This window comes from Olea europaea, unplaced genomic scaffold (genome assembly GCF_002742605.1).
Source record: "Olea europaea var. sylvestris unplaced genomic scaffold, O_europaea_v1 scaffold1591, whole genome shotgun sequence".
NCBI lineage: Eukaryota > Viridiplantae > Streptophyta > Magnoliopsida > Lamiales > Oleaceae > Olea > Olea europaea.
The window spans coordinates 50593-122681 of record NW_019233533.1 but is presented as its reverse complement, the minus strand read 5'-3'; the positions used below and the strand labels follow the sequence as shown (position 1 = coordinate 122681).

The 72089-nt window shown below is 32.4% G+C and overlaps 2 protein-coding genes across 3 annotated transcripts; both read left to right on the top strand.

Annotated features, from left to right (window-relative positions):
• The first annotated feature begins 26064 nt into the window (after positions 1 to 26064).
• Positions 26065 to 29453, top strand: LOC111376982 (polygalacturonase At1g48100-like). The gene is made up of 7 exons (XM_022999995.1): positions 26065 to 26307; positions 26547 to 26678; positions 26872 to 27063; positions 27240 to 27287; positions 27501 to 27708; positions 28093 to 28283; positions 28652 to 29453. Exons 1-7 carry the CDS (start codon positions 26083 to 26085, stop codon positions 29042 to 29044), a joined length of 1389 nt encoding a protein of 462 aa, XP_022855763.1. The 5' UTR covers positions 26065 to 26082; the 3' UTR covers positions 29045 to 29453.
• A 20973-nt stretch (positions 29454 to 50426) lies between these two features.
• LOC111376981 lies at positions 50427 to 55394 on the top strand. Of its 2 annotated transcripts, XM_022999993.1 has the most exons (4): positions 50427 to 50719; positions 50806 to 50924; positions 51234 to 51315; positions 54657 to 55394. In XM_022999993.1, exons 1-4 carry the CDS (start codon positions 50708 to 50710, stop codon positions 55251 to 55253), a joined length of 810 nt encoding a protein of 269 aa, XP_022855761.1. In that variant the 5' UTR covers positions 50427 to 50707; the 3' UTR covers positions 55254 to 55394. The 2 variants fall into 2 exon arrangements, with proteins under 2 accessions (XP_022855761.1, XP_022855762.1); XM_022999994.1 differs by lacking the exons at positions 50427 to 50719; positions 50806 to 50924; positions 51234 to 51315 and adding exons at positions 52880 to 53130; positions 53213 to 53574.
• The last annotated feature ends 16695 nt before the right edge of the window (positions 55395 to 72089 follow it).

Below are 72089 nucleotides of genomic sequence, written 5' to 3'. Positions count from 1 at the left end.
TATGATTGTACCCGATGCAGGTATGAAGTACAGTGATGAAAAAGAAATGTTTGATTTTTACAAAAGATATGCATACGACGTAGGCTTTCCGGTTGGGAAAAGAAATTCACAAAAGGATGATGATGGAATTGTAAGAGATGTTATGTTTACATGTAAGGGCAGAGCCAAGAATTTTGTCCAGTACGGGCAAAATTTAGTCAATGTCGGACATTTCGGTTATGGATTTAAAACTATTACAATAATGTTAAAAATGACATAGTGGCAACACTAATAAGATTATCATCTTCTTCCTTATTCTAGGATCTGTAGCAAGTTGTGCACCATCAAAAATCAATTTTATTCGATATCTCCTCATCAACATTTTCTACGAAATATTTTTTTTTAAAGAATCTCTCCATTGACATTTCACACTAAAATAAGCCACAAGTGACAGTTAAATACTAATTGATAAGGAAGTAATTACAATTTTTTACAAATTCGTAGAACACCAGCAAATTATCACTAATTGTTTGGCTAATTGACAAAAATCAAGATTTTAAGAATCCATCACATATATTACCAATATTCAATATTCACATAATCATAATCACTAATATTAAATAGAAAAATCACATGATCAAGAAACTTTTTGCTGCAAATTTGAGGGCCCAAGGAAACGTGGGTTTTAAGAAAGAAATGAACTTTGAAAATATTTCAAAACGATGGTAAATTAAAGGAAATTTTTTAATTTCTTGTTCAGGGGAAAGAGTTAGAAAATGTCACCATGGACTTGGAGTTGGGACAAATTAGTGTATCGATTGGACTATAAATAAAAGTAAAATCCAATACTTTAAAAAAAAAAAAGAAAAAATGATAAAAAAATTGGAGTCCAGTGCGGGCAAGCCCGCACTGGATATTGAGTGGCTCCGCCACTGTTTACATGTATCCCTGAAGGTCGTAGAAGTAGTAACACGAGCAGTTCTATGAAGTCGCAAACTACCATTCAAAGGGTTGTAAAGTTAGGTTGACTGCATCATTAGATGCGTGCGGAGTATGGAGAATTAGTATAGTCAATCTCATTTGCAATCATAAAACCAGACCTTCGAAGTCTAGGTTGTATCGTTGCGACCGAGAATTGAATGCCCATATCAAATGACGGCTTGAAGTGAATAAAACGGCAAGGATTCCTTTGCATAAAAATTACAACTCCGAGGGTTGTAGAAGTAGGGGGTATGAGAATATGACTTGCATAAAAAAGGATTGTTGAAATTATGTTGAACAAATGAGGCGGTTAAGATTTGGAGAAGGAGGTAGCAGTAATATAGTTATGCCTTTCGAACATGCAAGCAAGGTGCTTAGGTTTTTTCTTTAGTATGGATTTAGATAAAGAGTCGCAGTTGAAGAATATTTTCTGGGCAGATAATAGGAGTAAACAAGCATATAATGAGTTTGGTGATGTTGTAACATTTTATACCACACATCTAACTAATAAGTATGACATGCCATTTGCGCCTTTTGTTGGAGTTAATCATCATTGGCAATAACACACCTTTATTGTGGTTTGTTGTCGAACGAAAATACGAAAACATTTGCAAAAGTGGAATCTCTTTTAGATTGTGGCAGTGGATGTAATGCTGTGATTGTATGTGGGTCATAGGAAGAGACTGGGAGTCGTTAACACAAATTATAAACCACTTCTATCAAAACCAAAATTGTTAACATAGCGATTCAAACATCAAAAGGGAATATACTACAATGACTTCTTCAGTTCAACAATGGCACATATTACACATCAGCTGCACATATCATAACACATCAACTACACTAATCACTTATTCAGTTAACCACTAATCATGCTGGCCCCTTCCCTTTCATATCCACTTTCGCACTTTCATTGGCCTTCCTTATTGTCACGTTCAAAGAAATCTTAATGTTTCGATCCTCGAAGACCACGTGACAAAGAGACTGGAACAAAGAGACTGGAACATGCGAGAAAACTTTTGAACTTTTTCGAGTGTTGCATGATAATTCGAGTTAACAGTAACATTACTTGATCCACAGCTTGATTCTCCCTCATTGACCCATGCCCAATATTTACAGTTAGCACTGCAGTAGTTGAACAATTTTCCCCCGTTCTTCTTCTCCCTCTCGATCTCGAAGCACTTCGCAAATCTACTTTTACACAAGAGGCATCGCCTTTTGTTTGGGCAATCAGCAAACAAGTGACCCTTCTCTCTACAGCTATGACAAAGTTTGAAGCTCTTTCCCGGCATACTACACACAAACGACACACAGATTACACTACATTAAACAACTAAACAATATTTTTAACAAGAATCCCTTGCTCAGTGCAATTAGGTTTCTCACAAAAACTGAATTTAAAACCAAACATAAATATCAAGAACCATATCAACAGCAAACAAAAAATTTATAATCTGTTAACTTTAACATAATTTGTGCCTATATATATAATTCAAAACTAGCAATGATAACACAATTTAATTCAAACAACAAACAGAGATATTTCCATTATAAATTCAACGGTGGGTTAACACAATTATAATTCAGAACCTCTATTAATTCAAAATTAAACACAATTTAACAGCAAACTGTCTAATTCAAAACCTTATATCTTCACAGCCTTTAGCAATAACATAAGATTTAGCAATGACAACAAACAATAGCAAATTCAAATCAATAATAACAACAGAGATATTCCCATTACATTAAATCCAAATAGAGTTCAAATGTCCCATTTCCTACCCCTAACCACACATAATATTCCGCAGCCAAAGATGCCTGGATTATCATATGTTCAACACTAGCCGAGATTATCATATATTTGAAACTTGCATATATTCGAAATGGAGTTCGAAACTTTGCAACGCTGTACGTTAGGTTCTTCAAAGCAGTAGGGATGAGTGTGAGATTTTTCCATTTTTTAAAACTGAAATTACTTCCCCACAATAAAAAGCAATGACCAAATATCATACTTACTTAATATTTGCTCAAGATTCCACCTGAGAAGAAGGCCTCAGCGACTGGCGGTTTTGCTACATACGATGGGCTTCAATCTTGCGGCTACAAAAATTGTCCTCACAACCGTGCGATTAACTTCGTGTGGAAAACAAAAACATGGAGATGATTACTAGATTTAGCACCATCTTCTCAATATGTTGGAGTGCAGCCTCAAATCTCCTCGCATCAGTTGATTCGTTAGAGAGGGTTTTCTACATTTGTGGTAACTGAAAGTGAAATAATGCGAGAGTTTCTTCAATTTGGGCCAGTTCAAGACACTTGACCCATTAATTTATTTCTTTGCCACGTCATTGTGTAACCCAACAAGTAAACTGGCGTCTACGTGTAGCGAGATTGAGATAAGATTGCACATTTCTGCTTAGTTGGGGCTTGCTTGGAAGTTTTGACGTACTAGTCACGAGCATTTTTTAAAATACTCATTTGGAGCGTTCATAAGCGAATTGATTTTGTGTGATTTTAGTATCGATTTTTTAAAATTGTTCAATATATGCTTGAATTTTTTGCTTATAAACAATTTTTTTAATTAATATATTTTATATCTACAAGTTAGTTTTGACAAAATTATGTTTGTTAGAAATAATTATTTTATAGATGATAAAGTTAGAAGAGAATATGTGAGACAGTCAAAACCTATCGTTTTGGTAAGTTGAGAGAATCGGCAAAATTACACTACACTGACTTTAGGTAGTTTTTAAGCTATCAAAAATCGTTGTCCAAAAAAAAAAAAAACAAAACAAAAATTAGCAGGCGTCGATTATTTCAATCTTCCATAAACGGTGTCACCCAAAATCAGTGAACATAAAACTCCCAAACAAGCCTTAAGAATTCATTTAGGCCCTGTTTGGCACCCATTTTTATCAAAATGCATTTTTCTCTCTTTTCTTTTCAACCACACATTCTTTATTAAAATAATATTACACGTAAATTAAAAACTTTTTTCTTATTTTTCAACCACACATTTCCCATCAACTTACTATTCAAAAATGCATTTTCACATAAAAATTCCTACCAAACACCCTCTTAATTGCAAATTTCAAGTAAAAAAATAATAATAATAAAAATAAAATTCAAAACTATTATTTTATAAATTGATCATCATAAATTAGGTCATTAAGAAACTCTCTCTCTCTATTCAATTGGAGTTAAATGTTTCATTGACCAATGAACTTTACACCATATCACCGTTTACTCATCGAACTTCATCAGTTGTCCCATTAGCTATTGATATTTACTCTGTTAGTGTCCATCACTCACTCGACTGGATGCCATTTGAATTGATGTTGACAGTGACGATAGAATTATGTCATGTCTTGTTAACTCCTTCCAAGTGATAAATTCTCACCTCAGCTCCTTGTCATTGCCACGTCAGAAATTAGTCTCCCAAACACGGCTTTATGTGTAAATGAAAACACCACTTTGTCCATGAAATCATCAAACCCTAAGCTCCTAAAATCCCATTCTCCCACATCAATTCTCTCAAGCAAAGTCTATATGGTCGTCGAATTCATTCAATTCGTCTCTCATGTAGTATCCCAAATCAAAGTAATATACGCATTTCTATGTCTTAACAGAAAATTTGAGTGATTAAATGTTTTTGATGCATCCATTTATATGGGTTACCTTGATTAGAATGTAATTTAGACCTGTACGTATTTAATCTTGAAAAAAACTCAAAAATTTAGGTCGTGCCATGAATCCCTAACCACGTAAAATTCTCAATGTGTTTTGTACTTGTTAATCATTTCTCAATTTTGAATATATCTTTTCATTTATCAGAAAAAGTTTCTGATTTTGTAATACTGTTTATTTACAAATTGGTATCAGAAAAGGGATAAGATGTCAACAAAGAGAGAAATTTCTATCATGAACAGTTTCAATTTTATGCTTTCTCTAGATGAGGACTATTCAATTATCATCAGGCTCTTGTAGGCGCAGTGTACAAGCAGCTCTTGTTCCCCAACCTGTTGGGGCACATCTCGCGATTTACCTCCCTCACAAAGCTCTAGGGGCGGGACGGTGGGGACCCTCAAGGTTGGGGTTCAACCTTTTAATTATCATCAGGCTCTTGAAGAAATTCTAGGAGGAATCGATTAACTGTCCAGTAGTACGTCAGAGAAAGAAAAATTGTAATAAGTAATGTCCTTTTGGAATAAGCTTCGAAACGTTTGTGTTTGTTTGGTACTCTCTTAATATCAAGAGATGATTAGGACCTTACATCGATTCATTATGCAGTCCTCTTGTTTTTGATAAAGTTACTTCATCTATAGCTCATATTCAAGTGTTTGAAGCAAAATTCAAATAATCATTGGTTAAACACAATTTCTTTAATGTAATCAACTCCTTGATATATAAACTACCACTTCAAGAGTAGTTGGAATAACTTTGATAAGTGTTATGAGAATTCGTGACTACAATGGCATTTGTAGAAAGCCAGGGTACAACCTTTCAAAATGCCCGACGAAGCCCAAGATGCGACGAGGGATTTGTGAAATGGATGGAACCAATGTTACTTACGACGAAGAAAAACATGCGCAATTTGATGGTGAGTCTAGTGGTACGGCAAGATGTATTTGTTCAGATAAAGATTCAATGTTAGATTCGTCACGTATGTTGAAGGATGTTGCTAAAATAACTGAACAACAAAATTTAGAGATCTCCTTGAATATTACTATCTGCAAGGAAAAGGGAGATGTAGAAGAGAACGGAAAACTAAAGGGCAGGGCTCCACAAAATTTTATTGCTTATCTTAGTGCTTAAAACAATGTTATTGTGATCTACATGGTCTACGAATGTTATTGTAATCATGAAATTCATGTATAACTCTATATGTATTTCTTAGGAAGTTTGAACGTTTTGTTATTTAATTATGAGGTTTTTATGTTTTTGTTTAATTATAACTATATTTCCATGCACTATTACTCGTAATGCACTATTACTCGTACTGTCATGAGTTTATAGAGAATGGTAAGGCATTGCCTCTTCAGTCTTTCCCAATTTATAGAACGCGGCAAAGGAATACTGGAATGAGGCAAAGCCTTGACTAAATTTTGGAACTCCTTTATTGATGTTATATATTCTTCAAATATAACTTATACTGTAATGACATTAGTACTACAATTATAATCTTCAAATGACATTACGCTTATCTATTAATCCTGTTTTGATTTGCTGATTGTTTTCATTTCACTATTGTTACATTTGCTGATGACCAGTTAGATATGATTAAATAAAAAACTTAGAATTTTTCAATTGGAACCGCATATCCTGTATGGAGTGGCCTCTTTGGCTGTTCTAACAATGGTGGTTATATCCAGGACAATGTGATCAATAGCATTCATTTCACCGCACCAAACAAGAAAGGTTATGAAACTAAAAACAATACAAGATACCTAGTAGAAGTCAGTTATTATTGTTGCATTTCCATGACTTGAACTTTCATGAATTCTGTGACATCAGTAAACCTAACCAAACTAGCATGACCATTTCTAGCAGTAACGCAAGTGAAATGAATTATGTGAGCTTAACAGGCTATATCACTAAGCAACCAACACACGAGAGGGAAAAAAACACTAATTTCTCAAAAGCATAAATACCCAAATTGATATGAACATAATTTTCAGTGTTACAGATATGAGCAAAATTGAATTAGAAAGATAGTAGTTTCTCAAAAAAATCAGTGCTACAGATATATCTGAAAGTAACCAAAAAATACATAATTTCCAGCATGACGATTTCCAAAAAAATTAAACTACCAAACTGATATGAACACCCTACTCTGGATTGAAGACATCCTGATCACTTTTCGTGAAAGACCCATGGGGTCTAGATGAAACTAGAAGAAATGAAAGATCACATACCCAAATGTTCCTTCTATAGGAGCAATTGAGTGATGAGTCCATTATGATAGGCAACCATTTAGCCAACCCAAAATCAAAGTGCAGATTTGTAATGAGTACATTTGAAGCCTTAAGATCTCTATGGATTATTCTTCTTGGACAACTCTTGTGCAAGTAATTTAGGTCTCTGGCAATTCCAACTGTAGTTTTGTGTTACTTTTTCCAGTATACAAATATTTTTTCATCTGAACAAGACAATAAATATTAAAAATAGTAATCAAAACCTCCAAAAAAAAGTGAGTGTCTTCTAGGCATGCCCTAAAGTTCCAATTTCTGTAAAAAAATTCCTCACAATTGCATGCAAATAGTTACAACAATTCCTCACAATTCAAGATCATCAAATGTTATCACGTACCATTAAAGAAGTTAAATTTACCAAATTCAATCTTACATCTTCTTTGCACTATCGAATTTACCTTCAATATATCCGTCTATGTGCACGCTCAACCATCTTGCCCAAACTTCTCAAATCAAAGGGATGCTTTTTCTAGTTGGGCTCTACTACTGGTTATCGATGGAGAGATGAGGATCGATAGTCAGATGTTCTGGGTTTAGGGATTAGGGTTTTGAATGTTAAATTGATTTTAGGAATTTGGGGAATTTGGGATTGAGCTTAGACTATTCTAAAAATCACGCTAGATAGTTTTAGGTTTTAATTAGGGAAGTTTTCATATAATCAGAGAGGTTAAAGGCGAGATTGGTTGTGACATAGAGCTGATTTGGCTGGAGTTAACTTGCCAACTCATTTTTCGGTTCGCTACATGAACATCTTTTTAAACGCCATCCACCCGGTGAGTGATAGACACTAACGAAGTAAACTTCAATGACTAATGGGACAATCGATGAAGGAGAGAATCGGGTAAAGGATTTGAGAGAATGTGGGGTGGGGTGGGGTGGGGTGGGTGACGATTTGGGTGCTGGACATGGTAGGCTGTCACGTTGTTCATTTTTTAGTCTGTCTTTATGTAGTTGTCGGATGATGGTGGGTGTGGAGTGGATTTTGTGAGGTAGGGTGAGAAAAAAAAATCAGTTATTGGCGCATTTGCATTTGTGGTTTGTCGGTGGTGACGAAGTGCCAAATCCTATTTTGACGAGAGGAGCAATGGCTACTGATGATGGCGGTGCTATCGTGGATAGATTGAGTGAAGAACTAGAGAAAAGAGGGGGGCATGGACTATCAGATGAATATTGTCTATGGCTAGTTAGTTAGATAATGTGTGGCAAATAAATAATTTTGAGACCTATTAAATGTATGATTTTGTGACTAAATACTTGATTGTGACTTATGAATTGTGTCTAATGTGACTCTGACCTTGTATGATCTGTGACTCGTGATCACAAATTGTGTGTTGTTGTGATTGTGACTTGTTTAATTAAATTATAAGTTATTTTTCATTTTATTAGAGATCACAAAATGTGACTACCTAATTTTTGAATTTTTTTCATAAATTTGTTATTTTTGAAATTGTATTTTTAAACATTTATAATTATGATTTTTTTCCATAAAAAAATAATTCAATTGTAGTTGGGGTGTCAAACTATCATACTACATACACTAAACTAACGATTGAAGTTAACCTTGTTTTCTTAGGAATGGCACCGAGAAGAAAGGATGCTCTCAGCACTTCTATGGAAAAGGAGAAGTTACATCATCATCCATCACAGCACAAAGTTGTGTCGACGATCAAGGAATGATGAGATTCTTGACACGAGCATAAGGCCCAATTTGAGAACATGGTTTCTAATTAGAAAATTTGGCTCGAGAGATAAGTGATGTTAAAGTATTTCGAAGTATTTGAACTGAAAATGTTGATACATAGAGCTGGATAGGAATGAGTGATTAATGCGCCACATCCACTCTGTACTACCCAAGAGTTCTACATGAACTTTAACTTGGAAATCGACATATCAAGGATAGAAGACGCGTATCAAACTTGGGTACAAGATAGATATGTCTAGTTTACACCGGAGGTGATTGACCATTACCACGGTATCACATTCCTTCACCTCCTCCTCCATCGTCTTCAGAACCCTTTGGCTCGAGGATTTTCATATCATTTCAACCACCACTTTTAGACTACCCAGATGATTCTCTAGCTCTTCTCTTTGCCCTTATTTTTGTATATATGTTGTTATATTTAATACATTGAGGGCAATGCACATTTGAAGTTTGGGGGTGAGATATTATCATCGAATATGCTTTATTTTTGCTATTTTTGTGTGTTTGTCGTGTATTATTTATAAAAGTTAGTTTCAACTTTCTCACTGCTTTTGATTAATTGTGTGTGTTAGATAGCATTGTCAGTAATGATGTATATATTGGAACCATATGTTAGACTTTAAAATGTGGAAAGGTTGCATGTTGGGTTGATTGATACTTAATGTAAAACTTAATCTTAACTTATGCACGAGACTTACGTTTTGCATCATGATTGATTATTTTTGTTTATACGATGAAATAGATTGAAAATAGTAAAATTTAGTTGCTAAAATCGAAAAACCACTATAGCATACATCCTTAAACTAATTCTAGGATAGTTTGTGGATAATTGAGCAAGAATAGGAATGCATTGAGATAAACAAGAATTTCATGTGTGAAAGCTTGTCTAAGGCTAATAAGATGAAAATTAGGTGAAAATCTTAAATTAAAGGTCGATTTTTAAAAATAAGTGTTTAACAGAGGGCATGAAATTAATTATATATAAAAAGGAGAAAAAGCTACTCCGATTTATGAGCAAACACTACCATATAAAAGATCCCAAAGAGAAAACTTGAAAATTCCAAGAAGAAAATGAAAAAATGGATCGAGCTAGTGCCTGAAACAAATGACACACTACATACTTTGATTAAGCCCAAACACATGTTTGAAAAATCAGACCTTTGATAAGGGAAGATTAGACTAGTTAAGTCTTAGGGGTTGAAGTGGTCAAAATATAGGAGAACTCTTATTTGTTGAAGTGTTAAACATGCAACTAGTAAGATTTATCCAAACTAGAAAGCATGGAGATTAGTATCATCTAAGTTCAACTTAAAATCACACATTGGAAAAATGAGTGGAAAGAATAAGCTTAGGGTATGTATATCACGAGAGAAAAAATGTGAAATTTGATCATTAAGGGTTGGGAATTGAATCAAATATGAATTTGTGGTGCTTTGCATGAATCTTCTCAAGCGCGCGCACACATCAGTTTTGCATTGGATAAGTAGATGTTGATTCTAAATATATGATTTTGAAGCTATTCACAATATTGGCATGGAAATTCCAATAGTGAGACAAACAGTAGGCTATCTAGCGAATCTATGTTGAGTTAAGCTATAGTTTGTTTGATGACAAACAAATTTTCAAGTTTGGGGATGTTTGATAAGTATATTTTGTATACTTATTTATACCGTTAAATTCAATTATTTGTTGGTTATGTTAATGAATTATGAATTAATATTGTACGAATTGTGTTTGTTAGGTAATGCTCGATGAAAATGGAAGAATTGGATGAAATGAACAAAAAAAGATGAAAATAAAAAAGAAAATCTAAAGTTCGGGAACTAAAATGCAAATGTTCAAAAGAGATCTGGAATTCATGTCAAAGATTGGAGAATGATGGGAGTCAATTGGTCAAGAATAGGAGACAACAAGCTGAAAAGAAATGGATGCCGAAAATTCCATTACGGGAAAGTTTAGGGACCAATTTGCCCCAAGTGGAAAGTCATGAGCACGTACAGGCTTGCAGGCTTTGCTTACGTAAGGCCTCCCAAATCATCACCCGAGGCCAAAATGTCTTGGGTGTTCCCAAAAAGTTGACGGGTTGGTTTCATTTTTTAAGTTTAACTCTTCATGGTATAAACTGCTAGCCTCTTTTTAACATGAGGCTGTCAATAACGGAATTTACAATCATATGCAGAGAAGACGTCTACCACGAGTTTACAAGAGAATTAATATAATGTATTGAAAGTTGTGAATGATTGATATAGAATTCATCACTCTTAGTAATTTTGATATTGAAATCCTTGGCCAATGTAAGCTCATAAATCGAAAAATGTTTCGACGATTATTGACCTAAGAGCGAGATGAAAGATATGATCGATTAAATCGAGATTGACACGTCCACATATCTCGTAATCGATCCAGATATATTAACGAAGTGATTATAGTTCCATAACAATCAAACGAATTTCGTTTTATCTTATTACGTGATATTTTTTATTACAAATATTGTTTTGACATATTATAATATGTTAACTGGGGACAATGAATGTGAATTAATTAATCGAGGTGAATTAATTATAAAATTAAAAAGAAGATTTTAATTTATTTTATTTTTATTATATAAAAATAAAACTTCACATCATTTGGCATGGTGATCGGACACCTAATGGCTCATCCACAATACTGGAGAAAATTAAGAATTAATTAATTGACAATTGTGAAACATTTGTAGAATTAATTAATTAGGTTGTTTATTTATGTGACAAGACTAATTAGTTAGATTAATTAACTTAGGACAACTTATAAAAATATCTTGTGAAAAATCATATGAAAGTTTTTTGGAAGTAATAAATATTGTGTAAAATTAAAAAAATGGCACAATGTTACTTTTTTTATTTATAAAAATTGTCACTTTTAAAATTTAGTGTCACTTTTATATTAAAAAATGACATACGATCTCACTTTTACTAAAAAATGATGTTTGTCACTAAAAAAAAAAAAAGGAATATAAGTTTCAAGAAGACGAGTGAAAAAAGTGACACACTAATAAAAAGTGACGAAAATTAAAAAAAAAAAAAAAGAAAAAGAAAAATGGCAATACTTAAAAAAGTGACAGAGTTTCAAAAAGTGACAGAAATTTAAAAAAGTCACGAATTTAAAAAAGAGACACAATATCACCTTTAAAACTTTAGTGTCACATTATATTAAAAAATGACATACAATTTCACTTTTATTAAAAAAATGATGTTTGTCATTAAAAAATGATAGAAATTTCAAAAAAGTGACTATACTAAAAAGAAGAGACAAAAATTCAAAAAAAGTAACAAATATTAAAAAAATGTGACAAAAGTCCAAAAAATGTGACACAAATGTGACGAACAATAAAAAAAAAAAAGTTATACATTTCTCTCCACATCGACCATTTGAAATACCAAGATCCCCAGTTGCTCCTTTGATACATTTTTCTCCACCTCACATTGTATAGCTCTTCCAACAGTAGTTCCATCCTCATTGCCCTAATACCTTGAGACTACCCACAAGTAATACTTGAATTTCTACACACTCTGCTAGCTTTATTGATGGAGAAGGGCTTAAAGCAGGAGCCATGACAACTTGCCATATCCCCTCACCTTCCACTATATATTGCCAAACAACAAAACCAGTAAGCTAACCTTAAATATCAAACTATCCAATTGAAAGAATAAGTTTTCGATCAGGAGCATATAAATCACACATTTAACTATTTGTGCTAAGATTTCTATCTCCAAACTGTCCAATTGAAAGAATAAGTTTTCGATCAAATAATAGCAGGTGATTTTCCGGACCTTAAATACCAAAAGTGCAAGCCTTTAAAAAAGTTCATTCAGCATAACAATAGCATGGCGTTTGGACATATTATGGCAATTAAAGAGATTAGCCAACCAATTAGCTAAGAATAAACAACAAACAAAAGAATTATCGGCCATATGCAAATTACAGAATACAACAATATCCAATTCTTGTTCCAAGTAAACTTGGGGTCAGTTACATGAATTCCTTTCTGCCATCGCCCATTCAATCCAAAACTACCTCTTGAAAAATGTCCAATGAAATCAATCTATCTCTTTTGTGCCAAAAATAGAAATATGGTTCCTTAATGACTGAAAATGGAATATATAGTCAAATTCCTAATAAAGTTTTGAAAAAAAATCTTTTCTTCTTCTTCTTCTTCTTCTTCTTCAAAGATGCTTCTTCATCAACAATTATTTTTATCTTCAACCCACTTTCTCTAGCCATTGTAGAATTCAGAGTCGGAGTAAGTATCTTTTTGTGATTAGCAATTTGAGGCTTTTAGGGCTCGACGTTTAAGAGGTCCTTGGAGAGGAGACGGAGGAGGACGATGGAGCTGCATGGATGGCAGAGATGAGGGTTCTGAAATGAGAGATGTAGAAGAGAGAGATGAGCATCTGTAATGAGCAACGTGGGAAAGGGTTGAGGTTTGGGGATTTTGGTAAGGGCGTAAATAATACGGTTTATACGAAGTTTAATTTTTATTTAGGGCATTAATCTTATCTTTTCAATTTTCAGAGTATCGGGCCTAATACTTATGAGGAAATTAGATGTATTACCTCCTTTTACATTATATTTCATATAATACATTCCATCTTTCTTTATTCCATTACTACTACAATTTTTAAAGTAAAAAAATGAAACCCAAAAAGAAAACCAAACATTAAATGAATTCGGACAGCTCATACTATTCAAACTTACCTTAAGAAACCCCCAAATTATAGAACCCTCCTTCGAGCCAAATCATAGTCTCCAAATCAAATAATACAGAAAATGAAAAATCAAACCACATATCACTCACATTCACCACACATATGCATAACATTGATGGATTTGTGTCGCGTGTTACGAAGACGTTAATGGATTTCATTACTTGCAATCAGACTAAAAAATAGTATGGAACATCTGATAATTATATACATAACATTTAGTGTCTCAATCAGTAATCATTCTTTCACGTAATGAATCAATCTCCAATAAGTTAGTTGGGAGGGTATGGGTATGTTGACAGTGCAGATTCATTTCAGTTTATTATTCGGGACGTGCCTTGAATATGTTGCAAGGCAATGAAATGGATTTGTTATGTTTTTCAAATATGACATGAAAGATCGGGATAAACATAAGTCTAAATAATATAACATGAAATACCATACCAATTGAATATGACAAAAATTTCATCAAAGTTTTGTTTTTTGGCGTGTTTCCAATCAAATTTGACAAAAATTTCGTTAGGGTTTTTGAGTGTTGGCACGTTTCCTGTTCTGATGAAAGGTAAAATATCATGAAGTAATTCGTATGTAATGTCTTCTAATACTATATAGGTGATTGTACAAATAATTCTAGAAATAACTCAACATAGAAATGTAAACATGATGAGTATAAACTACAACATATTCATTTTCAGAATTCAATACAATCAGATTTTTGCATTGGCTGCAGATCTATTTTTTACATGAATTAGCCATGAGTGTGAAATTCCATTAATCAGACTCGAAAATTGTTGACTTAAATTCCAAGAAAGAGCTTGATAAGAAGATCAATGCACTAATATAGGATGAAACACATGTAAAGAATATGTGTTATATTACTTCGAGATGTTAGCCACATTAAAAATCTTATCAGATTGATTGTAAGAAACCTATTTTATCCGAAAAAGATTGTAGGTTGTTATAGCAGATCGCACCCGGTTAATGGTGAAACGATGTTGAAGACGAGTAAACCATCATATATTCAAAATTTGCTGATGTGGAAACCAATATAAATTTGAATCACGTAATGGAAATAGTGCTGTAAATGATTTCCCTATTATCAGCAAATTTATGATTTCAGATACAATTGATTTTATTTGGAAAGTTTATATGACAGTAGAATTGATGGTATTTTAATCAATGTGTAGTATTATTTAAAATTTGAAATATATATGGTATTATATGAAATATTATATATTTTATATGCGAATGCGAATGCGATTTTTTCCCTTAACTTATGGGCCTACTTATGTTTAATGAATGTGTCAAGTCCAACAATTAGGGTTTGAGATTTTTACGACAACAATACAACATTCATTCATAATCATTCTAGCACAAGAAAAGAAAAGAAACAATAATCTCTCATTCTTGTTCTCTCGTGTGGATTACTATTGAAGGCTGGACGATTTGACGGTTGTGATATGAAGAAATAGTAGTTAACCAAGATTCAAAAGAAGAGGAGATATTGTTATTGATCGTGTTAAAGATTCTCAAAGACGTCTGAAGAATTCGTCAAATGTAATGTTCTTATTACGGTTTCTATCTAAACACAAAGATGATCCCTGAAGGAAATCGAAAATAAATTTTAAATTTTGTAGTGTATATAGAAGTAAATTCCCAACAGTTTTCTCTCACTTTCCGCGTTCTCTCAAAACTCCTACTCCTCTTTGAAATTCTTTCTTGGTGATTGAATATTGATTGTTTTCTAATGAGGTCGCACTAATCTTTTGTTGATTAAGATCAGAGTTGAAAAGTTCTGAGTTAGAGTTCTTCATGTTAGTAGTCCTTTGTGATTTGATACTATTTCTGGGAAATCTTGAGATTTGGTATTTGTGAGGAAAATACTCTGTGTAATCATCGTCCTTTTAACTTTTGCTATCTGATTATAGTATTGCAATATTGTTGTTAAATTATATGCATTCTACTATTCAACGAGAAAAAAGGGTTGTGGGGGGGGGGGGGGGGGGGGGGGGGGGGGGGGGGGGGGCATGCTAGGTACACCCTCGGCTGACAGTAATCGTGGGCCCCACCTCGTATTAGAGAGCTGTCAAACTAAATGTACTTAGCGTTTTTCAAAAAAATAAATAAATAAATTGAGCGTAATCAAGTAAAAATAATTCACGACCCTTTTTGCTATTTGAAGTGGAATTCATGTACGAGCGATTTCAACGTCAAATCTTTCTTCTCAATCTGTTGATTTGATAAATAAAGAACAAATTGTCGTTCCATTATACAAATTCGTAGAATCGAAGCATCTAATGACTAGAACGTGCAACAAGATAAGCTAAAATCCAAATTAATCAATTGTTTTCTTTGCGCCTGATATGATCGCAGGTTAAATCAATTAAATAACGAAATATTTAGTAGATTCACGTGTCTATGGAAAGACAAAACTTCAATTCTTCACAGAATTTTTTTATATTATATATATTGACAATAATGGCTTAAGCTCGTGACTAAAAATAAAATAAAAAAAAAAAATATATATATATATATATATATATATAAATAAAATTGAAACAAGACTACTAAAATTTTATTTTGATTATAATTTAATCTAAATAAATTGTGTACAAGGAAGAGCGGGATATTTAGTCGAAAGGATGAACAAAGCCGAGCGCCACAAACCTTGCTCCAAAGTGCCCTCAAGGGCAACTGAGACATTGATTCAAAGATCGATTTGTTAAGTTGTGTAATCTAATTATTGTAGTCCTAATTATTGTCACTTTGTGAAACTGGTCAATTTTGCCCTAATTTGTATTGTTGTAAAATTTTATTAAGGAATTTTAGTTATTGTAAAATTCTATTAAAAAGATAAAGAACGACTAAAGACGATAGGAAGGCGATTTTCTCTCGTAAACCTTTTTTTTTTTTTTATCATAGCGAATCACTGCAAATGCGAGAGATGACATAATTTTAAATCGAGGTAGACCTCTATAAATCTTGTGCATTTCTGCGTGTTTATTTTTTTCTTTGAATTGATTGCTCTCGATAGAATACGATTGGAGTTTATAATTTTCAACACAATTATCATTGCAAAAATAATTCTTCTCCTATTTCTATAAATCATCGAATAAGTTTTAATAATTTTCTTCAAAATAGGCAATTAAATGATTTATTCTTGTGGGGTCAATTTCAAAAGCCAATGCATGATTTATGGATTTTGAGATAACTAATAACCGTTTATTGTAGACAAAGAAAACGACATTCACATGATAAGCCGTTAATTGTGTCAAGAAGAAGGTGCTATTGTAGGATAGGATTAAAATTTCTATGCCCCTAATTATAATCTTAAATAAGTCAATAATATCCCATGTGATTTGGCGCATATAATGGCTTTTCTAAATAAATTATTAGACTAGTTCATAGTCTATGTTGTGATAAAAATTTGTCAACCACCAATTATCTTTAAACTTTTTTGAAAACTGACGTAGTGCACACGAAAAATGATGCAATTGTTATAAAATGAGAGGAAAAGAGAATAGAGAAAACTCAATAAATTTTTTGTGTGTATTATTGAAAATTAAAGCCCTATATTTATAAGTAAGAATCAGGGATAGAATAGTAAAATTTCTAGGGCTACAGGGGTACAAATGTCATTCACCAATAAACTTTAATGGACTTTCCATTTACAACACTCCCCCTTGAATGACATATTATAAAATATCTGCCTCGTTAAAACCTTGTTTGATAAAAATTCAATGAGGAAAAAAATCAAACGAAGGAAAAAGAGTACAATTATTTTGTAGTATTAAAATTAAATGTTGCCTCATTAAAACCTTGCTAGGAAAATCCAATGGGACAAAACCTAAGCGAAGGAAAAAGAGTACAGCTACTTCCCCTTATGTTGATTACTGAAAATCTTTGAGTCGACGCATTCCAATCTCATGATCTAATTTCTTGAATGTAGATGTTGACAACGCTTTTGTGAATAGATCAGCCACATTGTCACTTGAGCGAATTTGTTAAATATCAATGTTACCATTCTTCTGAAGTTCATGTGTATGAAAGAATTTTGGAGAAATATGCTTCATCATGTCGCCTTTGATATAGCCTCCCTTAAGTTGTGCGATACAAGCTGCATTATCTTCAAACAAAATTGTTGGACTATCTTTTGTTGAAGTCAATCCACATGATGATTGGATATGATGGGTCATATTCCTCAACCATACACATTCTCGCCCTGCTTCATGGATTGCAATAATCTCAGAATGATTTGAGGATGTTGCTGTCAAGGATTGCTTCACAGATCTCTATGATATAGTTGTTCCTCCACGTGTAAACACGTATCCTGTTTGTGATTTAGCTTTATGTGGATCGGAGAGATAACCTGCATCTGCATATCCCACTAAAGCAGATCCTGACTTTTGAGAATAAAATAATCTCATATCAATAGTACCTTTTAGGTAACGAAAAATATGTTTAACACCATTCCAATACCTTTGAGTTGGTGTAGAGCTATATCTTGCAAGTAGATTTACAAAAAAAGTTATGTCAGGTCGAGTGCAATTTACAAGATAAGTTCAATTGTACTAAGGTATGGTACTTCATGACCATTAATCTTTTCTCCATTTTCAAGTGGACGAAATGGATCTTTTTTCACATCAAGTGATCGAACGACCATAATTGATGGTGGCAATGGATGTGCATTATCCATATAAAAGCATTTCAAGACTTTTTCTGTATAAATAGATTGATGAACAAATAATCCCTCTGGAAAATGTTCGATTTGTAATCCAAGACAAAATTTAGTTTTTCCCAAATCTTTCATCTCAAATTCATTTCTCAAATAATCTGCAGTTTTGTTGAGCTCTTCAAGAGTTCCAATTAAATTTAAATCATCAACATAAACTGTCACAATTGCAAATCCAATATTTGTTTTCTTTATGAAGATATCGTCATTTTTATAACCCTCTTTCAACAAATATTCGTTAAGGCGATTATACTACATGCGTCCGGATTGTTTCAATCCATATAATGATTTTTGCAATTTAATTGAGAACATAGTTCTTGGACATATATCATTTACTCCTGGCACCTAAATCCTTTAGGGACTTTCATATATATGTCACTGTCAAGTGAACCGGCAGTTACTACATCCATAAGACGCATATCGACCTTTGTGATATGGTCAAACTAATTAAGAACCTAAAAGTGATGGTATCCATTACGGGAGAATATGTTTCCTCATAATCAATTCCCGGTCTTTGGGAGAAACCTTGAGCCACTAGTCGGGCTTTGTATCTTGTAATTTCATTATTCTCATTTCTCTTTCGTACAAAAATCCATTTGTATCCAACAGGGATTACATTTTCAGGTGTTCGAACTACTAGTCCAAATACTTTTCGTTTCTCCAAAGAATTCAATTCTGCCTGTATGACTTCTTTCCATTTTGGCCAATCATTTTTATTTCGACAGTCATTAACAGACTATGGTTCAGAATCCTCATTTTGCATAATATCAAGAGCTATGTTAAAGGCGAAAATATTGTCTATAACAATATTATTCCGTTCCCATAATTTATGAGACATCATATAATTTATTGAGATATCATTATTTTCGGACACCTCTGGTTCTTCAAGAACTGTACATTCAATATTTGATTGATCAAACTTTTCTAATGTGATTTCTTCTGAAATTTTTGGTTGGTTTTTCTCCTGTGCTCTTCTTTTTTGAGGTACAGAGTCTTTTGAACCAACAGGTCGATTACGCTTCTAGCGTATTTGAGATTCATTTGCCACAACAGATTGTCCTGTAGGGACATTAATTTTTGCTGAAATATTTTCTGCTAGAATATATGACTTTGTCACTTTTCTCGTGTCAACAAATAAATCAGGTAGTTGAATTGCAACTCTTTGCAAATGAATAATTTTTTCAACCTCTTGTTCACATTGATTGCTGTCGGGATCAAAGTGAGATAAAGTTATCTCATTCTAAGAAATTCTATCTTGTTTTCAGGGTATAGTTTTTCTCCTCCCAAAGTTGGGAAGTCATTTCATCAAAATGATAATCTGCAAAACGTGCAGTAAATAAGTCACCCGTTAAAAGTTCAAGATATCTAATAATAAATTGTGAATCAAAACCCACATAAATCCCAAGTCTTCGTTGGGGACCCATTTTAGTACTTTGTGAGGGTGAAATAGAACTTGGACAGCACAATCAAAAACCCATAGGTGAGAAATATCAGGTTCATGACCAAATGCAAATTGCAAAGGTGAATATTAATGATAGGCAGTTGGTCTTATTCGAACCAATGATGCAGCATGTAATATGGCATGACCCCAAATAGAAGTTGGGAGTTTTGTTTTCATAAGTAATGGTCTAGCAATAAGTTGTAGACGTTTAATAAACGATTCTGCTAAACCATTTTGTGTATGAACATGTGCAACTAAATGTTCAATTTCAATCCCAATTGACATACAATAATCATCAAATACTTGTGATCTAAATTCACCAGCATTGTCAAGACGAATAGTCTTGATTGAGTAATCGGGGAATTGTGCTCGCAATTTTATGATTTGAGCAAGTAGTTTAGCAAATGCTACATTCCTAGTTGAAAGTAGGCAAACATGTGACCATCTTGTAAAAAAATCAATTAATACCATAAAGTAACGAAATGGTCCACATTGTGGGTGTATTGGCCCACATATATCTCCATGTATTCTTTTCAAGAAAGTTGGAGATTCAATATTGACCTTTGTAGTTGAAGGTCTAATGACTAATTTGCCATGCGAACAAGCTACATATGGATAATTATTAGATAAAAAAATCTTCTGGTTCTTTAAAAGATGTCCATGTGAGTTGTTTATTATTCGACGCATCATTATGGCTCCTGGATGTCCAAGTCGATCATGCCAAAGTATAAAATTTTTTGAAATAACGAACTTCTGGTTCGTAACATTATTTGATTCGACCATTTTTATAAATGTAAAATACATGCCAGACGGGAGTGCATGAAAATTTTCTTTTATCTGCTTCTTGCCAAATACAAAAGAAGCGATGTAAAAATATTCAACATTGTTTTCTTGCATCGTCTCAATGTGATATTCATTGCAGCGAATATCTTTAAAACTAAGCAAATTTCTTCTGGATTTGCTAAAATAAAATGCATCGTCAATATATAATTTTGTATTATTTGGCAAAATAATACAAGCTCTTCCGGAGCCTTCAACGATATTCGACGCACCCGATATCGTGTTAACATTATTTTCAACTAATATTAAGTTCAAAAAGTATTTTTTACCTTGAATAATAGTATGTGTAGTTGTACTATCAATTAAACAGCTGTCTTGACTATCCATCATGAATCTATAAATATAACAAAATAAACAAAATTTAAAAAAAAAACTTGAATTTAGATTTAAAGAAATAAACATTACTTAATATCATGAAATAAACGGTGCATAATAGAGTTTTATTTTTTTTATTTTATTTTTGTGCGGAAAAGTAAAAACATATTTCAGACTGAAGTTTTTAAAACGAAAAAAATACTAGTAAATTAATCTATATTTTCTATCACACCACCCCCAACCAAATGGTCAATATTTCCATTTGGATAAATAAAGAATCGGAGACATCCAAATGAGTTACATCAATTGGACCATCATAATCAGCAAAATTAGTCTCCAATTTTTCTTTTCTCTTGATTGATCTCTGGTAGAGATCCACAAGATGTTTTGAGGTACGACATGTACGTGCCCAATGTCCTTTCATTCCACATCTGAAGTAACTTTCTTCATGCTCATTTTTAGATTTGCCACTCTCGTTTGCTTTGTACCTTTTGAATTTATTGTCTTGTTGTTAATAACTTTGTTGATAATTTCTTCCATGATTTATTCCACGTATACGTCCGTATCCGTGTCCACGTCCGCGTCCACGCCCTTATCTTGATATTGTATTTGTTTCAGACAATGTAGTACCATTTGCTTCAGGCAATGGTACAGAACCAGTTGGACGTAATCCATGATTTTTCATCAACAATTCATTATTTTGTTCAGCAACTAATAGGCAAGATATAAGTTTTGAGTACTTTTTGAAGTCACGCTCACGATATTGCTGCTGCAGGAGCACATTCGAGGCATGAAAGGTGGAGAAAGTTTTTTCCAGCATATCTTCATCGGTGATTTTTTCTCCACACAAAGTCAACTTTGAACATATTCTGAACAATCTAGAATTGTACTCATTAACCGTTTTAAAGTTTTGCAAACGAAGGTACATCCACTCATAACGGGTTTTGGGGAAGACTATAGTTCTCTGATGATCAAATCTTTCAGTTAACTTTTTCCAAAGAACTCGTGGATCTTTCTCAGTGAGATATTCAATTTTTAATCCATCGTGAAGATGATGACGGAGAAAAATGAATGCTTTTGCACGATCCTGCAGGGATTCACTATTTCCTTCTTTTATTGTCTCTCCCAGACCCTTTGAGACGAGATAGATATCAGCATCCAGTATCCATGACAGATAATTTTTACCAGATATGTCAAGTGCAACAAACTCAAATTTCGTAATATTTGCCATTTGTTTAACTACACAATAAAAAAATACAATTAGTTTCGAAGAATATAATTAATCATCACATGTTAATCAAATAGTCAATATCAATATGACTTTAAGTTACGTGTTTTTCTCTAGGGATAAACACTAATTTGAAATAATATGTTCTTCGAAACATATGCTACTTCTGGAGCACATAATATTTTGCTATTATTTCTTCAAATACAATATGCCAATATTCTTTTGGAATATTGAAAGTTATAATTTATGCTTTTCAGGAGCAAATAATATTCTTATAATGTTGTGCTACTTTTGGAGCAACAACGAATAGATCTATGATTAATATTCTTCTGGAATATTAATTATAATGTTGTGCTATTTCAGGAGCAACAACAATTAAAAATAAATTTAATGTAATGTTTCATAACTAAACATAAAAAAAATGATAATACATCCAATTGCTCACCATTAATTAATATACAAACACATGTAAAATATTATTTTGAATTAATAACGTGAGTCGAGTGAAACACACAAATCTATTAACATATTAAGTGACATGTACAAATCTATTAACATATTATGACACGAAATTCTAATTATGTGCAATTAAAAGAATTGAATTAGTATTAACCAATTAAGGCATGAAATTTGCAGAAACCAATGGATTTAAGAGAAAAGATGAGTTGGGTACAGTTATTTCTTAATTGTATATTATATATATATGGAATCAGCCAAAATATAGATATGAAATTGAAGCTTGTTTACAAAGAACATTGACCAATTAAACCAAAAAAAATTATAAGCATGTGTAGAACGTAAATGACTAATCTAAATATAAGGAGGGTATAGAAATATAAATTAATGCATATCAATTGATTTAATATAAATATATCTCCATAAAAATGCACGTGGATTGATGTAAAGGAAAAAAACATTAATTAATTCAAAGAGAGGTACAAAGAAAACATAATGATCGAGAAAGATGAGATCACGTATTGCAGATTCAACATATGTATATGTAAAATTCACGTATTATCAAATTAATTTTGATATACGTGATAGATGATTATGAAAAAAAATACTACCTTCTAAGAGTTTCGTGCTAATAACGTGTTATAAAATGAGAGGAAAAGAGAATAGAGAAAACTCAATAAACTTTTTGTGTGTATTATTGAAAATCAAAGCCCTATATTTATAGGTAAGAATCAGGGATACGATAGTAATGATTTCTAAGGCTACAAGGGTACAAATGTCATTCATCAATAAACTTTAATGGACTTTCCATTTACAACATCAATCATATTATTCTCTTGCACTTCTTTAATGCATAGAGCATTTTCGAGAGACTCTATATTTTTAAAGAGCATTTTCTATCATTTGGTGAACATCTATAAATTTAGAGAGTTAAAATTTTGAAGTATTCCAAAAAAAAATTTGTATTTAACACTTAATTTTAGAGTTAATTGTTCGAATGGTTACTAAACTTGAGTCTATATATTTAATTGGTAGTTGAAGTTTAAAATGTCGAATTTTGGTCACTAAACTTAGGTCAATGTTTTCGATTGCTCACTGAACTTAGGCCCATGTCTTAAATTGCTCACTGCAATTTAAAATATCGAGTTTTGACCAATGAACTTTGAAATATGCCGTACGTTTCACTAATATAACAGTTGAACTTTGAAAAATATCGAATTTATAGTGAGTAACATACAATATTTTTCAAAGTTTAGTGGATAATGTACAATATTTTTTAAAGTTCAGTGAATAATGTACAATATTTTTCAAAGTTCGTGGCCAAACTCGACATTTTAAATTTCAGTAACCAATCAAAGACATGAATCTAAATTCAGTAACCATTGGAACAATTAATTCTTAATTTAACTACTCCCAAAAAGTATTTATTATTTTTTTCTATATTTTAGTTTAACTAACTTTTCTCTAGATTATTTTATTATTTTCTTACATTGAAATTAAAAGATTTTGATTATATTTAATTATAGAGAGTGAGTTTGGCTATCCAAATTTGAAGAACCAAACACACCCTCCAAATTAAAATGTTAATTTAAACAGTCTCTTGAAGCATAATTTTAAGTGATGACTCTTTAGAATAAATAGCATCTCATGTTTAAAAAGTCTCTTAAGGATGCTCTTAAGGAAGTAATTAGCATAATTGTTTAAGTATTGCAAAGAATTCGAATATCAAATTTAGATAAAATTGTGTCGTCATATATTAGTTTATATTTGGATGAGGCCCATTTTGTCCTAAAATGAGTTAATTATCTAAATAGTCACTGAACTTGGTTAAAAGTTTTCAAGAGGTCATCGAATTTCAAAACTTCTCTAAATAGTCACTGAACTTTACAAAAGTTCACATGAGCTCACCGAACTTTCAAACTTTTCTAAATAGTCACTGAAGTTTGCAAAAAAAAAAATTCCTTTGGGATCACTGAACAAGTGATGTATAGGGTCCCAATTTACAAAGTTAAGTGACTCTCTAGAAGCTTTTTAAAAAGTTCAGTGACTATTTGGAGAATGAACTCTCTTAAAATCGAGTTAAATGATCAAAATTACTTTTTAATTTGCATTAGTAAGAGTTTGCATACACTCGACTCTTGGTTTTAGAATAAAAAAAAGAATGTACATGTATATAAATCTTTTGAGTCATTTCAGTTGTATTTGAAGAACTATAAACTATAATCACGTGCAGCCTTGACAAATTTTTGGTCGTTGTCACAAATGGCTGGCGGATCAATTGCTTAGGCTCCATAATTTCCAGATTTGTATAGTCAAATAGAATAATATTTTGCCCAATAATACTCTTTAATTCACGGACAAGCACAAAAGTGGTGAATTAATGAATTCTCTTCCACATTCATGCTCACCACGTCTTCCACCCCAATAGAAAAAAATAAAGTAATCAAAAAAGTCTTTCAACCTTTTAATTTTCTCACGTTATACTTAAATTTAATGAATTAGCTACAACATTGCACGTAGGATGAGCTTACTAATCCTTTGCAATTCACGTAAAGATTGAGATGATTGAAAGGAAGAGCAACTTATATTTTCATATGCAGCTTATGAAGAAGGCGAAGGAAACCTTCTTCCGAGGCCCCCTAAATAAAAATACACTATAAAAGCAAAGGGAAAAATCTTACGGATTATACAGTATTTAACAATCTATTTGGATATAATTTTGTAAACTCGATAAAAATCAGATACTAATTTCAATCACACAATCATAACCAGTACCTATTTATTATCTACATATTTCATAAGTTCTACTACTATTTCTCTTTATAAATTAATTTATAAATTTGCCAAATGCAGCTTAATATGTGATAATTTTTTTATATATTTTTTTTAAAAGGGGATTAATAGATTTTTTTTCTGTTCGACGAAAAAGGCTGGAACTTAAGACTTTGCTCTTACCACTTGAACCAGACGTTTACCTATTTGCATGTTGTTTTACTTTTTCATTTTTATGATCCTCCTTATTATGATGTAAATGTATAAAATATTTGAAAGAAATGCAGTTGTATATATTCTTGGAATTTTTTACACTTTGCTCTTTCAGAAAGTAATAATTTTAGTACTGTACTCTCTAAAATTGTATAATAATTAGTAAAACAATTTTAAATATTTCTTGTCACTTTGTCACAAGAAGGAAAAAAAAAACACCTAGCCCATGTTTGGTGGGGATGAATATAAGATTTTTAATAGATTTTGATAAAAGTCTAGAAGAAAAAGTGTAGATCCCATGGAAATATATGGTTAAAATAGATTGTTGACTTTGACTTATATTAAAATCTATATTTTTATTTCTACCAAACAGGGCTAGATCTTAATTTAAATTTGAGAAGAAATTGTAGAAAATAGTAATTTAAGTTTTAAAGGGACAATCTTAATGATATAGTTATGAAATAAATTGAGATCACAACAAACAATTAATTTATGACATATAAATATGAAGCCAAGGAAAAAAAGTTTCCTTTTGCCTTAGCATAAGAAATTTATTCCTTATGAAAGCACAAATTTCCAAAAGAGCTTATTAACTGTGTGGCTTATGCCTCCACAGTGATTTTGGGCTGCTTTCACCAACTATAAATACCAATCTGATACCACCTTTTTAACACACACAAACACACTGTCTCTCTCTAAAACTACATAAATGTTAAGGTTTAGCATGATGAATTTTAGGTTTGTCATTCTTATTGCATTTCTTGTCTGGTCCTCAGACAATGCATCTTGCATTGCCACACAACAAAAGCAATGGAGGCATAGAAAAGCCAATGCACCTATCTTAGGCCAAAGTGTCTCCCTTTTAGACAGTGGTGCAACCTTCAATGTCTTAAGTTATGGTGCTAAAGGTGACGGAAGAGCAGACGACACAAAGGTATAACTTAAAGCTTCTTGGACATGTTTAACATGCGTAGTCTTGTCCAGTCGAACATATCAAATATATCATGTGAGTTTTCTTGTTTTAGGAGAACGCTAATAGTTAAAAACTTGTGAACCGATATACTATTTCGTACGTCCTAATCAAGAACATTTGAAAATGGAACCTTAACAGATTTGAAGGCGGAAAAGAATATTACTATTGAACAGACTAACATGTCTACCCATTCTTGGCAGGCATTTGAACAAGCTTGGACAGCTGCTTGTGTGGTGGAAGGATCAACGGTGCTGGTTCCATCAGGGTCTGTATTTCTAGTCAGACCCATCTCATTTTCGGGACCCAATTGCAAGTCAAAAATTGTTTTCCAGGTAAATTTTGCATCTGTTCAGTTTGTAGGAACTCAAGAAAGAACTAGTTACACTACCCAAAAAAAATGGCGTCAAATCTTGATCTTGTGTCGTTGTTGCCCAATATTCCGCGTCAATTTCGAGCTTACTTTCATAGAATTAGAGTTTTATGACTTCTAGACATTGTTTTTTATCCTCTTCTGATCTCCTGCAGTTGGATGGGAAAATCATTGCTCCCAGTAGTTCTGGAGGTTGGGGATCAGGTCTTTTACAATGGATAGAATTTAAAGATCTCAAAGGAATAACAATCAGAGGTAAAGGAATTATTGATGGACAAGGCTCAGTCTGGTGGAAAGACAACAATCCATTGGAAGAATCAGATGAAAATAATAGTGCAGATGATTTGGTAATAAATCTATATTTTTATAATGTTTCAAACTTATTGCATGTTTGATAAGGTGAACTAGTCTGCACCAGACAACACAAAAGAAGAACAAATCAGCTAAATTTTTCGTCCCCGTCCAATCTTGTTCACTACTTTTTGCATAAACTAGAACTTACCTAAGGTACTTTAATTTCCAGCAGATATACACAGATGCAGCGGGAGGAATGCCAAGCACAAAACCAACTGTAAGTACCACACATGAAGCTCTCCTCTCTGAAACTCTGAGTCAGAATTATGCCCCTGTTTGGTAGAAACTAAAATATAAATTTTAATCTAAGTCAAAATTAACAATTAATTTCAACCACATATTTTATGGGTTCCACAACTTTTCAACCACGTATTTTATCAACTTCCATGAAAAATCTACTAAAATTTTGATTTTAATCTCCACTGAGCAGGCACTTAGATTTTATGGAAGTTCTGATGTCATAGTTACCGGGATAACCATACAAAACAGCCCACAGACACACCTCAAGTTTGACGATTGTGTTGGGGTTCAAGTTTTTAGCATGAGCATTTCGTCCCCTGGTGACAGCCCTAATACAGACGGAATCCACCTTCAGAATTCCCAAGATGTGGTCATTCACAGCACCTCTCTTGCTTGTGGTAATTCCTATTATCAAACAAATGCTAGTCGAACAAATGAAAGCATGTTTTGCTAAGCTTAAAAGTAAAATTTACTTGGCTACGACCACTCACATTAAGAAAAGAACGTCAGTGACATATTTTCTGTAGACCTAAAGATGCTTCAGTTCAAAAAAGTGACACGGTTTTAGTAGAAAACGTCAAAAGCTGGAAGGATAGACCAAAAGGACATGACTTATTGTAGTTGCTTAGGATTTAGTTGCTTTAGACGTTCTTGTTGATCTAGTAATGAACTGAGCTGGACGGTGAAAAAATGATTCGTGTAGCTGATTTCAAATTACTGATTTAAGGTAAATGATCCTTATTTCGAACAAGAATTTTTGACTTCTAAATGATATTTTACAGGGGATGACTGTATATCCATACAAACAGGATGCTCCGGTGTATACATACACAATGTGAATTGTGGACCTGGTCACGGATTCAGCATTGGGGGGCTGGGGAAGGCCGGTACTAAAGCCTGCGTTTCAAATATTACTGTTCGCGACTCCTCGCTGCAGAATACATTGACTGGTGTAAGAATAAAGACGTGGCAGGTAAAGTTTTCCTAGACAGACGATACCTTCTATAATGACCCGGCCTCTGTGGCATCAACTTCCGTACTGCCAACTCTAGAAGAACCTGAGCCCATCTTACTTTTCATGAATTTTTATCGCGTCCCGAAAATTCAAATATATGACCTTCCCTTAAGAAATATAGAGCGGATGGTTCGTAAATTAACGACTTAGGCACAGAGGCTAGGTTGTTACACCTTCCCTCAGCATGAAAGGATGGACCTCCGAAAGTAAAAATTCACCACAAATTATGAAACCATAAGGATATAAACATTTCAGTCGGCAGACCAACTCACCCTCCCTGCCTTTTTGCTTATTCAGTTTGTGATTAGGCTTGTTTGCAAGTGCAGGGTGGCTCAGGCTCGGTGCAAGGAGTGATGTTCTCAAATATTCAAGTTTCTGGAGTTGAAATTCCTATAATGATCGACCAGTATTATTGCGACGGGCACAAATGCCCAAACAAGACATCAGCTGTAGCTGTATCAGGCATCTCCTACCAGTTTATAAAAGGAACATATACTTCAAAACCTGTTCATTTTGCCTGCAGTGACTCCACGCCGTGCTCAGGTGTAACATTGACAACTATAGAGCTAAATCCATTACAAGAAAAGAACAGATTGGAAGAACCTTACTGTTGGCAAACTTTTGGGGAACTAAGAACGTCTACTACCCCTCCGATAACTTGTTTGCGAACGGGAAATCCGTCCAACAAATATGTTCATAACAGTGGAGATTCCTGTTAGACCAGGCTAAATGTATTAGCACTTTGCAAATGATATATCCGACCCGGGAATAGCTAGTATAATGTAGGTAATGTGTGGCACAGTTTGAGGGAATTGGGACTCTCTCAATCCAGCATATAGGTTATGGAATATTTGAACTATTCTGCAACTTTCTACCAAATACTCAGTCCAGCATCAGATTAGTTGGATAATACCTCTGTTATCAGCTAATTTTATGAAGACAATGGTGGAGATATCCACTTGAGTTAATTCGATATTAGAAATTGTGTAGAAGTTAAAATCAAAGTCAAAGTTAGTGGCGAGAATTTTCACCAATACCGTTGTACCCTTATCTTGAGCTCGCGTGTGGAAACCTATACTTTCTAATATGAAAGCGTAAACATGAACTTGATTATGAACTATGAGCAAACGAGGCGTGCAAGTACAAATTGTTGAACGAGCAAAAATACTCTTATTTGTTTTTGCAGGCTATTTCAACTCAGCGAAACCATTATTTAAGTATGTGAATAAGAGTGTTAAACTTTTTTAAAAGAATCAATGAGTGAAGAATACGTGACACGATGAATAAAATGTAAATGTAACATATTCAGTTAAAAACTCGCTAATTAATGACCTTCACATGTCGCGGAAGAGAAAACGACAAAATTATCATGTTGGCTTCATCAAATATCTACAAATTGTCATGAATTCAAGCAAAAAGTGAAGACAAAAAGTGGACAAGAAAAAATTGGATATACTCACTTTTCAAATAGTAAATTTCTCTCTCAAATCTTATTTTCAGCAAATTTCATTGACTTTAGGGAGATAAAACTTTGACCAAGTAAAGTGAATTTGTTAATTTCGATTTTGAGGTTATCAATGTCTAAATTCCTAAGTTCGTCATTACAAAAAATGAGAATACTTGGCTTCATCACATCAAAAGTGACAACTAGATTCCCAAATATTCTCATTATCTGAGTAAAATAAATTTAAAGCTGGAAGCAGGTGAAGTAAACTATCTAATCAAAGATAATGGTTGAACAAAACCACCATTGCTCATTAGAAATATCTAAAGTGTACCTTAACACTCGCATAAACCAAAGGGGCACAGGCTTTCTTGAATATCAATTGACACTTGGATTTACAAGAACAATATTGGCTCCTCCACTGCATTCATAAGCTGGATCAATCAAACATTATGCATGTTTGGTACACAGTTTGATAAGTGATTATCGATAAAAGTTAGCTTCTTTTCATTCCTTAATATTATTTTATGAAAAAAGAAAGGCAACAAGTAGGGAGATACTTGTGAACAACAAGAGTCTTCAATAAGAAACTAAATTAAAATATACATAATACATGTAGCATTTGAGCTGTAAATCTCGCCACACTATTCTCACTGCATAGGAATTGAAAATATTTATAAGTACGTACTGAATTAATACCACTTGTTGAAAATTATAGTTGTTTAGACCAAAATGCTGAATTAGAAAAATTATAAGCAACAAGTCACTTGTTAATTGGTTATTAGATGATTAATGTAATTATTTTAATTTAAATAATCTTGTGTGTCAATCAAATAAAATAAATAAAGATCAAAAGTAATCAAGAAAACCAAATATGATCACGCAAGAAAATTCCTAATTGGATAAAAAACTTCTGAGAAAACTTGCCAATAAAATTCACTAAAAAGGTTAAATTACAATTAGTTCAGATACTACTAAACCTTAATTGACTCCGACCATCTAACCTGTAAATCATCGAAGAAGTCCTATGATCATGTACTCTCGCACTTCTCAGAACTCTGAGTTACTTTTCTCTCCGTGTGGATCAACAAGAATGAACCTCGTCCTTGAGTGTTGAAACTTCAAGTGTCTCTTCCCAAAACTCAAAAACTCGAGATAGGATTTTGTTTTGGTGTTTGATCAATGATCTTTATGTGTTTTGATCTTGTAGGTTGATGTAAGAGATATTAGAATATGTTTTTGGCTTTAAGAACAAACTCTTGACTTATAGCCCTTGTTTGAGCCACAATATTTTTTTTAGAATGTATTTTTGAATATTGTATTGATGGAAAATATGTGATAAAAAATAAAGAAAAGTTTTGAATTTGTGTGTAATATTGTTTTATTGAAGAATGTATGGTTGAAATGATGTCAAATCATTGTTTAAGAATGTATTTTTTTGAAAAAATATGGCTCAAATATGATTATAACAAGGCTCTACTAGCTGGATCAATATATAGGTTGAATAATGAACAAATAATATTGTGGTTGAATAAAGGAATCAATGAAAGGATGTTTGGATCTATATACACACACACACACACACACACACACACACACATATACCACTTGAAAATCGAATTTAATTGTTCCTTAGATAAACATACCGCTTCAGCACTAGGCGAGTGGCAGCTGAGCAGCAGTCAATCTTTTTTTCATAATTTTCTCTCCTAGTATTTGATTATGGCAATTCAAAGTGCATTAAAAATCTAATTCAAAGCAATATAATTCTTTTAGAAATAGCATTTTTCATATTTGAATATTTTCTATGTGGAAAATGCGTCACAATTTATGATCAAGAATTCGGAGCAAAATTTATGCAACATTTTGATACTCTTTTGATTTCGAATTGCATTCCATTGATCATATATGATTTTCTTGGACATCTTTGACTCCTCTAAGGATTATACTATAAATCCTTAACTATTTTGACTTTAACTCCATTACTCATAATTTAACTTTGATTAGAATTTGATAAACCCCTATTACAATTCAACTAGAACATGATTTTAACTAAGAAAATTGCCATTACAAGTTTGGAATTTGCTAATTTTGCTAATTTACAAAATTGGACCTAGCAGGAATTGATTCACCAATTTGAAGCATGCAGTACTTGCGGCCAATAGACAATAACTTAAGAGAAGTAATTTGGCATTGTAATGCGAAGCGGAGAAAAATCAGTTGTAGAATTTAAGATATTAATGTAATTTTTTAATTGATATATCAAACGTGATTTACAATGGTCTATTGGTAGATTATAAAGGAGAAGTTAATGAACAAAAATAATAAATTGATAACTACAAAATAATAATAATAATAATAATAAAATCTCCTAAGATATTCACTCACTTACAACTAATTTTCATAAAATCTAACAATATTTATCGAGATTGATTTGATAAACTTTTCAACACCCCCTCCCCCACACACAAGCTCAATATAGTGTTGTAGAAATCAAATTGAGTTTGAAAATTAAATTGATCTAAGCAAACCATCGTTCTCACTACTTAAATGGTACTTCAGAATTGCATTTATATTATGCCCTTGTTTGAGCCCTATTCTTTTAAAAATTTATTTTTTTAAAATTCATTTTTAACAACACATTCTTCAATAAATTAATATTACACGTAAATTCAAAACTTTTACTTAATTTTTAACCACATATTCTCCATTGATCTACTATTGAAAATGCATTATTTTCCCCAAAATGGAGCTCAAACAAGGGCCATATGTCGGCTAAGCCAACTAAAAACTAGAAGCTAGTGTAAAAGAAAATCATTATCCACTATGACATCACCAAGACTTGAGGCATAAATCCCACAAGCAGAAAAACTAGCACTCCAAAAATTTAGGTGATTACCCACAATCCACTCAAAGATAGAGCGAAAAAAACAAGAACCATGTGAACTAGGAGGATAAGAAAATGTTATGGAAATAAATTTGATTTAAAAAAAATAAAAAATGAAATAGGATTTCTTCCAAACAAGAAGGGGCCAATAAGCAATCATCAACAAATCTCGGAAATCAGCTTGCACAAATCTGAAACGTCAGGGATTAATATGCAAGATTTTGGTAACTTATACAATAGACTTGTAATTATTAAAAAACAAGATGGTGAGACTTGCAAAATTCCAAAACTTTCTATTTGACTCCCATTTTATTGGATTTCCAGTTAGCCACTATTAGTAAAATCCACAATTTACCCCTTGTTTGAGACCATTATTTTTTTTAAACAGTGTTTTGACATCATTTCAACCACACATTCTTAATAAAACAATATCACACGTAAATCCAAAATATTTCCTTATTTTTTAACTACACATTTTCCATCAATACACTATTCAAAAATGCATTTTTTTAACAAACATGAGGCTCAAACAAGAACACCCCCTCCCCCACACACAAGCTCAATATAGTGTTGTAGAAATCAAATTGAGTTTGAAAATTAAATTGATCTAAGCAAACCAACGTTCTCACTACTTAAATGGTACTTCAGAATTGCATTTATATTATGCCCTTGTTTGAGCCATATTCTTTTAAAAATTTATTTTTTTAAAATTCATTTTTAACAACACATTCTTCAATAAATTAATATTACACGTAAATTCAAAACTTTTGTTTAATTTTTAACCACATATTCTCCATTAATCTACTATTGAAAATGCATTCTTTTCCCCAAAATGGAGCTCAAACAAGGGCCATATGTCGACTAAGCCAACTAAAAACTAGAAGCTAGTGTAAAAGAAAATCATTATCCACTATGACATCACCAAGACTTGAGGCATAAATCCCACGAGCAGAAAAACTAGCACTCCAAAAATTTAGGTGATTACCTACAATCCACTCAAAGATAGAGCCAAAAAAACAAGAACCATGTGAACTAGGAGGATAAGAAAATGTTATGGAAATAAATTTGATTTATAAAAATATATATATATATTAATAGGATTTCTTCCAAACAAGAAGGGGCCAATAGCTTAATCATCAACAATCTTTCCCCCAACATGAGGGTGTTGTAACTTGAGCCCATGATTGTAACTCTAACATTAGCAATCACAGTGGAAGGGGCTAACTTGCTCCAATCTGAAAGTTAATGGACCACATTTAACTTTTTAGAAAGTTCAGGGACTAATTGGAAGATTCTAAAATCTCGGAAATCAGCTTGCACAAATCTGAAACGTCAGGGATTAATATGCAAGATTTTGGTAACTTATAGAATAGACTTGCAATTATTAAAAAACAAGATGGCGAGCCTTGCAAAATTCCAAAACTTTCTATTTGACTCCCATTTTATTGGATTTCCAGTTAGCCACTATTAGCAAAATCCACAATTTATCCCTTGTTTGAGACCATTATTTTTTTTAAACAGTGTTTTGACATCATTTCAACCACACATTCTTAATAAAACAATATTAGACGTAAATCCAAAATATTTCCTTATTTTTTAACTACACATTTTCCATTAATACACTATTCAAAAATGCATTTTTTTTTCACAAAAATGAGTCTCAAACAAGGGCTAAATTGATTGGCAAAACGAAGCAAGAACCAAAAAGATCCCGAAAAATTCCAATCTACGTAACCTTTGAAAGTAAGAAGAAGTCCAAAAATACGTCTACACCAAGAGAACTAAGAAATACAACAATCTATGGACTAGGCCATGCATCGAATTTAGGGTCACAACCACGATGAGGAGAAGCCATGATTGTATTTTCTATACTTTCTTCCCATCGGCAAATAATAAATCACAGAGAAACTAGTTGTAACAGGCAATTAGGCCAAGAAGTAGTCAAATCGCTTCATCCTACTATGACTTCTCCGAAATCTGGATGGGTTTTGTAACCAAAATTTTCCTTCTATTTAGAGGAAAAAAGGGGTTTCCTCATCCTTCTATGACTTCTCCGAAATTTGATGGGTTTTGTAACTGAAATTTTTCCTCTTTTTATAAAAATAAAAAAAAAAAAAAAGAAAGAGTTTAAGTTTTCAATTTGATGCGGGTTCTAAGGTTTCTTAATTTGGGTTTTAGGGTTTGCAATTTGAAACCCTAATATTAGATCCTCAATTTCAAGAAAACCCCTAATTTTAGAGGTAGAGGGTAGAGAACTTGTTGGAGCGATATAGACTTTAGAGGTGATATTGGCCAGATGAGCGCCATAAGGTCTCTCATGGAAAACGGAAACGATTGCAAGATTAATCCAAGATTAAACTTGCTATGATACCATTAGGAATTTGAGAAATGAATGTAATCCTTTTTCATTGACTAGTGGGGGATCATGTGTCGCACGGTGACTATTATAATTTTTTAAGAGATTTTGTTAAAACAATAATCTATTTTAGAACATGTAAACACTTAATTATATATGTACGGCGAATTTCGTTTATTTTTTTATGTCTGCAATATATTTAAATAATATTTATTAGTACTTTTAGAGCATTATGATAAACAGAAGATTTGAACAACTAGATTTCATACATTTGTTCACTTTATCTACATAATTTTAACATTCCCATCTCAGTTCATGACAGAATCAAGTTTCAAAAACTAAACTGAAGTTTATGATAATATATATAGAATTCTTCTAGCTAAAAGAAGGACTCCAAAAACGGAAATTGTTTTCTTTTTGAAGTGTTGGTTCATCTATTCTTCTGCTAACTTAATTATGAAAATGATTTTAAGCAGTTGTATTGAACAAAAAAAATTAAACCAACTTGTTTTCTACTTGAAATGGTGAAGGTATGGTACAGTTACTTTTTCAGTGGACCAATGGTGCTATCAGGAAGATCTACATATGCTGCCATCTTCTGCTTTTTCAGTTGTTCAATGTTTTCCTTATCAAACACTAGGCCTTTTCGTGCATTAGTTACATCAATACAATATGAGATATTTTTCTTTGGTTGGTATAGAGAAAGTAATGGAGGTCCTAGTGCAAGTCCAGAGTTGTTATCAGTAATATAGATCACATCGAATCTTGGTTAGTTGGTTTTGGATCTTGGTTTCCAAATTTTATATAAATGAAATGGTCTTCGTTTGCATAGCTGGAGCAATGAGCATTGATGAAATGCTATGGCTGTATGAAAAACCGTTAAGATTTGGAGTCCATCTTAATAAGATCAACCTTGTTAAGAGAAGTGGTCCAAAATCTATTTAAGTTGGTCAAAATTTCGGTATATAACCGATGTGCGATTTATTCCCTTAACATGCCCCCGCAAGATGGTGGCTCTTTTTTTAGCAAACCAATCTTGAAATTCGTGTGCTCATTTTTGAAACTTAATCTGATCGAATAGCTCGTTGGAACTTATTGGGCTCTGATACCATGTTAAAATTTGGAGTCCATCTTAATAAGGTCAACCTTGTTAAGAGGAGTGGCCCAAGATCTATTTAAATTGATCAATATTTAGGTATTTAACCGATGTGGGATCTGTCAAGATTTGGAGTCTATCTTAATAATATCAACCTTGTTAAAAGAAGTAGTCCAAGATCTATTTAAGTTGGTCAATATTTCGGTATTTAACCAATGCAGGATTTATTCCCTTAACATGCTCCCGCAAGATAGTGACTCTTTTTTTAGTAGACCAATCTTGAAATTTGTGTGCTCATTTTTTAGATTTAATCGGATCGAATAGCTCGTTGAAACTTATTGGGCTCTCATACCATGTTAAGATTTAGGGTCCATCTTAATAAGGTCAATATTATTAAGATGGATCCCAAATACAAGATTTTATAAATATACTTAAGTAGGAAATACTGGAAAATGTAATAATTTGTACATAAAATTGTACCGTTATGCTAACCTTCATTCGATTTTCAGCCAAAACTTTCAAAAAAAAATTCAACCATATCCCGGATAATGATGCAATATTAGTGCTGGTATCATTTGCAATCCAAACATTACATCTTGCTTTGAAAAAGATGAACATAAGTAGTATCATGGACAGTTTAAATTTAATATAAGTTAAACTATATATAGAATATTTTGTGTATCTATTATAATGTGTATTGATTGTTACCTTGGAATCGCTCTTGTGTGCTGGTATTTGTAATAATTACAAAAATACATTTCATTCAATTCAGCAGAAGATATCCAACCACAAATGTCACAAGCCACACCAAAGTGATTGAGCCCATGTCTTCAATTCTATCTGACATTTTATCCAATGTGGCTTGCATTGCAATAGTTAATTAGAAGGATTGTTAGCATTTTTTTTTCGAATTTAAATATCTATTTTCCAGATGATAGAAGAAATTTTAAATAAAATACGTAATGGTTTTATTTTTACTTATTCAGTAAATCATGTCTTTTGAGTGATCATGTGTGTCAGCGTCTCTTTGTTTTCCTCAATCTTTCGAGTGTGAATATTTTATAAAAAACACAAGCAGAATAACCATTCTTTCATTTCAGCAAGTTTTTCGAATTTTGGATTTATAAGGATTGAATTGTTTGCCTTTGAGGACAATGACATTCCTATTGAATACAATACAATCATGTAGTTAAGTTAGATTCTGTTAACAGTAATGGTTATGAAAAGTAACGATTAAATTTTGATTTTATTTACCTTTAATGATGTGACTTTTAAATGATTCCCAACAATCATTGATTTTTTCATAAGACAATCGATAATTTCAGTCACTTCATGATCGATAAAATTGCCCAAGAGGGTAATTGCTTGCAGTCTGCACATGAAGATATAAAATTTCAGAGTAGTTGATGTAACACACAAATTCTTGGAACTCGAAGTGTTAAAAAAATCTTCTTAATTTGAGCTCTTTATTGTTAATCAAAATAAATTGTAAATAAGATTTCGGAGTTAGGAAAAAAAAATTAGTGGGAGATAATTGTTCATATAGACTTGGACAATTATGTAGTAATTTGATTTTGGAAAACATCTTGAGGAAATTCAACAAATAACGATTAAGTAGCAGCGAAGAGAAAAATTTGTTTGGCCTAGCAAACGTCAACTAAAACTTATGAAATTTTAACAAATACTGACATTCATATGCATACAACATATGAAAAATTGGGGTCTCGACAATAATGTTTGAAACACGAATTCAAAATCAACACGTATGTCTATTAAAACGGCCACAGCTTTTTCTCTATATAATATTAAAGGTAATTCCAAAGATCACTATTAGAAGACTTGTAAACCTTTCAAACCCCATTTATTTCACTCTAAAACATGCAACATAGCCCAAGTTATGTCATTTTTAAGTAGGAGGACATAATTTGAAATTTCAATTCAACAATAATTAAACTTTATGCATAATTAATCCAACATTTCTAAATCACAGTTGACATGCAATGTATAGAAAAACTAGATGAAATAGACATTTAAACATTTTTAAAAGTGTCATTTAAGTGTTCATAAGAGATTTACATAATTGAAAATTTTACTAGAAAGTTAAAGAGTATTTCAAATCTCTGAGCACTTGCTGCTATGCCAAACCACTGTCATGCTTTAGATTAACATATAAAAATTTAGTAGAGATGGGTACCATATGTAATATTCAGTAGGAAACACTTTAGTAAATGATAAAAATATATATTTTCTAGAAATGCAAACTTCGATTATTTGTGTCATCGTCAATTTTTGCTAAGTGAACCGATGATTAGGTAGTCTGCTTACTCTCGGATTCTGATAACCCCTTTCCAGTACCAAAAAGCATATCTTCATATCTTATTTGAATCACTAAGGGGTGCTTCCATTTTCTCATGAGTATCACAATAAAACATTTAATGCACATCGAAAACAAATAATTTTTACTTCACTTACAAAAGTACCAAAAACATTACCTTGCCCTTGTTTGAGCCACATTATTAGAATGAAAATGGATTTTTGAATAGTGTATTGATAGAAAATATGTGCTTAACAAATAAGGAAAATTTTTGGATTTACATGTAATAATATTTTATTGAAAAATGTGTAGTTGAAATGATGGCAAATCACTGTTAAAAAATGTATTTTTATGAAAAATATGGCTCAAACAAGTAAATGCTTGGAGTTTGAATATCCTTTTGTGTCTAATTCGTAACAAAATGCAACGTGATCCTATGGTCCTTCAAATAAATTTTCAAATTCCAATGTGTTGGAAAAATGGTGAGTGAAGTTTATGTGTTTGGAATTGTGGTTTGAGTGATAAACTTGCTACAGATCTTTGAAAGAGATAATATTTTCAATTTAATGATAATGGACGGTTTGTTGCAGTTGATCATATAGGAGTTAAAATGATAAGTGGGAATGCACTTAGTGGGTAGTATTACTAAGTAAGAAGTTTAGTGGAGAAAAGAATCGCATTTGAGGATTTCAAAATGGTGAAAAGTGGAGCCAAACGTAGGCAGAAATATTATTTTTTAAGGGTTCTTTTTTTTTTTTTTTTTTTTTTGGCTTCAAAACTAACCTCCTTGTCATAGTTCCAAGTGTGGGATTTTCAACTTATTTTTCAGTCGCAACTTCAAATTGTTATATTTTCAAACGAGACGGGTTCTTACAATTAATTTAGGTGGGATAAGATTGGGACTCACTCTTCAATTTTCCTTATTATTTTTATTATTTTTTGATTTATTCATTTATTTTATTTAAAGAGGATGACCAATTTGTCATTGCACACGAATTTAACTGAAAAATTGAACGGAATGACGTGATTTGCATTTGAGTGAAATGTTGAGGACAGATTTGTAACAATTTCACATATTGTAGATGAAAAATGCAACCTTTTCTTGATTTATTTAGTCCATATTTGAATCTATCTCTTTAAAATTCATTTTTTTTAAACTTATTTTTAATCATGCATTCTCTCACTGAAATTTTTTGCACATAAATACAATTTTTTCATATATTTTAACTACACATCCTAAAAAAGTAATCATTTTTACAATATTTGTTCTGAAAATATGGCTCAATCGAGCAGGTGCAGAGCTTCATAGAGACCAGTGTGGGCACCTGCCCGCACTGGATTTTGAGCTTGACACAAGAAAAATCGGTGTGCCTGCACTGGACCAAGAAGAGAAGAAGAAGGGAAGAAGTAGAGCGTGCACTGACGTTAGTGGAGCCAAAATTTACAGGTCGGGAGAGAGGACAATCGCCACTCACCATTGTTGCAGGCAATAGCAGATGGATAGCTCGAAGAATGAAGAGAAGGGATAGAGAGGAAGATGAGTGTTAGACTTGGGCCAAAGAAATTTTGCTTTAGGCTTTTTTTATTAATAGATAGGCCCATTAATATTAGCCATAGAGCCATAGCCCATATGCTTGCCTTTAAGTGAAATTGATTGCAAGCATACGAAAGAGACAAATCAAACCCAATTCTCTTTGGAGTTGTGAGTTGCGTAGCCCGATGTCGAGTTGTGACCTGCTTGCTGCAGACAAGTCGCTGACATCGACCTCAGTCCTTCTGCACTGCCTGCCGCCAGCCGCTATATGAGCCTTTTTTCTTCTTCCCCTTTTTTTTGGCTTTTGTTTTTGTTGTTTTTATTTCATCATTATGAATTTAAAATGGATATCAATGTGCATAAATAGTTAAGATTTAAGAGGATGTGATGATAATGGGGAGAAGCATAAATAATTTATTTGTTTTAACAGTAAAAGGAGAAAAACAAAGTGTTGGGTTTTGAGGTTTTAGCCTTAATAGAAATCAGAGTTTTTAAGAGGAGCTTATGGGAGTTTCTACTAATTTTGTATGCTTAATTGCTTATTTTAACTGGATAAGTGTGTAGGCAGAAAAAAGAATTTCTAGTAGGATGAAGGGATTGGACGGGTCATAACATTTTAAATGGGTTTTAAATATGTTTGGAATTTAACTATAGTATAATCGTTTCAAATTTTAAGGTACATAATCTTATTGACGTTGAACTCGTAAAGTAATTCTTTTACATTATATTGTAGTTTGGATTTTGGAATCTTTCAAACTTAGAGAAAATTGAAAAATCACTGTAGTCGATGCATAAAATTGTGCCCGCACTGGACAGGGTCTCTGGCTCCACCCTTGTGTTTGGAATTTAACTATAGTATAATCGTTTCAAATTTTAAGGTACATAATCTTATTGACGTTGAACTCGTAAAGTAATTCTTTTACATTATATTGTAGTTTGGATTTTGGAATCTTTCAAACTTAGAGAAAATTGAAAAATCACTGTAGTCGATGCATAAAATTGTGCCCGCACTGGACAGGGTCTCTGGCTCCACCCTTGGGTTTGAGCATGTTATGAACATATGACTAACATATTCTTTTGAATATTGTCGATGGGAACAAGGAAAGCATGAGAAGAAACTTAAGGAATCGGAACTACCAAAGCTAAATGTGATCTCATTGTCCAAAGTAAAAGCATAATTGTCTTAGCTCCAATTTTTTGGTGTTAAAATGAAATTTCTTTATGTTTGAAAGATTTCGGGCTAAGATAATCATTTTCTTTTAAAAAAAAATAATAATTAAATTTAAATATTTCTGTGTAATTTACAAGAATATTTATATTAACTAAAATCACTCTTCCTTCTTAATAAAAAATATGAAAAAAAAAATCTTAAGCAATAATACGAAAAACAAAAAATATAATTTATTTCATTAAATAATTGTTCCAAACATAGCACAAAGCAAAATGTTAGAGGAGGAAATACCTTTTTTTTAAACCACATACATAATTTTATTTTATTTTTCATAAAACAAATTTCCAAAGAAGTTTTTTTTAATTAATTTTTAAAATCAAATAGAGTACTTACCCCCGCAAGATATATTTATAATTTTCTTTAAATTAACATTTAAAATATGATTCATCTAGAATTTATATGGCAACAAATCTTAGCATATGTGCATGTATATTTATTAAACATTGAGATTCGCAATGCTGCTCCGATATAAATAAGTTATATAAATGATGCAAATCAAGTGGAAAACAAATTATTTGTATTCCTATAATTGTAACTAGAAAATAGTTTCAACTGTCAAGCGATGTTTCTTTGCACAATTATCACTACAAATTAAACTTTTCGAGGTCCCTCTCAATCTATTCTAAATGTACCATTGTATATGTATTATGAGTCAAGATAGAGTGCAGATTGATCATTGCCACATCAAACTTTATTTAGTGATCAAGTACAATATGTTTTAATTGCAATATATATTGTCTTATATTCTTTATAACTTAACTACACAATTGATTACGCATAAAACATTTGCCCATGTTATCGTTGCTATCGCCACCACTATCCCCATTTTTCATCGACCTTAGACTCTAGAACCACCATGCCGACACCCTATATCTTCACCATCTATATAGCCGCAACTACCACCACCATCATCAACAACAAATTACCTATATGTCCACTAAATATAACCATTTCCACCATAAAGAATATCATAGTTTATATCTAAAAAATTTTAGACCAAGAATTTTCAAGTAGAACTCTGAAAATGAATATCAAGTTGTCATCGATGTGAGATAGCCATTATGAAATCTTTTATTGAGCATTTAGCACCAATAAATCAAGTAGGACTAAAAATAATTATAAAGATGACTACAAAATAGGGTAGTAAAAGGCTCTTCATCCCTGCGCGGCTGGAAATTCTCAATCAGGACAAAGGTAAAAGGAATTAATTTTAAAACATCCCTACAATTTGTTTGGATAAACATAAAATAAAATGAGAAATAATAATCAGAGTGGAGGTGGGCAGACTATTTTTCTGAAGAGTAATGTTATCAATTTTACTGGTATCAAGCATCAGTTTATACGACAAATATATGATATTAAATTATAGATTCACTAAAATGTAATGTTATATGATTTATTTAATTAAATCTGTCAAGTATGATCGGCTAGATTGGTGCTCTAGTAATAAATATTTTGCCCATGTTTGAGCCCTATTTTTGGTTCAAAATATATTTTGAAATAGTATTTTGTTAAAGAATGAATGACTAAAAATAAGGACAAATTTAAAATTTTCGTTTAAAATTATTTTATGGAGAATATGTGGTTAAAAATGAATTTTGAAAAATGAGGGTCCATTTGGTTTGTTTTAGTCTTAAATTTTATGTTAATTTTCAATTTTTTATTTTGATGGTCTATTTTAAAATTACTAAAAACGTGTTTGATTTGTCATTTCAAAACATTATTTCTCAAAACAAAAAACTTAAAGACACGTCTGATTTGAAATTTTGAAAATATTTTATTTCATTAAATTTGATTTCATAGTATCTTATAATGAAAAATTACAAAAACCTTATTTTACTCTCTCATAGACGGATATCAAGATAGGCCCAGAGAATATAGAGTAGAAATGAAGTCAAAACAAGTGTTTATGTTTGAAAAAATAATAATTTTATTGAAATTTAATAATTTGAGATTACAATAATAAGAAAATTGAAATTGAAAACCAAAAGAAAATTAAGAATACAAAGAGTCTTCTTTGACAGATTTTGATTTCTTTGAAGTAGTTTCAGTAAAAGATGCAATTCTATGAAATATTATTGCTAATTCATCTGGTGTTCTGCATTGATTGAATATGGCCGTTAATTTTGATTTCTCTGTGAGAAAATCAGTATTTTCTCAAGATTTTTCTTTGAAATGTTTGGGACACCAATGTTTCTTTGTTTTTGAATCCATGAATTTACTGCTTTTGGACAACAATTACTTTTATGAAAATTTGACTGCCATTAAACTTTGAATCTCCGAATAATTCTTTGAACGTTATATTCAAAACTTTGATCTTGAGAGACAAAAAAAATCCCAATAGAATATCTATGAGACTTTCATATTGAAAACAAATTGGAACAAAACATTTTCTTGGGACTTCAAAAATATTTTTACCTCTCATTTGAAGTGTTTGAATCCTTGAAGAGTAAGACTGAGTAAAACTTCTCTTCAATACCAAAAAAATCAAATATTGAATTGAGTATTCATGAGCTTGTAATATATTTTATATACTACAACAAAAGCATTTGAACAATCATCAAAATCAAAGATCTCTCTAAGTGTGTTTTAGTGGGAGATATAACAGTTTCAAGAAAGTTTGAGAAAATCCTTGTATTCTTAAATTTTCTTTTAGTTTTCACTTTCAATTTTCTTATTATTGTAATCTCAAATTATTAAATTTCAATAAAATTATTATTTCTTCAAACATAAACACTTGTTTTTACTTCATTTCTACTTTATATCCCTTGGGCCTATCTTAATATCGGAAATATTCAAACTCAAAATAATTACACTAATGAAATTCTTCAATCTATGTGTTATCAGCTTAACATAATTGAAATAAATTCTGAAACTGAGGCATCAAATTCTTCAAAATCATCTAAACAACTTATGGAACCAGTTTTAATAAAACTAAATGAGACTACTCCAAAAAAAATCTTAAAATTGATGTTAATGTTCTTAAAGAACTTGTTACTCAGTTATCAAAATTATCTTCCTCTTCTACTTCAATTAACGTTAATACAATTGATGAAATTGAATCGCAATTTATTGATGATAAAATTCCTCATATTAATAAGTTACGAGGACAAAATAATCAATTTTCAAAAATTCCAACTTATTATCCCAAAAATACTCCTCTAGATTTACTCTTGGAAGAAAAACTTCAAAAACGAACAACCTTTTATGGTAATGGAATTACCATATGGAATCTTGATGGTGCAACTGAATATCAAATTATTGAAAATATGGGTTCTTGTTGTAATGCTTAAATTCTTGAAGGAGATTCTGCTATTCAAGCAACTAATAATATTATTTTAGGATTTTTTGGCCAATTAAACTATTGGTGATTTCATTATTTAAATGAAAACGATAAGAATCAAATTGCTAATACTATAAAGCAAGATGGTGCAAACGATAGTTTTACTACTCTCATTTATAGTATTATCAAACATTTTCTTGGAACTCCTACATATATTTTAGAAAAAATATCTAATTTTTAATGACACTCAATTGTTCCACTTTACAAGATTTTCGTTGGTATAAAGATATGTTTTTAACACGTGTCTTTTTAAGAAATGAATGTAATCAAGCTTATGGGGAAAAAAGATTTATATCTAAACTTCCAAAACTTTTTTTAAAATAAGTAAAAATTCAATAAAACGAGATAATAATAATACTATACCTTATGATAATCTTAATTCTTGAGAATTAATCTATTTTATTAATAGAGAAGGATTAACTTTTTGTAATGAACTCAAGATCAACACTAAATTGAAATCAGAAAGATTAGATAGTCGTAAAGAACTTGGATCTTTCTATGAATAATATTGATTTGAGAAAATCATTCCTTATTCAAAAATAAAAAGAAAAATTTTTTCTTCTGAAAGAAATTTTTATTCCAAAAAAAAATAAAAATCAAAAAAATCAAAAACCTTACTCTAAAAACTTTTCTAAAAGAAAATTTCAAAATACAAAGTTTTCAAAATCTTCTAATGTCACTTGTTGGAAATGCAAAAAATGGGGACATTATTCCAATAAATGCCCTTTGAAAAACAAGATTAATAATCTTCAAATAGATTAAGATATTAAGCTTGAACTCTTTAATTTTATTGATTCAAATTCTAGTTCTGATAATCTATTTCAAATTTAGAACATGTCTCTCAGAATCAAGAAGATTATGTTATTGAATCTAGTTCAAATTCCTCATCTTCTTCTAAACAAAGTAAAGAGTTTTGTGGTTGTAAAATTATAAATATTCTTAATAAACAAAAAGAACTTATTAAGGAGATTGTAGATCAAATTGAAGATCCACCACTAAAAAATAAGTTTAGTACTCTTTTACCTTCTAATTCAAAACCCAGTTTTGAACCTTTTAACATGCAAAATGTTTTGAATCACTTTCAAATATAAACTTCAAAATTTTCTAGTTTTAATTTAAAATCAGAAATTAATTTACGAAATTTCAAATTTCCATTTTTGAACGTCAAATGAAAGATGTAAGAGTGGAAGTTGCTCTTCTTAAAACTCAATATTTAAAACAAAAGTCGAAATTCTTCTCTTCTTATGAGTCTTCTAATGAAGAATTTATTCATTCCAAAACTCAATCCAAAGAAGTAAATGCTAATGTTATTAAACAAATCCAGCTTCAAAAGTGGTACTACAATTGACTATTGTAGTCAACAAAGAATTCAAATTCACTTCTAGAGTCCTTATTGATTATGATGCTGATCGAATTTGTATTAGGGAAGGATTAATTTCTACAAAATATTTTTAAAAACTACTTAGCATTTTTTATGGTGCTAACGGTAAAAGGTTTAATATTCAATATAAACTTTCAAACGCTCATATTTGTAATTCAAATATTTGTTTCAAAAATATATTTTATTTTGTAAAAGATTTAGATGAAGAAGTATTTCTTGATACTCCTTTGATTATTCAATTATATTATTTTCAAGCTAATTCAAAAGACTTGGCTACCAATATTTTTTATCAAGAAATATGTTTTAAATTTACAAATCATCTTTCTTATAAGGATGTTAATGTCTTAAAAGAAGCATATATTCCAAAAAGGATAATTAGCACAAAACGTTCTTATATTTCAATGTTATTGTGCAAAATTTTCATACTTTTTTATTTTTTTTGGCACTTTCACCCTTACATTCACATTTTATTGCGAAAATCATTATTTTCATCAAATTTCTCATGTAAAATGACAAATATACCTCCTATTTAAATAAAGCAATATAAAAAGAGAACAAAAAGTTAAAAAAAAAATTGCAATCATACACCCAAACTTTTTTAAAAAGTGCAGATGAGTTCAAATAAATTATTAAAAGGGTGATTAGCACAAAACGTACATACTTTCATTATTATGGTGTAAAATGTACATACTTTTCATTTTTTGACATTTTCATCATTATTTCATATTTCATTGCGAAAATCGTTATTTTTTATCAATTTTCTAAATAAAAAACTGTAAAATGACAAATATAAACTCCTCTTTAAATAAACAAAAATAAAAAATAAAGAAAAATAAAGATCAAATTGCAACCATATTTCTAAAATTTTCAAAGAAGTACAAATAAATTTTAAATAATTAATTAAAACCCAATTTGTTTTTAATTTTTTCTTTGAAAATTATTTGTACTTTTTTTTTTAGAAAATTAAGGGCTATAATTGAAATTTTTTTTAATTTTTCTTTTCTTTCTTTTTGTTTTTTTAAAGAGTATGGCATATATGTCATTTTATAGTTTTTAATTGAGAAAATATATGAAAATAATGATTTTTACAATGAAATATAAAAATAAGGATGAATATTTAAAAAAATGAAAAGTAATGACGTTTTGCAGAATAATAATGAACGGTAGGGACGTTATGTGCTAATTACCCTTTTAATAATTTATTTGAACTTTTTAAAAAAAGTTTGGGAGTATAATTGTAATTTATTTTTTCTTATTATTTTATTTAAAAGGGGGTATATTTGTCATTTTACACAAGAAATTCGATAAAAATGATAATTTCTGCAATAAAAGGTGAATGTAAGAGTAAAAGTGCCAACAAAACTGAAAGTAGTGACGTTTTGCATAATAACATTGAAAGATAATAATGTTTTATGTTAATTACCCATTTAAAAAATTATTAGTAATATAAATTTCAAAAGGAATCATATTAGATTTCTCAAAAAAGAAATTAAATTTAAAAGAACTGAAGAACAATTGCAAAATCCTTCAATTCAAGAGAAAATTTTAAATTTTCAAAAAGAAATTTGTTCTACTATTCCAAATGCTTTTTGGGATAGGAAGAAACATGTTGTTTCCCTTCATTGCAATTTTGATTTTCATGAATAAAATATTCCTACAAAATCTCATCATATTCAAATGAATAAAGAACTCTTAGATCATTGTATCAAGGAAATTAAAGATTTATTTGATAAGGGTCTAATTCGTCTAAGCAAATCTCCTCAAAGTTGCTATGCTTTTTACGTTAATAATTCCATTGAAATTGAACGAGGTGTTCCACGTCTCATTATCAATTATAAATCACTCTATAAAACTCTTCAAAAACTCTTCAATGAATTAGATATCCATCACCTCAAAAGAAAAATCTGTTAAACAAATTATTCAAAGCTGTCATCTTATCAAAATTTGAAATTAAGTCAGGATTCTTGCAAATTCAAATTAAAGGAGAAGATAGATACAAAATTGATTTCAATGTTCCTTTTGGCCAATATAAATGGATTGATACGACATTTTGTCTCAAAGGTGCTCATTCTGTATTTCAAAAAATTATAAATGATATTTTCAATCATTTTTCAAATTTTATTATTGTTTACATTGATGATGTTCTCATATTTTTTAAAGCATTTCAAATATTTAAATGCTTTTATTCATGTTGTTAAGAAAAATGGTTTAGCAGTCTCTATTAAGAAAATTATTCTTTGTTGATTAAAGATTAGGTTTCTAGAACATAACATTCATATGAAAAATATTACTCATATTCAAAGAAATCTAGAGTTCACCGATGAATTTTCAGATGAAATTTTAGATAAAATAAGTTTATAGCGTTTTCTAGGCAGTGTAAATTATGTTGCTGATTTTGTCAAAAGTATACATCAAATCTGTGCCACTCTGTTCAAAAGGCTACCGAAAAACCCTGATCCATGAAGTTACGAGCATAATTTAGCCATCCAAGTAGTTAAGCAAGCTGTCAAAAATATTTCACGCCTTTCAATCCTTGACTCCACTACATCTATTATTGTTGAGATAGATGTGTTTTACATAGAGTATGATGAAGTGTTAAAGCATATTCTAAAAGAGTTGCATCAAGAATAATTAGTTAGATTTCATAGTTATATATATTTCAAGGTTCGTGAACCTTACAATATTTTTCTACCTACAAAACTAAAATAAAAATAAATAATAAATTGAGTTCAAAATATAAAAAAAATAAAAATTAATGACGTGGCTAAGAATATTTTTTAGAATTTTGATATAAATAATCATGAGCTTGAACTACTTTTATTTTTTATAATTTTCATTTCTCTAAAAACTTTTAGAATTTTAGAATTTGAAATTTGTTATAAATTTATATTTATAATTTTTTGAGATTTTAAAATTTTAAAGTTTTATTTAAATAAAATTTTTTATAAATGATTGTTTTTCATATTTTGAGTGTTTTCAGGATTTTCATAGAAAACACTCAAAACGTAAAAAATGTATTTTGAATTTTATATTATAAGTTGTACCTTGTTTTTGGAAATACATTTTTTTAGATATAAGATCGAACACGTTTTAATATTCTACAAAACTAAAAATTGAAAATAGTTTGAAAGCAATAATTGCATCTTGAATTTTTTTTAAAATGAGGCATAAATAAAACATTTTAGAGCGTGTTTGATAGGGATTAAAATTAAATTTTATAGTAGATTGTGATAAAAAATTTTGAAATATGTAATTAAAAAATTGTGAAATCATAAAAAATATGGTTAATATTAATTTTTTAATTTAAATTTAAATTAAAATTAGATTTTAATTCGTACCAAACATGATCCATCCAATGATCCAAACGTTTCGTGGCTGTGCACTATTCGGCACACAGCTTGATGCAAATTGCAACCAAAGAAATGCATAAAACGACAATCGTGGTCATCATTCCGTCGGTCTTCAAATAGCGAAGAATAGTCTGAGATTAACGTTCCTCGAATCCTCTCTTTCTCCACTCCACTCTTCTGCGGAGCTTTCGAGAAGGTAAAAAGCCTTCTCACCTCTGGTTCTTCCCATTTATGTCGTCATTTTTCACTTGCAATCGGTCATTACTCGCTAGATGTTAGTTGATTTCTGAAGCTGGTTATGTGTGTATATATATGTGTGTGCAATACATGTATTTGTCGATAATTAGCTGAATTTTTGTTCGATCCCAGTGCCTCTGTGCATTTTAAGTTGAATCTGTTAATTTCACTGGACAACTTTGAATTTTACACTAGAATCGCGTTTTAAGTATGAGTATTGTTGATCGTGGATCTGATTGCGCGAGAATGGTTGGATTCGTTTTCATTGGTCTGATTTGGTACCTGTTTACGTTCAGATCCACTTCAGATGAGAGCTTTATAATTATCTACTATCGAGGATTCTGCTCTTACGTTAAATGTTGTCTTCTATCATGTTTAAGAGGTTTTATAAATTTTTAATATTGCTTTACCTGTGATTGTCACTAAGCTTCGACTCCAAATCATAGGTTCCGTATATGTAATGGTTTTCCCTGACAGAGGGGAGCCTTGTGAATGATTATTTCTTGTTATCTTTGAAATATTTCCGGATTCTCTAAAAATACTAGTGAAATGTTCGCATAAAGTTATTGTAAATTACACAGTTACGCATTTTGATGTATTTTTTTATCCCTTTACCTTACTTTTTTTGATGCACTGGTGATTTGAATTACTTATGCTGGAGACACCGAGTACTTCAATCTCTTTCTATAAATTTCAAACGTTTCCTTTTCCTTCATAAAGCTCTTAAATGTATTTATTGTATTTAGTCATGATAGACAATGCTCGAGCTTGACAAGTCCAACCGCTTGCTATCCCTGATATTTATGGAGGAAATACCGGTAGACTCTAATGATGAAGGTTTTAATTAATCCTAAAAATATAATGAGCGAAATGTGGCTTCACTGCAATGATGTTGAATCTACCTGTATGTTATATGTGTGTGCTACATCTGTTAATGTTGCTGCCTTTCAGCATTTGACAATTTTCCTCTCCTATATTATCTATGTCAATAAAATGAATGGTGTGCATCTGTAGATGTCTTCCATCTATTCTTGTTGCCTGCCCTCACTATATACTTACACCCACTAGGCTCTAGCTGATTGCCATTTTTCTTTCATTCAGATCCGTCCATTGTGGAGGCACTACTTCCAAAATACTCAGGGTCTAATTTTTGTGGTTGATAGCAACGACAGGGATCGAGTTGTCGAAGCAAGAGATGAACTGCACAGAATGTTGAACGAGGCACATTTTCATTTATTACTTGTTTATTTTAGGTCTTTATTCCCTCGTGAATGTAGTTTTAAATATTGTATCTCTTATGCCTCCAGGATGAATTGAGGGATGCTGTCTTGCTTGTATTTGCTAATAAGCAAGATCTGCCTAATGCAATGAATGCTGCAGAAATTACAGACAAACTTGGCCTCCACTCTCTTCGTCAACGTCATTGGTAAGATTTTCTTATACTTTGCCCGTGTTTAATTATACTGGATCTTTCTTGTATTTTCTTTAGGTAGTTTGAGCAATTGATTATGAGAGGCAGAAATAATTACTTCCACGAGAAAATGAACTCAGTAGTTTTAGTCAATCCAACTTCATATATGATGCATTTTTTGTTTTGTTTTGTTTACATCATCCATAAAGTTGTAACTCTCAAGAGAAGACATAGGTAGCCTATTGCGAAACTTCTGGAATTAAAAGTCCGTTTCATGCATGGAGCTTTGAAATTTCTCTCATTTTGTACGGCCAATTGCTCCAGGTATATCCAGAGCACATGTGCAACCTCGGGGGAGGGCCTTTATGAAGGGTTGGATTGGCTTTCAAGCAACATCGCTGGCAAGGCAAGTGCATGGATAAGTCTTTTTCGCCGTTAAAACTAGCCCGAGTGATAATTATGACATTTTACAGCACGAAGTATCTTATTGATTTTTACTAATGCTATACCCATAAGAGAAATCCTGCAATTACAGCCAGTTCACTTGGTAATATCTAGAATGCGCTGGTACTTGAAATATTGCTTATTGATTGCTCCATCTTAATTGATTATTTGGGAAGACATGTATCTGTCTTGTTATGTGCCAATGGTTGCTTCAACTCTCTCTTTTTGCAACTTTGAGGGGTAGTTCAGTGGTTAGGCTTTGAGTTTGTCCCCTAATGATCACCAGTTCGAGTCCCCTCAGGATCATTGAGGTGAGTATCCGATTGCAAATTTTAGGGTTCCGTGGAATTATTCAAGGTGTGCGTGCTGGTCCGAATACCCACGGACATAAAAATTAAAAATAAATAAAAATAAAAACACTCTCTTTTTGCATTTCGATACATTTTGCTCTTCTTCCGTTCATGTAATTGACGACTACTTTGGTTTTGTAGGCATGAAGCTGTTAAGGATTTATTATTGCTGGTTAATTTTTGCTTGGATCACTTTTATGGAATTGGCAATATCAAAGCTCTGTACCTTACTATTTTTTTCAACTTCAATTTGTTGTAGCAAGTTGATTTTTTTATTTTTTATTTTATTTAAAGACTACATTTGCATCCATTTCTCTTGCGCTTTTTCAGAAACAATTTTAGCTGTCTGCCTTTTGTTAATGTTCTTGCCAGCTTTTGACGTTGAGATATAATCTCTCAATCGTTTTAATTAAAAATATATATATAAAATATAAGTTTATCATTTAGGAAGGCCAAAATGTCTGCTTCCCTTAGTAATGCTATATATCCCTCTTAAATTTAAGGACATATTACTTCTGTTTTTATGAATTACGGGGACAAAAAGTAACTTCTAAGAATCACATTAATTAAGTGGAAAATAAATTTGACTTATTCTGAGTACTGAAAACTTGCTTTTATTACACTAATTCAACCTCAGTGGGGCTATTTCACATTACTCTTAAAAATTTGAGGACATTACTGCTGTCTTTAGGAAGTTATTTGTGTAAGGGGAAAAAGTAACTTTTAAGGATCACGTTAATTAACAGGACGGAAAATTTGACTTATTTTGAGTACTGACAACACGCTTTTATTACGTAGAATCAGTGTAATTATCTTGACAGGAGCTTGCGTACTCCACATTCAAGACAACTTAGGCCTCGTTTGGTAATATTTTTTTCAAAATGTATTTTTCTTCCTCTTCTTTTTCATTATACATTTTTTATTAAAATAATATTATAAGTAAATAAGTTTTTATTTTTTATTTTTTAATTACACATTTCATATCAATTTACTATTTTAAAATGTATTTTTATATAAAAATGACTATCGAACACCCCCATTAATTAACCACCCGTTTGTTCCCATTTTCTTCTGCCAATAAAATATTATTTGACCGTTCTGCTGCACTTTTCTGACAACCCATCTGAAACTTCACAGTCATTAAACTTTGCCCTTTCCAATTTTTACCCTTTCCACCGACAGCCCTAAACTCTCTCATTGTGGAGACGAGAAAGCGAAGATCAGCGTCCACTTTCGCCAAACCAGACGACCACCGCGAACGCCACAATCACCAGACGGGATTTAGGGTGTCATCAGCGACACGCATGTGAAAGCTTGCAAGGAAAAGCATCAACGACGTCGGCAGTGTCGTTGCAGTAACTCTTCCAGAGAACTCCGCCATCGGAACGCATCTCCGCCGACCCCAAATGGAGCTCGTCAGCCTACAGGTACTTCATCTTTCCCCACCATTTGTCCCGCACTTTCCGTTCAATTTTGCGTCATTGCTGAGTTCGACTCCTAAATTTGCAGCATGGAAACGTTCCACTAAGCGAGCCGCCCTTCGCATAGGAGGGGGTCGAGCCTCGGGGTCCAAAACTTATGCGCGTTGGAGCCCAGATACATGAACTTTCATTGCGGCCTGTGAAACTGCCATCGTCGAGGGACGTCGGAATGACCGGTGTTTTACGAATTACGGCTGGCAACGAGTCTCCGCGATTTTCAAAATAATCACCAGCCACAACTGGAGCAAGCAGCAACTACGCAACTGCTGGGATGCAATGCATCGAACACACAAACGTCTCTTTGAGCTTTTAAATAGCAGCGGGGTTGCGTACAACGAATCCACCGACCAAATTGTCGCATCGAAGGAATGGTGGAACCGAAAGATTAAGGTAACCGTTTCACAACTTTCCTCATCAATATCACGATTGTATAGAATGCCTTGTGTACTCCAACGTGATATGTATGTTCTTTCAATCCTTGAACGAACGTCAGTTTCTGGATGCCAATCCAGAATGAAATAGGGAATACAGTCTTCTTTCGACATGAGTGCCAACTATATAATGTTAGTTTCCATTATGTAACCACTGTTTTTCAAAGTTTTAATTTACATGAAACTGTAACATTAGAAGATGTAGGCTACAACTAATTGCACTTGCTTTACTTTTGATTAGCATGTGATTGTGATGTCGAAGATAGATTGAGGACCAAGAAAATATGTGGGAATTCTAGAACAAGAACATATCTGCCCGTTTATGACAGTTTTACGAATTATTGTTCGAAATGATCAGTGAGATAGACATATGTTGGAAGGGTTACAAGTGCAGAAAGAATTTCTTTTTCTTTAGTTTTGATAGCTATGAGTCAAGAAACAAATTGGACCTCAAAAACAAAGGAAACATCTTCATTAGTTTGTTTTGAATTACGATGAAAGTCTTTAAAATTCATTCCGTCATATTACATGATTAATTTGTTTTAGAAACAAAATTATCTTTAACGTTCCATTAATCTTTGCCTACATGTGCAAATGTTTCGTTACGGTGCTTTAAAATGAGTGGCAAAAATTTGTCAAAGTAATTATATATATGAATTACAATAGGCCTTTTTGTGTTGTGTAACATATTTTATGGAAGAAATATAAGATATACTAGTTAGAGAAAAATTAATGATAATAATGCAGACGAAATAAACTAGAAACACGTGTGATGTGTTGTTATATCATTGCATGTAAGTCGAAACAGTTATGTTGCACTCCAGTTTACTTGTGGAAATTCGAAAGGACCAATGAATCGGCTTATTTATCTTACGCCCAAGTCGGAATTGTAATTTTTACTTCTACTATTGCACGCAACTCTCGTGTAAATATCAGGCTTCCTATAAAGTGACTCGTGACTCTAACAGTGTTGTATTGTTTTTCTAGAACTCTTTACAATGCCCAAAATGGTAGCCTCACTGGTGAAACCTTTATTCGCAGGAAAATAAGGACGATAAAGAATTTAAAGACAAGGACGTCAACAATATCTATGTTCGCTACCGTCAGCTATTCGGCGACAAGTACGCAGTCACGCCAACAAAATTGTGCAAAACTGGATTCTGCCTATTCGAGGATAGTGTGCTCGAAGACAATATGGACGTAATCCCGATTGACGGGGAGAGCAGTGGTTCTTGTGATGAGATGGACAAAGCAAACGTCGGAGTTGGCATAAACGTCTCTAGCACCACCAGTGGCCGTAAAAGGAAGTCTTCTAGCGCTAAGCAACGTGGCAAGAAGAAAAAGATCTCAGCGCGTGAGTTGTTGTTCTCAATCGACCGTGCCACCAGTGCAGGGGAGAAAGTGGCAGTGAAAATTAATACCATGATGACTTCGAAAAACAATGCCGGCATTGCTTGCGTTGAAGAGTTGTTGGCGACGGGACGACTGCAGCGGCGTACACCTCTCTACTTTTTCGCATGTGCACTTCTTGCACAGAAGCGCTACTGGGACATGCTCGGCGTCATGAATGACGTTAATGAGAAATTTGAGTGGATCGAGTGGATGTTCAATGAGCGGGACAAGCAGTTGCACCTGTGATTGTTGTGAACTTTATGTTTGTGTGCAATCGATCTGTAAAAAGTTTTATGTAATCCGTTTTCACTTTGTATGCACTTTTCGATCAGCGTTGTACATTATGCGTGCGAGTAATTATCGTAATAGGCTGATATTCAAACTGTTTTCGCGTATTGCAATCAATCACTTAAGCACATAATGGAAAAACTCACGTCGAACGAGGCAGTGTAGGCCCAATTGAAGGTAAGTTGAAGTTGGTCACTTTCACAAGTTGTCAGGTCAACTCTAAAAGTAAAGATTTCATCTGTGCTACAATCTTTGTAACCCAGAGGCACACTTCACAACGAACAGCGACTGATGTACCACCACTGTTGTGACATGATGGAACTTGCAGGCAATCTTGCAAAGATTCTATAAATTCGTATGTGTGCGAGTTGCATTCATTGCAAAAAAAATTACACACGGGAGTTGTCTACTTTGCACATAATTCAACATGTTTGGCGTAGCGGCAGACATGAACTTCAACTGAGTTATGCTGCAGGGGTCGGACTCGGAGGACGATTGCAACGAAGGGCAGTTCTTTGAGGATTTGGCATCTGATGCGACGGTATGGGTTACGTATTGCAGAATTGTATAGAGCGACGCATGTAGTTACTACAACAGACAACAGCATCGTATCCGACGATTTCCTTTCACAAGGAACGATCACATGTTTATGATAGAAGCAATTAGCGGGAACGGCCAGATGTGCTATCAAGAATTTTGTATGTATCCTACAATGCCGTGTCATTTCGCACGTGTTGCGCGATGAGCATGGGCTGCGCAGCAGTCAGCAGGTTGACATCTACCAGCGACTTGGCATGTTTCTTGTGCAGATTAGTGCATGAAAAGGGATATCGACAAGTGACAACGCTATTCAACCATTTGCTGCAAACTATATGTCACTACGTTAAAGAGGTTCTACGTGCGATTTTTGCGTTGCCGCGCATCTAATTCGACTAAGCTCGAATTACAATGAAGGTCTCAAGCCCCACAGGCAGGATCTGAAAAAGCATCCACTTTTCTGTAAATGTATTGGTGCTATTGATGGAACACGTGTGAAAGTTGTGCTACCGCGGAATGAGCGATTGAACTTCATAGGACGGAAAGGGGTGCTAACTTAGAATGTGCTGGCCGCATACGATTTCAACTTATGTTTCACGTTCGTGCTAGCAGAGTACACAAGGAATACACACGATGCTCGAATCCTTACGTGTGCTATCCATAGTTCGGAAATTCATTTTCCTTTGCCAGCCCCAAGGAAGTACTACTTGGTCGACTCCAAGTTTGCTCATTGCCAAGGGTATATGGCCCCGTACAAAGGTTCGGACATACTATATCATTTCCAACAGTTTAATGATGCGCGTATGGGATACCGTCGTCGCTTTCAGATCACTCGCGAAAAGTTTAACTTCAGACACTTGTCCTGCAAGAAAGTCATAGAACGTGCTTTCGGTGTGTGGAAACAAAAATGGAAGATCTTGGACTGTATGCCTAACTACCCATTTCAAACACAAGTTGTCATTATTGTTGCCACGATGAGGATTCATAATTCCGTACGGCGTTGAGGAGTGGTGGACGAGGCATTCACGAGAGCGGAGGTGGATGATGATGCAGTCGAGGTGGAGCTGCCCAATGCAGAAGACGAAATGCATGCCGAAATCAATGAACCGAAAGCACAGCGAAGTGAGTGGGACTACATGGCATAGGGATTACATGACATAGCAGTCGTGACACATCGATATGGTTGTAAAATATTCGCAATCTCCGTGGAAAATTGTTTTCTTTCTTCTTGTCATTGTCGCACAGCCGATGTCATTCACTAGTAAATGTATCATACATGGTAGTTTTCGCGGTATGTTTTCTTTGGTAATATGTATGTGCTCGTTGCACTTGGTGTAATTTGTCTGAAAATATTTGCGTTGAGAGGGAAAAAAAAAAAAAATCGTGACCGAGAGAGGAAAAAAAAGCCGGTGACGTGCCTAAAAATTTGGACTGACGTGTTTTGCATTTGAAATGGGCTCGTCATTTTCCAATGGCGGGGTACCACTTTTGACTTTTATTGATATGTGTGCTATTTTTAAAATTTGTTCTTTTGGCTTTTTCCATTGAACACTGCCGATTACATGGTCGCAATGGGTATTATGAAAAGGAAAAAAAAGGGTAAACTTGGAATTGTACACAAATCGAATTCCAATGATAAGATAAAATATTGCGTAGGTCCCACATCGATGTGATAAGAAATTTTTTTTTTTTTTGGTAAAAATGGAAATCAAACGGAGGCTAAATTAAAATAGTGGAAATTTTACTAGATGTCAAATTTTGGATTTGCATTTTCAAAAATGTCACCTTTTGAGAGCCCTTATAAAATTGTCAATTTTGAAGAATTTTGGACATTTTTGGCCATCTGAATAATTTCAATACCTTGTATGTCTTGCATTAAATGAGATAAGACTTGATAAAAGATTGTACAAAATTGTGTACCAAATAACTCAATGTGGGAAATAAAACAAAAAAATAAGGAGGTGAAATGCCCAAAAGAAGAAGAAAATGAAACTGACCCAAACACACTCACATCTCTCACAAAACCGACTTAAACGCACTCCTCTCACTGAAATCGCCCATCTCCGTCCCATCCTGTGACGACCTTCACTGTTGATGACGACGAAAACAAAATACGAATTCACTCCTCTATCATTCGAATTGATCAAAGTCGAGCATCATCTCTCCTCTGTTAATCGAATCATCCAACACCTAGCCGTCCACGATCGCCGTGAATCTGTCCATTGCTAGTGAAGACCGTCACTAATATCTTGAGGTTGGTGTTTTCTTTATTTTTTGTTTGCATTTTCTGGAAAAGAGGAATATGAATATGAAGCACCTATTGAACAAAAGAGCGAACTGTTGATGCATTTTAAGAATATTTCATTAGTTATTACTTAAGAAATGTGAGGAACAATTTCTGTTGCTCACTTCACTTGGTTTATTTGTCTCGGCAACTGCAAGGAAGGAAGTTACTATTTTGTCATCTTGGGATTTGTCATTTGTTTGCTAAGATTGATAACGAACGAAAATATGCCCCTTTTATAGGAGGATTTCTTATCTTATCGATATCACGATATGTATATATTTTTTGTTGTACTAATAAATTCTTGTTTTATATGTATTCTAAATTTTCTTATGCTATCCCCCTCTTTTGTATGTACAGAGAAGTTAATGTTGCCCCCCAAGGCACTTCTTCACTGGCAAAGGACGGACGCTGTCAAATTTGACAGAACAGAGGTCGTGAGTTCGAAACATGGGGCTCTTGGAAGGCAAGGATTTATTCTTGGAAGGCAAGGGAACATTTGGAAGGCAAGGATTTATTCTTGGAAGGCAAGTGGGAACTTGGAAGGCAAGGATTATTCTTGGAAGGCAAGGTGCAACTTGGATTGGCTTGCTTGGCACTTTGTCAGACCAGGTGGGGAGCGCTCGGACCCTGGCCAGTCGGAGGCACATCCTGCGATTAACCGGACTGTGTGAAGAGGGGCCGGATCACAGACCCAAGGATTAGTCAAGAATTGGACACCTTGTAAAAAAAAAAAAAAAAGAGAAGTTAATGTTAGTGCATATTTTGGACTAAATAATTTAAGCTAGTTGAATTTATTTTTTATTATTTACATACATTTTAGGATTCATATTTTACTATTTATTTTTTATTCAAGCATTGTTAATAAGATATTTGGAATGTTTTTTCTTTTAAGGCAATAACTTCTGTACTTTTGCACGAAGTGAAGGGCAATTATTTCTCAAATTACAAATAACTGAGTTGTTGATTTATTCATGAAAGCGATGAAAGGATGACAAAATTTTCCTGTTTTAGACTATTATTTCTCAATTTACAAATAACTGAGTTGTTGATTTATTCATGAAAGCGATGAAAGGATGACAAAATTTTCCTGTTTTAGACTATCTGTCTATATCACATTGTCCAGCTTGAATTTTTTGAACACATTTCGAATTATTTTATTTTATATTATTTGATATAAAATATATTTTGATAATAATAATAAAATTAATAAATTAAAGAAGACAATAAATAGAGATTTTTTCTCTGTTTTTTAACTTTCCTCCAAGATTTTCTCTTTGATTTATTTAACTCTTATCATTCTATTTTTCGAGAATCATCGGGAGAATGATAAGAGTAAAGCCATTTAGCCTGGGATTTCCTCCCTCTTTTGGCAGGAGTGGCCCCATGTGCCCCTGGATAAATGCTCTACACAGCACACCATTTTGAAGAAGCCCTTTTGTTTCACTTTTTCCTGATGTATGACAAGTTTAATATCTCATTCCATTCTACAGTAAGATGCACCATGTGTTCTCATGTTTCCATTTGGCTGGTTTAGTACGAAAAATTCCCTTTTGTTTCACTTTTTTCCGATGTATGAGAAATTTAATATCTTATTTCATTCTACAACTTGCATTCTTAGTTTCCTAGAGAGAAATAACCGAGTAATTGAATATATGGGATTTCATTAATTGAGTATAATTTGTTCTTATAATGTAAGGTTATTCGGATATGTCAAAGTGTGGGTACTTCCATTTTCCCAAAATATGAACCGTCTGTGCATTTGCATGTACACTTATCGCTGAGTCATTTATGTAATAAGGTCATATTTGAAGTCATTTATGTATATAGTCAGAAGTGTTCATCATATAACCCGATCCTTTATGCTTGGAAAATCATGATTATGCATGGCATACGATTTGAGCAGATCATTCATAGTTTTTGTTGTAAGAATTGGCTTCACACATGAATTACAGGCTCATACCTTGCATTCGTATTGAACTGATTGTGGTTTAAACGTTGTCCTTGCATGTCTCCTTTGTCCACTTATGTTGCACAGCTCACTTCAGTAGGCAGATCAACTCCCAGTGAACTATCATTTCGGACACTTCAGCTCAATTATTCTCGATATTTCACCTCACTCCAGTCCTGTTTGGATATCAATTGTCGGTATCAACAGATGATCTATCAATATCGATAGTTGATGTCAGTTTTTCTCGACAGTTCACTTAGTCCATGCATGAGTTCGATTCATTAAATGTTACATGCGATACATTATGTTTAACATTATCATTTTAACCCCAGACTTTTTTCTCACTGGGCCTTGCAGGACATATGTAGTGCGAATTCCTCATTCTAAAATATGCACGGTTGCGGGCCCACATTTCCCAACGAAACAACCTTAAGGATGTGGGGATAGTTCAGAGTGGATGGACGGAATTTGAAAACTGTGAATGGTTATGTACACTAATATTTGTTTTACAATGAAGACACTAACAACTCTTTCCACGTTCATAGGTCATGGCGACTGATTTCCAAATTTACTTGGAGATTGAACTTGATGATTAGGTAGTAAATTTGAGTAATTGCTTCCTCTATTAAAGTTGTTAATAAATAGCATGTTGCAATTGTCAACTACACACAAGTTATTTCATAAGTATTGTGAGACTCTCAACTTCTCACCTACACAAATCGTTTCATTAATTTTAGTGCATCGACATAATGAGTTTGTCCACGACAAGCAACAAACCGTTCAACATGAACGAGTCTTTACCAGTTCCCAGTTCATTCCCGTTATTTCCAATCTATAATTCGATTTCATTGCGAGTCTCAACATTACCAAGTTTATCCTTTAGCTGTAACACAAGTTCTGCTAAGGTAATACTTTTCGACACTAAAATGGAAGTGGTTTTGTCTCCTCTCCATTTTCATTCGTTATTCACATAAACAAACTTTACCCATGCGATATTATGAATCTCAAATGATGACTTATATCTAAAATTGATGTGATCCAGTGTAGGCTTCCAAGTTTCAAGGAATTGGCGCATTTTGATCGGGAGCCAAGGTCGAGAATTGAGCTAAGTTTGTCACTATTTGGGATAATAAAGCCAATCAATATCAACATCAAGCCATGGTAGTTAACATATTGAAGATTGTGAGTCAAATGACAAGTCATATGTTAGGAACGAAGGTTGAAAGCAATTGGAACGAAATGGAACAAGTAGCCAAAAAATGGAGGCAAATACCAAGCTGTGCGACCGCACAATATTGCAACCATGCGGCCGCACAACAAGAGGCAAGGATTTGGTTGGCCAAAATCATATCAACCATGCGACCGCACCAGCTTGTGCCATGCGGTTGCACCGTTAAAGCCGGAGGAGAATTTCTCGCCTTGTGCACGAGAATCCTATTTTGTTTAGATTTCTTAATTTTTGCAAGTTTCATATTCTAGGAGTTCTAAATCTCGTTTCTTACCTTATTCTAAGGATATAAATTTATTTTAATTAGGTTTTATGTTTCCTAGTATAAATAGGATTATTTTATTGTATTTTCACAAGACTTTGATTATTGAAAATAGAGATTTTTCTCGTGAAACTTCGCTTCAAACTTTGTTCTTAAATGGACGATTCGTATTTATCAAGAAAGTAATTTCTTGTGGCGTTCACAAATCAAGGGAGATTTCATAAATTGGGTAATCACGGGGTCAAGATATTCATGTAATTGTCTTGGTTTCTAGTTCGATAATTTATTGGGTCGAACTTACAATTTCGAATTTTGATTTCTACAATCGTGTAATCAAGTGGTCCTCCATAGTGCCGTTTTTGTTAGGTTGCTTGGTTCACTATTTTAGGGCTAGATCCATAAACCTTGGTCATATTGGCATTCTTGGGATCCGTTTCAATAACCTGTGGGTTCGATTACAACTTTGCTGATCGGGTTCGCATCATTTGGTATCAGAATTTTAAGCACCAAGATCAAGGTTATACTTCTTCTTCTTCTCTTTTTTTTAATTTTTTGTCAAGTCAGTTGTTATCTTTCCTTATTGTTTTTCATGTTCTTCCAGTCAGTCAGTTTTGTTGAGTCTTTGATCCGTTTAAATCCTGTTAAAATTTCAAAAGTTGTTTTTGGGCTGATTTGGTATCCAAAACAAGTTCTGTTTGTTTTGCCGGATTTGTAATTGAATATTCTATCCTGTGAGTCAAAAAAAAAGATTTATGGTACTGTTCATCCGTATGGTATTATTAAAAAAAATTGAATACAAAAAAAGAGTCAGAAAAAGAGTCAAAAAAGAGTCGGGGTAAAAAAAAGTGTCAAGTTGAACATCAATTCAAAAAAATGTCGGAAAAAATGATGCCGCGATTTGAGAAAATGTTGGTGGATATGGAGAATAGGTTGGGAAATAAGTTGGATAGAATTGATGTGAAATTGAATGAGATTCATCAAGATCAATGTGATGAGGTGCTCAACGTTAGACGACGGGAGCCTAGGATGAAAATTTGTGATGCATATAAATATGATTGTGGCATTGATGAGGTATGAGGAATGCGAAATAGATGTGATAGATTCAAAAGAAGGGATATGAGAGATCGGTATGAACAAGAGTTAAGTGAGATGCCTAGGAGATGTTATGGAGATGAGTAACTAAGGGAAAAGAAAAACGACTTTTGCGAAGTGTGAAGTAGTACATCAAGCATGAGGTTTGGGGTGGATTATAAACAGGAATTCTCCAAGATTCTCAACATTTTTAGATCTCAAATTAAACATCTGAAGGGGGCGGAAGGAGCAAGGGAAAAAAAGAAGAAATTATTGAGGTGGTTGTTTGTGAGGAAAAGGAAGAGGAGCCACAAGTGAGTGAAAAGAAGGTCGGGGACGAAATTAAAATGAAGGAGTGGTTAAAATGGAATTGGAGTCGCGCGACGAAAAGGATGAAGAGTCTTCGGAGTTGAAAGAGGAATCGGGAGTGAGCTTGAATGAAAATGAGAGAAGAGTTGAGGAGGCGTTGGTGCTAACTAACAATCCCCTCCCTACTTTTGATAATTTTGTTTTACAGGGTACCGAAGACTTAATTCTAGAAATTAACCCTACTGGAATGCCACCCGACCCGGAGATGAATCAGCAACAACTACCTAGCTGGGACATTCTTTCAACACCGAAGGTTGAATTTGTAATCCCCGAAGAGGTAAAGAAGTTGCCTTGGAATGAAATTATATGCGTTGGATTGAATGGCAAGGAGCTGAAATACAAAATTGGTATGCCGATGAACATGCATCCATTGGAGTTGACATTGTTACAATTACCTAAGCGAAAGAGGACATGGAAAATGCACAGCGGATTAACAATTGAAGTAATTCATGGAGGAATTCACAATTGCAAAAGTAAGCGATCAAGGCGTAGACATTTTGATCCAAGTAAAGGAGATTGGATTTTTATATGCAAGAAGCGGATAAGGAGTCAAAAGTGGTCCAAGTTTCATCCTAGAGGCGATGGACCATTTCACGTCATAGCACTAATTGGACACAAGGGATATAATTTGGTTGATAAAGGTTCGGATTCGAGGTCGAATCTTTTCCAAGAGAGAGGGGATGATGTGATCTAAGGTAGGCTTCCAAGTTTCAAGGAATTGGCGCATTTTGATCGTGAGCCAAGGTCGAGAATTGAGCTAAGTTTGGCACTAATTTGGGATAATAAAGCCAATCAATATCATCATCAAGCCATGATAGTTAACATATTGAAGATTGTGAGCCAAGTGACGAGTTATGTGTTGGGAACGAAGGCCGGAAGCAATTGGAACGAAGTGGAACGAGTAGCCCAAAAACAGAGGCAAATACCAAGTTGTGCGATCGCATAGCATTGCAGCCATGCGACCGCACAACAAGAGACATGGATTTGGCTGGTCGAAATCATATGAACCATGCGATCGCACCAGTTTGTGCCATGCGGCCGCACCTTGAAGCCGGAGGAGAATTTCTTGCCTTGTGCGTGAGAATCCTATTTTGCTTAGATTTCTTAATTTTGGCAAGTTTCATATTCTAGGAGTTCTAAATCACGTTTTTACCTTATTCTAAGGATATTAATTTATTTTAATTAGGTTTTATGTTTCCTAGTATAAATAGGATTATTTCATTGTATTTTCACAAGACTTTGAATATTGAAAATAGAGATTTTTCTTGTGAAACTTCGCTTCAAACTTTGTTCTTAAATGGACGATTCGAACTTATCAAGAAAGTAATTTCTTGTGGCGTTCACAAATCAAGGGAGATTTCATAAATCGGGTAATCACGTGGTCAAGATATTCATGTAATTGTCTTGGTTTCTGGTTCGATAATTTATTGGGTCGAACTTACAATTTCGAATTTTGATTTCTATAATCGTGTAATCAAGAAGTCTTTCATAGCGTCGTTCTTGTTGGGTTGCTTGGTTCACTATTTTGGGGTCAGATCCATAAACCTTGGTCATATTAGTGTTCTTGGGATTCGATTGCAACTTTGCTGATCGAGTTCGCATCAGAAATGTTGGGACTACAAAGGTGAGAATTCTGCAAATTCATATGTCGACATTTAATACCATCAAATTGGAGCATGAGAAGATTTAGATCTATATAGTACCAAAAAAGGAAAGAGTGACAATAGTTTTCAGGTGTCGAAATCGACAATTAAATTGTCTATCCCGACTGTTACTAAATGTCGAGTTCAACAATTCAAATGTCTAACCTGACAGTTTCGAAAATACTGTTCGATAGTTGAACTGCCATAAGTTTCGTGGAAGCTTAAAAATATGTGTTTGACTGTTTGGGGGAAATTATTGAAAACATTAATGATGATAATCAATTCTCAACTACAACATCACAATATCTTCCCATAAACAAAGAAGGAATAACTCAATACTTCATTAAATATGAACCCTTCACATTTTGTAGAGGAGGTTGGTATTTTTTCCCTTCAAAAAGTATATCAAAAATAAAACATATGAATGAATAAGGATTAAAAAATGTCAATTTAATATGACCGTGTTTTATTAAACATTTAAAGTAGTAAACTATGACATGAAAGATATTTTTTCTAGAGCTCATCTTTGAGATTGATCAATAGCTTTCTTTTGTTGCCTTGTTGATGATGAAATGAAAATGGTGAAGAAGAATGTAGAGTTTGTATTCCAACGTGTTTGTGTGTGTGTGTGTGTTTTTTTTTTCCAAGTTTTCACCCTTTTTTTTAATCAAAAATTCATATTCTACAATATAATAATCATATCTTAAATGTTTAAAATAAATAAAAAAATCATCATATCATACCATTAATTGCATTCAAATCAAGCATTTATTGCTCTAAAAAAGGTGTCTAAAGGGTAAAATGGACAATTTGCAGCAAAAATGTGACATTTTTGGAAGAAATTGGTGCAAATGAAATTTTTTTGTGCATTTTCAATTTTAGTGATATTTCCGTAAATTCCCCATTAAAATATTGAGAGGGGTTCTGTCTCTGATTCAAAATCTTGAGCATGGATGGATTTTGAAATTCCTTAGTTAAATTAGTAGATTTGAGATCATATGAATTTGATGTCAATAATGTGAATTGAACTTCAAAATTACACAGTGTTGATAAAATTATTTCTCGATAGATTAAGTTCTTGTTTGAGCTCTATCCCATTTTTTAAGAATGTATTTTTTCAAATCTCATTTTTAACCATACATTCTTTCATAAAATAATTATATACGTATCTCAAAAACTTTTCCTTACTTTTTAACCGCACATTCTCCAAAAAATCGCTATTTCATAATACGATTTACCCAAGAATTGGGATCAAACAGGGGCTAAGTCTATGCAACAAAAGTCTCCTACAAAATTTCATCCAAGTGAGAATAATTGGCTTAAAATTTTATAAATGTTATGTTAATGCAACTATGTTGTAATTAACTAAAATAAATAATTGTTTTTAGGACTTTTCAACCATTTCAGAAAGGAAGATATCTCAATACAATCTTTTAATCACTATCGTCGCAAGCTAAAATGTCTCGTAAATCTAAAATCGCTTTGTTACACTTTAAATTTAGGCCAAGTTACAAGTTAAATATTAAGATTTAAAAAGAAGCATGTGGTCCTTGACCGTTCATTATTGGCGCGCTCTATATAAGTTATCAACTACGAAAATCATTTAAGGTTAGTTTGATTGCAAATGTGAAAAAGACAAATCAATTTCATATAAGTTGGAAAAGAAAAAACTATCAAAATCATAGAAATTCGATTTCCACTCAATTGGCCAAAAACATGCATTAAGTATTTGTGCCTTGAAATTCAAACTCAATTTTCACTTTCATATCAAATAGTCAAAATAAAAAAGAATTCCTCCAATGTAATATTTTCCATAAAATTTAATGCTATCGAACGGACCCTTAAATTTATGTTGAATCGTTCATGATTCTTGCACGTCTAATATTATGATTCTCGCATGCCTAATATTATGACATTAAGTCCCCGTTTGGCTCCCATTCTTTTCAGATTTTAATAGTTGAAATAGTGTTTTTTTGAAAAATGTGTGATTGAAAAGGAATGAATTTTTTTTTTATTTTTGTGTAATATTATTTTATAAAAGATTGTACGGTTGAAAATAAGAGAGAGAGAAATAATGAGAAAGAGAATGGGGGCCAAACGGGGGCTAAAGTTTTCCTTTCTAACTTGAGCTATTATTTTTAAAAAAATTAAGTGATACATGTTTTCATAAGTGGTACTATTATTTGCATCCACAATTTTTATATATACATCACACTTCATATAAATCTCTACGAAAATATAAAAATTTAAAAAAAATTACTATTTTCTTGTCAAATTTCAATATTGTCATAATTAAAATTCATTCATTTAAATATTATAGATTCATAAAAAGTTTATATTTTCATCCCACTATAAATACATTCTTAATACAATTTCAAAAATAATTATATTCATCCAATCACTATCATCATTTAATATGATTCTTACTTTTTATTTTCTATATTATAATGTTGTTGTTTTAATATTTAGTTATAAAGTTTAGCAAATCATTTTTTATTTATTTATATGATTCTCTCAAAAGTATATTGTTCATGCAATCAAACAAATTCCTTCTCAAATTATATATTAATTAATTTTTTCTGCTTATAAACTCATAGTTTTGATTGTTTGTGTTTCAATTGATAATTTTAAGTTTGTACCCTTTTATAATGTAAGAATATTTGGACAAAGATTGAAACTTAGTTCGAAATTTCTCATATATTTTCATCTGTTAAATCAATACTTAAAAAAAATAAAAATAAGATTCCATTTTTCATATTATGAAAAAAATTATAAGTTTAATAATGTGTTGACTTTTTATTTTTATTTTGTTTTTTGGAATTTCCATTGAAGAGGATATTTTATGACTAGGGTTTTATGATTTTAGTTAAAGATGATGTTTTATGATTATTAGAATTTAAGTTAAACACAAACTTTAAAAGAATATTAAATAATAATAATAATAATAATAATAATAATAATAATAATAATAATAATAATAATTTATGAAAATAAATATTAGTGGATGAATTTAGAACAATATATTTTTATTTAATTTTATATATGTCTATTTAGGTAAATTTACTTAAGAGAAAAAAAAATAATATAATTATCGTTTTAAAAGTAGGGATGTCAATGGGCTGAGCCGGCATGAAACCACGAGCTCGGCTCGTCCAAAAAATGGCGAGCTCGCAAGTAGACGTTGTTTTTTTTTTGGGAGAACAAATAGGTAATTTGAAAAATAAAAAAGTATTTTTTTTAACTAAAAGAGAGAAAAAATAAATAAGAAAACTTTATTTTTTTATTTTTCTTTTTAAAATAGATAAAATATAAATCCTCCTCTTTTATCCGGGTTTGGGACCGGCTACTTAAATTTTCAGTAGGCAGAATTAAAAATTGTACACGAACAATTTTTTGTAGCGTGTACAATTTTTTAAAGAAAATTAAAAGTAACGATAAGAAAAGAAAAGTTTTATCAATATAATTAAATCAAATATCACTTACTTGATGACATGCAATTTCGGCATATTTATCTTGTAGTCGAAAATGAGCGTCCTGCCAATCCTTAATGCACATTAACGCTTCTAAAATATTTTCTTTCAGTTGGCTCCTGACCTCGTTCAAAACTCTTTTACTTGCACTAAAAGCAGACTCCGAAGCAACAGTACTAACCGGAGGTGTCAGCAGATCTTTTACAATCACAGATATAACTGGCCAACGTCACCAAAATCCAATTACTTCGTCTGAACTTTTTTTAATTGTATTATCTGTTGGCATATTCTGGTTGAAATAATCAATTAATTCAACAGGCAATGCATTATGGCTTGAGCCCGTAAATGTATGATGAGAATGAGATACAGATGGTGATGACATGGCAGTGGTAGTAGATGAACACATTGCAAATGAATCAAATCTATATGAATTAATGCCTTAAAATAAATTAAATATTGTCGCATCTTCTTCTTCAATTTCAGTGGAAGGAGTATGTGCAGATGATACCCAACTAATATTGGTACCCTTTCGGTTCGCATATAATTCATACATTTCACATAATGTTTGCTCTGAATTTTTATATGTGATAGGTGTATCAAATGTTAAGGCATTTGAAATTTGATCAATTATATATTTAGTTCCCGATAAATTATATCGGGGGTCCATCACGCATGCTAAATGAAATAACATAGGCAAATATTCCCAATATTTTCTAAATTTTAATTCCATAGCAATTATAATTTCACTAAAATCAGGATCATTTCTATATTTATGAAATGTTCTTGCATTAATATAAAGACGTTCAAGCACCATACAGCTGGTGGGATAGTAAACGCTCGATAAAATCTTAGTGGTTTCATAAAAAGATGTCAAAAATTTTTTAACTTTCAAAGAAATACCAATCACATTCAGTCAACACAATCTCGTTATCACTTCTAACATGTCTATTGTTATAAAAGTCGGTTATTAAATGTTCAAAACCTTCACATGACTTTAATAATAAGTAAGTAGAGTTCCACCTATGACCTACGTCGCTAACAAATGTTTTAGCATTTTGCACTCCTATTTCGGCACAATAATTCTCAAATGCTTGTTTTCTACTTGGAGAGATTGTGATATATATTAGTGCGTTCCTAATATTTTGAAATTCATCATTTATATATTTTAAACCATCTTGAACAATTAAATTCAAAATATGATATACACAACGAATATGAAACAAACACCCACCAAAATCAGGTTGTAGTACCCTATACAATTTTTCAGCAACTACTTTTTTAACACTGGCATTATTAAAAGTAAATGAACGAATTTTACTTTCGCAATCATATTCTCTAACAATACTAATAATAACATTAAATATATTATTAGCGTTATGAGGAAACTCAATAATTTTAAAAGCAATAATTTTTTTATGCATGCACCAAAGTGGGTCTATATAATGTGCAGTTGCAGCAATAATTTCAGTGGAAGGAGCATGTGCAGCTATATATTCCCATATATCTGAAGTTAAAGATATGACACCCTCATATTTTTGTAAATCCATAATTAATTGTTGTTTTGTTGAAGTAAAATACTGTATTGTATCAGAACGAAAAGTGTTTCGACTTACCCCAACGTACCTTGGCTGCAGATATTCTTTCACATACGAGACGTAGTGTTGGTTGTCAATTAATGCCAAAGGCAACTCAGCACTAGCAACAAGTTTCACCATTCCGGTTCGAACTTTCTCCTCCGAATACACCCAGGTGGATAGGGGTACAGTAGAACTACCGACGTCTGGACTACCAAATTGCAATTGTGTTTGACAGCCTGGAATAAGTCCGTGTTTGGCCGCACATACTTTATAATGATGGTTGAGATGGGTAGTATCAATTTCTCTTTGCCATGCCAATCTTTGTTGGCAGTATTTATATTCTACTTTGGATTCTTGAACTCCATTGACGATTTTTCCCGTTGAAATCAATTTAAAGTGATTCCAACATTTTGCTTGTTTTTTCCCCTTTCGCTTTCCTCTCGCATCAGGAATGTTTAATTCAGCCTCTTCTTCCTGAACGTGTTCCTCTTTGGGAACGTCAATATCATCCAAATTAATTAGATAATTTGGATTGCTGCTTACACGATGATGAAAATCCAAATCTGAAATATTTTCATGTAGGGGTACGTCATTTAGATCTTCAAATTGATTTTGAAATTGACTTTAAAGTGTCATAGGCGATTCGTTACCTCCCACACCGAAAAAGTTTTCGACAAATGAGCATGGATCCATTTGTTTAGTTGTAAGAAGTAATAACTAGTAGAAGAATAATTGTATAAATGTAGTGAGAAATGAAAATTGGATGAAATTTCAATAAAATAGTGAGAAATGAGAAATGAAAATTGGATATTGTATAAATTGTATATAAAAATTACAAGTTATCAACACAATACAAAAAACCCGAGAGAAAGATAATTGAGAGTTGAGAGAATTGTAAAAAAATTTATGCCTAAATGCCACTATTTATAGAAAAAAAGAGAAAAAAAAAATTTTAAGGACCAAAACGGTCACTGAAAAAATTCAGTGAACGTTAACAGTCAAAAAACATATAAAATAATAATAATAATAATAAAATATTAATGAGAGACTGAAACGGTCACTGACAAAAAGTCAGTGACCGTTCAAAAAGTGACCAAAATGGTCACATTTTAAAACAAGCCCACGAGCTTGGGCTGGTGGCTCGTTTCCAAACGAGCCGCTCGCGGGCTTGCTGCGAGCGACTCGTTTTTTGTGCGAGCCGAGCGGGCTCGGCTCGGCCACCAAACCAGCCCGCTTGGCTCGTGCTCGGGCCGCCCACGAGCTCCCTTTTTTTACGAGCCCGAGCCTCCCACGAGCTCCGTTTTCGCGAGCCGACGAGTCGTTCGGTCCATTTGCCATCCCTATTTAAAAGTGGATGCATATATAAAAATTGTGGATATAAATAGCAGTATCTTTTCATAAGCCCCATGTGTAATTTGGCAAAGATTTGGACAATTTTTCGTATTAAAATTAATATTGTAATGATGAAATATTATCGAGAATCCACTTACTATTTTTACACATATATTGAGGACCAGCTGTTCAATTTTTCCTTAACTGGTAATTAAAGCAATGATCAAAATTCAATTAGAAAAAAGAAGTAAATATCTCTTATAGAATGCTTAGTACCAATACCACTAAGACAAAATGTCAAGATAGCTCAAAATTATAATACCCCAACTTGATCAAATAGTTGTAACTTACTACGATTTGGCGCCGTAAAATGATAACATACTGATCAAGATGCAATGGAAATTAAGATTTTAAAAGAAGCAAGTAGTTCTCAATATTTATTGAGGCATAACAAGTCCTCAATCATGAAAATCGTTGAAATTTATGTTAGACGTTCATAATTTTTGCATGTCTAGCATTATGAAATTAGGATTCCCATTATAACTTAAGCTATTATTAAAAAATTATAAGGGAGACATGTTTCGATTATGACCAAGCGATAATTACTGATCAAGATGCAATGGAAATTAAGATTTTAAAAGAAGCAAGTAGTTCTCAATATTTATTGAGGCATAACAAGTCCTCAATCATGAAAATCGTTGAAATTTATGTTAGACGTTCATAATTTTTGCATGTCTGGCTTTATGAAATTAGGATTGCCATTATAAATTAAGCTATTATTAAAAAATTATAAGTGAGACATGTTTCGATTATGACCAAGCAATAATTCAACGTAGATTGAATAGATTGTGTTAAAAATTAGTTTTGCAATAATTATTAAATGGTGATGACCAACTTGCTATTAAATATATAGATTGAAAACCATCTGTGTAATTTTTCCTTAAAATTTAATTAAAGTGATAATTAAAATTTGGTTAGATAAGGTTTAGTACGAGACTACTAGGAACAATATCAAGATAACTCAAAATGATAACACATCAACTCGATCAAATTAGCTTAAATTGTCTCGT

Coding starts and splice junctions, on each gene's coding strand:
- LOC111376982 (XM_022999995.1), top strand. CDS start 26,083: ATGTTAAGGTTTAGCATGATGAATTTTAGGTTTGTCATTCTTATTGCA. Junction 26,308..26,546: donor GAAGAGCAGACGACACAAAG/GTATAACTTAAA, acceptor CATTCTTGGCAG/GCATTTGAACAAGCTTGGAC. Junction 27,064..27,239: donor ATAATAGTGCAGATGATTTG/GTAATAAATCTA, acceptor TTTAATTTCCAG/CAGATATACACAGATGCAGC.
- LOC111376981 (XM_022999993.1), top strand. Junction 50,925..51,233: donor TCTCTTCGTCAACGTCATTG/GTAAGATTTTCT, acceptor CAATTGCTCCAG/GTATATCCAGAGCACATGTG. Junction 51,316..54,656: donor CAAGCAACATCGCTGGCAAG/GCAAGTGCATGG, acceptor CTTTATTCGCAG/GAAAATAAGGACGATAAAGA.